This window comes from Rhinolophus hipposideros (assembly GCF_964194185.1).
Source record: "Rhinolophus hipposideros genome assembly, chromosome: 2".
NCBI lineage: Eukaryota > Metazoa > Chordata > Mammalia > Chiroptera > Rhinolophidae > Rhinolophus > Rhinolophus hipposideros.
The window spans coordinates 37428958-37488188 of NC_138048.1; the positions used below are offsets into that span (position 1 = coordinate 37428958).

The 59231-nt window shown below is 37.8% G+C and overlaps 1 protein-coding gene across 2 annotated transcripts; it reads right to left on the reverse strand.

The window, feature by feature from the left end:
- Positions 1 to 28475: 28475 nt before the first annotated feature.
- GUCA1C (guanylate cyclase activator 1C) lies at positions 28476 to 55661 on the reverse strand (the record flags this gene model as incomplete). 2 transcript variants are annotated; one of them, XM_081079656.1, is made up of 4 exons in its annotated part: positions 28476 to 28630; positions 34917 to 35004; positions 39213 to 39362; positions 55458 to 55661. In XM_081079656.1, 4 exons carry the CDS (start codon positions 55659 to 55661, stop codon positions 28476 to 28478), a joined length of 597 nt encoding a protein of 198 aa, XP_080935782.1. The 2 variants fall into 2 exon arrangements, with proteins under 2 accessions (XP_080935782.1, XP_080935781.1); XM_081079655.1 differs by having other exon boundaries at positions 28522 to 28630; positions 34853 to 35004.
- Positions 55662 to 59231: the final 3570 nt, after the last annotated feature.

Below are 59231 nucleotides of genomic sequence, written 5' to 3' on the forward strand. Positions count from 1 at the left end.
GCGGAGGATGGCAGAGAAACAAAGTAAGAAGGGCCAAAGTCTCTAACACATGAAATAGTTTCCAACCTTGAACCAACTATCTTAAGCTTTTTAATGTGTGAGAAATTTCTATTTTGATTAAGTCATCATTATTTTGAGTTTGCCTTTACTTCCAAGTGGACTTAATCTAGCTAATGAATTTACTGTTTTTACTGAAATATATTGTTTTCATTTGTTAGTCAAATGAAATACGGTCAGATTGTCAGTCAATCTAGCTAATGAATTTACTGAAATATATTGTTTTCATTTGTTAGTTAACTTTTCTTTAAGAGGTAATAAGGAGAGCTAAAATAGTGTCATTTAGGGTGAGATGGAGTTGGCAGAGTGATATTCGTCGGTATTTTCTCATGGACCGAATCTGCTCTATAACACTCAGAATAGTTTTAGAGACAAAATGAAAAAGCCAGTTTTCAGGAAGATGAATATTGAAATTCTTCATGAATGCCTAAACTTGTTTCCTCTCCATTAAAATTTAAAATATTTTATATGTGACTATGAAAATGAAACTTGCATATAGTGTTTGGTTATATGCACAGGTACTGAGGAAATAAAATCAAAAGAATAAAATTATGCCTCAAGGAGATCACTTAAAAGAAAATATTCGGTGAGACATTTACAGATATTTTAAATAAATATTAAACAATCTGTTTTTAAAAGACCATTAATTAATCCTTTGGTTATTTCTACTTCATCTACTCTTTAAATCTTACTATCAAAATGCTAAGAACAACATCACTTGCTATATTTTTAATTACCAAGTTGCTATCAGTCTGACCAAATTCACTTAACCTAGCAGGCCCTAGAAGACAAGGTTCTAACAAAGATGTAAATCAAGTGGCCTGCCGAGTTCAACTCTGATACAGGTTAGAGGAAAGGAACGGAGAAGAGGAATGGTCAGATCTCACCAGCAGTCATGCCTGCATCCTCTTGTAAGGAACTTAAGAAAGTAAGGAAACTTGCTCCACTAGCCAGGAGTGCCACAGTGTCCCCTGCTCTATTATTCTACACCTTTGATTGCCTTAAAAAAGAAATACACTCGCCTGTGTTTGTTAACATTGTTTTTTGGTCTATTTCACCATGTTTGCATTCTTTGCATTCAATGGGGAATAACACATTCGTCACTTGCAAAATCCGAATGTGGAAGATTAATGCTACATGCACCTTCTTACACTGTTAATAAGTAAATCTCATTCAGCCCTTATTCAATTTCTGCAAATAAAAATGAGGTCTTCGGCCTGCTTCTTACTTTTTATGCCAAGTAATAAAGTTAACAGAGCCTCACCTAGAAAAAAAGAAAAAAAAATACAATTCTTCACAATTAACAGAGTAAAAGAGATGAAGAGCTGTCCCTCTTTCCTGAAGGTACACAGATAGAGAGAGCTTTCTGCATCATAAACACATTCAAACAATCTGATTTGATAAGGCATTAAACTGAGAACATTCTCAAGAATATCAATCTTGTTTCCTCTGCAACAAGGGGATTTGTGTGAATACTCATAACTGTTACCAACTTGTACTATTCTATTAATGTGAATTTATCCTTGGAACTATCATTTGAAGAAAAGATTCTTGTGAGACTATGAAGAGTTTCGAAATTGTTGGCATGCCCTATAACAATGACCAAAGAAACTTAGAATTCTGATTGGTTATTTTATTTGGCCTGGTAATATAACTGATATCCCAGTGTTTTTAAACAATATAAATACTTGTAAGATTAGTAGGTCATATCAGAAAAGAACCGTTGGCATTTTCCTCTTTTCTGACAGACATGAAGTAAAAATTAAAATCTATGACTGCAACTTTTCTTGTTTTAACAAGAAGATTGAGTCCACTAACTTATTAGGAAAAATAGTTCACAAATATTGCAAAAATGGAGGGGTAATCCACCCATATGTTTCCTACAAGTAATATATCTAGGACATAAGAATACAAAAGTTATAATAAACACAGAACATAAAAGAAAACTGACATAACTGTATTAATGTTAGGCAAAATAAACATGAAAACAGAAAGCAATACTAGAGATAATTACAGTTTATTAACTGCAGTAAAGTTAACATTTACAAGAATAAATAACAATCTAATTTTTATGTACCTAATACCATATATAATAAAGCCAAACTTTACAGAACTACAAAGAGAGAGTGTAAAAATAAGAAACATAAAACACAACTTTCTCTGTAATTAGTAAATTAATAATTTAATAAGGATTTGGAAAATGTAGTGTTGACCCAATGCAAAACTTATATAAGCTGCTGTGCTCTGGCAAAGTGTTGTATACAAAAGGGCTTCGCGTTGGCCTAGATCCTAATTTCCTGTGTCCTGGAGGAAGCTGACAGTGGAGTGGGCTGAGTGTCTTGAGCCTTTCGGATCATTTTCACCTGACCTCAGCCAGCTTCATTCATTTACACCACTAAGACATGATATAAAAATGTTTAAGAATTGGGATGGTGGACTTGTATAGAAGACTATACTTAGCACCTGGACATTATTTTCAACAACAAATGGAACATTTATGAAAGTTATTGACCACATTCAAAACCTAAAATACGAGTGAGTCTTAATATGTATCAATGGATCAAAATTACACAAACACATTTCTTGACAATTAAAAGATCAATTTTAAAAAATAAGTTTAAAAATTCATAAATTTAGAAATTATAAAAACATATTTTTAAATAACCCATGGATAAAAGGAAAAATAACTCAAGTTAAAATTGACAGCTAAATCCAAACTACAATTCCATCTATTCATGGATTGTAGTTAATTAAGTGACACTACTTAGAAGGAAATGCAGAATCTTAAATGCTTACATTTTTTAAAAGATGTGAAAACTGAAGCATTAAATATCAATCATACAAAGTTGGAAAGTAAACATCAGCAAGTCTAAACAGAGAAAGAAAACAAAGGTAAAAGCAACGATTAATTAGACAGAAAAATTAAAAATAGAATTAACAAAGCCAAAGTTTATTCTTCAAAAATGCCCGATACGGCCAAACTTCTGGATCAGTGGTTCTCAACTGAAAGCAGTTTTGCTCCCCAACCTTTCCCTGAGGACATTTGGCAACAAACTGAAGTGGGGAGTGAGAGGGACATGTAGTGGGCAGAGGCCAGGGGTGGTTTTACACATCCTGCAGCGCACAGGACAGCCCCCCACAACAGGGAATCATCCGACCCAAAATGTCAAGGTTGAGAAACTCTGCCTAGATAGATAGATTAGGAATGGAGAGAAGCCATTAGTCAACAATATTAGGAATGAAAAAGGGGTCACACCTGCAAATACAGAAAGAGATTAAATACAGACGATGAGAACAAATATATAAAACGTGTAGACATTTAGACAAAATGCATAAATTCATAGAAAAATACAAGACTAACTCAAGAAAAAAACTGAAAGTTTCTGTAATTGTTAAAGAAGCTGACTCAATAGTTTACAGTCTTCCTACTGAAGACAGGAATTCCTGCACGACTGATAAAGAGTGCACTATAGTAACAATGGAGGGTAACTGGGCAATATTTATAAAATTTGCAAATTCAATTTCTCTTTAACATAGCAAGAGTGCAATACAGTAACAATGGATGGTAACTGGGCAATATTTATAAAATTTGCAAATTCAATTTCTCTTTAACATAGCACTCCCATTTTTAAAAGAATATGTGGTATACTTTAGAATACATAAAATGAATTTTCTACACAGCATATATTGCAGTATTTCTTTATTTGTGTATTTATTTATTTTTTTGCAAATAGTAAAAGTTTGAAAACAATAGGAATCTTGTTAAATGAACTCTGGTACAGCCACTAAATGGAATACTACTAGACCATAAAGAAGAATGAGAGCATGCTCTGTACATTGATGTGGAAAGGTCTCAGGAGATATGTTAAAATTTTTTAAAAGTATGGTGTATAATAGTGTATAATGTACACTACCTTTTGTGTAAGAAAATCAGGGGTGGAGGAATAAGAATGTACATATATTTGTATGGGTGTGAATATGGAAGACCGCCTCTAAGGTGGTGGAGGGGACTCCAAAACCCTCAGAATGGAATTTCACACAACCTTGACAAGTGAAGTCATGAAGCCAGAATTAATTTGATTTACACAAATAAAGCAATATACCTTTTCTTGTCCCAAAGTTTTGTAAAGGAAATCCACACCTTCTGTACAACAATGGTTCAATAACATTTTCAATAATTGATTGATTTTACATGATCTTATTGAAGACCAGCCATCTTTTGCAGTGTGCAAATAAGAAACTTACTAGTGAGAGAGGTTTGTATTTTATCCAGGATCATGTAGTAGTTACCAGTTATTGCCTGCAAAGACCATCTAATGTACTCAGAAACATCAATACAAATGAGTAGGACTTCACTTGCAGAAAAAAATACCATAAATTTTCTTACCACTGGCTTATTATCTAGCCCTCCAATTTTACACTAGAGAATTGATATAAAGTAAGCTTTTCTTGATGGAGGAAAGATGTCAGAAAAGAAGACTGAGTATTATAATGTAGAATGAGACATAGAATTCATTCCTACGTGTATTAACTTTTGCCAGAATTTAGTTGTTTGCCTGCAATGTGGCAGACACAGTTGTGGGCACAGGTGTTCAGATGAAGGATGAATCACACGTTCTCGGCAGTACCAGACTCTGCATCATTGAATGATGTCTAAAAAGCCTACATCCCTTCAATAGCAGAAAATGGCAGAGGTGCCAATCTTCTCTCTTTCTGTCTAGTGGGCAACTTTGTGTTTCATTTCTCAGGAATTTATAGCCTTTCAGTGTTGTTAGAGCCAGAGGGAAGGGGAAAAGACAAAAATATGGAGCACAACCTCTTTCAGGGCTTTTGTTTAATGATTGTCCCAGATTAGCCATGCCCCAGGTGGCTCTAACAGTAAGTGCACTAAATACTATTAACAAAGCAATATAATAAAACTGACTTTTTAAATGTTGACTTCGTCGTGTCCTGATTATTTTATTTGGCTGTTATTTATCAATGTAAGCTGTACTAAAATGATAAAGTTCTGTCTTGAAAATTTTATTGGCCTCAGGTTCTATCCAGTATAATTAAACAAGGATAGTTGAGCAAATTATAGGTTTAAAAAACATGGCTGTCGTGCGGGGTGTCCAGCGGGGCGGCCTGCGGGGTCTCTGTTCCCGCTCCCCACATAAGAACGCAGGACATGGTGAGGCCAAAAAGGAACACCCACGGAGCCATAGGTAGGGAAGTCATACCGCTATGGTCTCACTGGAGGCTGGGTTTACACCACGTGCGATCTGCTGTCCGCTTTGCTGCCAACCGACCAACTGTCCTCGACTCCCCTTACTCTCCTTCAGTCTCCTCCTTCACTCTCCTCGGCTCCCCTCCATAGCCGAGGCAGTTATATCAGTGACCAATGGCTTGATGGCTACAGCTGATGGCCAAACCAGCCACAGCTGACAGCCATCCACTATCCGAGCCAGCACCTCTCCACATGAGGCCGAGAGCCTGGAAACTGTTTTTTGGGGTTTTGTCCCCACAATGGCAATCGCTTGTCATTCTATTCTCATCAGCAGATAATTCATCTAGCTCAGACATGCTTTCAATTTGGGTAGTGTTGCACTCTAATCAAGGGAATTAAAAGCTTACTCAATTATAAAGGAAAATTTCATAAGGTAGGAGAACAGAAAAAGCTGAGCTATCTGTGTGTGCATTTTGCTTAATAGCATCTGTTTATGTGTCACGAACAAAAGGCAAACTCTGGCTCTACTTTTGGAGGTGTTCAATAAAAAGTAAATACATGTTTGCTTAATAATCAATCCCTTGTGTTCAATAAGGAAAAATAATTGAATCTGAAGAGAAATTAAAAGGCTCTGATAAAATTTGAAATTGGTCCTATTGCTTCAAAATTAAACATACTCAACCATTTCACTGGTTCTTTGAGCTTTGGTAATTTTATCATGATTTATTCATAATAGCTTTTTCCTTTAATCTCTAAGTATGGGGGTGGGGAGGGAATTCCCACCAAACAACACAATAACAAACAGCTGTTAGATTTGATAGACATTTCCTAGGGAAGAAACTATGCTAATATTATTTTTCTAACTTTTTTTATATTTTGAAAGCTGCTTGTCATGGAATAGTGTGTTTAACATATTTATCATGTTACATAAAAGAATGAGGTTATACAATGAGCCTAATTATGCCATTTGTTGTTTTATGCCCTGTGTAGGGCAAAAAAGAAAATTCCTACCCAAAACTCCAAATCCAAAATCTAGAACACTTCCAAAGTGTTGTCCCTGACCTGTCATGTTGGGCCACAGTTGGTTCTGACATTTCCCCTTTGTTTTTTGCATACTTCCAAGAGAGCTCAGAAAAGCACTGTAGTGGAGCCTTGAGATCTGGGACACAGGACCCCTCTTGCCCCCAAGAACTCTCAAAGGTTTTGTGAAAACCCTCCAGGATATGCTGTAAAATAAAGAATTTGTCATTTTTCTGACAACACATAAACCCAAGAGGAAAGTTTTTCCACTTATTCTGTATTGAAATTCAATTTTATTTCAAAAATGAAACTTGAGCTAAATCAAACATTTTGCTATTTATTGCATAGATTCTTAAGTTGTTCCAGGAGCTAAGTTCTCTATTGGAGAGAACATCGAAAAGGTCAGGGATACCTTTGATAAATGTTGAGTTACAATTTTGTTTCCGTTTTTCTAAGGTGTGGCCTGAGTACCTTGTTTATAGATATAACAGTCAAAGATAGAATTTGAAGATTTTATTCCTAAATGTATAAAAATTTTTATAAATTTATAGAGTTATCTAGCATATTAGAGAAGAATCTACTCCCCTCTGGGCCTCTCCCTTGTCCACTTGCTGCTTCTGAGAGAACTGCCCAAGGCAATTTGTCCAACAGAGGTAGTCATATACTATACCAGTTGACCCATGGCTGACCCAGGGGTATTCCGTGGCTGCTAGCCTATAATGTGATCTGTTATAAGGATTTTGCCAAGTCAAGGCATGATGACATTCATTGGACATTTTTTTCAGGCTAGAGATTATTGAGAAAAATATATAATTGGTAGTGGGTCTAGAATGGGAAAGGCAGAAAGAAGTAGAAAGAATATCAAAGAAATATAGTGGCATAACATTAAAACAGGTGTCCCTGTATAAATGCATCTAAAGAAATATCTACTAGAGTTTATCTTGTGTCACCAGAACTGCTGTAATCAGACTACCAAAGCTATTGCAGTTATCATGAAGACATTTCTGTCTCAATGAAGCCTAGATATGTAGGTCATTTAGTCATTCAACAGATATTTATTGAGCACTTAGGATATGCCAGGCACTGTTCTTGATGTCGACAACACAGCAGTGAAATAGCAGACAAAACACCATGTCCCTCATGGTGCTTATATTTCAACAGGAGAGGCAGAAAATAAAACAAATTAGTAATTGTCTGGTATATTAAAAGTAAAATTATTACGAAGAAAACAAAGCAAGAAGGGGGTTCTGGGGAAGGTAGAGAGAGTAATGTATAGTTGAAGCTCTAAATATGGTAGTAAGGGAAGGTCTGAGAAGGTAACATTTGAGCAAAGATCTGCAGGAGGTAAAAGAGCTATCCATGAGGATACCTGGGGCAAGAATGCTCCAGACAAAGGGAACAGCAAGTGGGAATGTGCCCAACATGTGAGAAGAACAGCTCGGAGGTCACTATGGCTGCATCAGAGTGAGAGAGGGCAGAACGGGAGGAAATGAGATCAACAGAGTAAGGGGAGGGGTGTGCAAGGTGTGTGGAGCCTTGTAAGCCATTGTATGAGTTTTTGGCTTTGTTGATGAGGAGGCTTTGAAAAATATTGAGCAAAAAATAAGGCTAATGTTTTAATAGGGTCTCTCTGGCTACTGTATTGAATATAGATAGTGGTGGACCAAAGGGAGAAGCAATCATGAGATTACAGCAATAATTCAGAAGCAAAGTGGTGGTGGCATGAACAACAGTGGTAGCAATGATGAAGGCAAAAAGTGTTTGGATTCTGGGTGTATATTTTGAGTGTGTCCATGTTCCTTTCTGAGTTAGTTAGACTCTTATTTACTGAACTCAAGAAGAGAGCATTTATTGAATAAAAATTCAGTAATCAAAAGAAAACAAAATACTGACTGGCTTCTGCTTCCAGGAAGACGGAGTACACATACTTTTCCATTCTCACCCACTTAGTACAACTAAAATGCCTGGACATTATGTATAAGACAAACATAAGAAGACTTGAAAGGTGTAGAGAAGAAGCAGAACGACTAAGGACCCAGGGTCCCAAGAAACAAGAAAGTAGTGAGTTCCCTGAATTTTCTTTTTACCTTATATGTCCCATACTTAGAACTAAAGAAGCCAGCAACCCAAAAAATGCCAATAAGCTCAGACAGAAATCTTGCTCTCTCTAGCCAAAAGACCACAAAAGGGTCAGCCTAGCAAGATAGTAAACTTTTGGATAATAACTGCTCAACTCCAGTCAAGTACCGTAGAGAAAACTGTTGTCCCACCTCCACTCATGTAAGCAAAGGCTAAGTGAGAAGCCTAGACTTCCACACTCACAAAGCTATAAAAAGCCCCATCAAACCCCTACAAAAGTGGTGTCAAAGAAGGCCAAGTAGGGAGCCAGGATTGTTATTCCCCCTACCATCCTGTCTGATAATGAGGTCCACCCCTCCATCCCACCGTATCCTTGGAGATCACATGGGGAACTTGAACTTCCACATCCCATCCAGTGATAATGAGGCACGGCTTCCCCTCACCTCTCTGCCACGTCAGAGGATGCCTAGAGGAGAGTAAGCACATTCATCATTGGCCAACAGGCATGAGATCACTCTCATCCTAGTATCAGTGGTGAACCCTTGGGGAGCCAAAACTCACCCAACCAGCAGTGACAAGGACTCCTCACCAACCTGCATGTGTCAATGGAGGCTGAGTGGAGAACTTAGATTTCTACCTGCACCTAGTAATAAACAGGCAGTGCCCACCTCCACCTTCTATTGCCAGGGCACTAAGAGAGAAAGCCAGTTAAAACAGAAGCTTGAAACAAGATCCAGAGTCTCATAACATAACACTGAAATGTCCAGGTTTCAATAAAATATCATCATCATACCAAGAGCCAGGATGATATCAAGGGAATGAAATAAGTCAATCAATAGATGCTAACACTGAGATGACAGAAATGTTATAATGATCTAAAAAAAAAAATTTAAAAAGCCACAATAAAAGTATCAATGAGCAATTATAAATATTCTTAAAACAAATTTAAAAAAAATAGAGTTTCACCAAAGAAACAAAAAATACAAGGAAAAAACAAAGAGAAATTTTAGAACTGAAAAATACAAACGTCAATATGAAACCTCAGTGGACGGGCTAAATAACAGAATGCAGAAGATAGGAGAAAGAGGAGAGGAAAGTGAACTGAGAGATTGAACAATAGAAATTACCTAGTAATTTTTAAACAAAAGAGATAAAATAGACTGAAAAAAAGTGAACAGAGCATCATGGATCTGTATGATTACAACCATACATAAAACTTGACATCAATGTTGTTGTTGGTTCCAAAGAAGAGGAGGGAAAGGCCAAGGTTGAAAAAGTACTACAAGAAGCAATGGCTAGAAACGTTTTAAATTTAGCAAAGACAAAAACCTATATATTCAAGAAGTTGACTGAACCCTGAACAGGATAAACACAAAATATCCATATCGTAAATGGTATTGAATTTCGTCACATATCTTCTCTGAATTACTTGATAAAATCATGTGATTTTTACTCTTTTAGTCTGTTAACATAGTAGGTTATGCTGAATGATTCTTTGAATATTGAGCTAACATAGAATAGACCCTACTTGGTCATGGCTTATAATTCTTTTAATATGTTGCTGACATATGTTCGTTGATATCTTACTGAGGTTTTTGCATCTATATTTAGGAAGGAAATCAAGATCCCTGCAAATTTTCATTTTAAGTATAGAAAAGTTTGTTCTACAAAGTATATGGAAGAACAAAGTAACTTTGAAAATGATGAATAAAGTGATTGTGATTAGTCTACTCAATTTCAAGACAATATACAGCTACATTAATCAAGATTGTGTGGTACTAGAAGAAAGATGAACAGAATATATCAATGGAACAGAATAGGGAACCCAGAAATAGACTCACAAAAATATTCCTGACTTATCTTTGACAAAATTGAAAAACCAATTCAATAAAGCAAAGAGAGCCTTTTCAACTAAAGATGTTAGAGCACTTAGACATCTGTAGTAAAAAGTGAATCTTGACCTAAGTCTCATATCTTGTATAAATATTAACTCAAAATAGATCACAGACTTAAATTAAAATATAAACCATAAAACATTTAAGAAAAGACAGAAAATCTTTGGGATCTATGGGTCAAAAAATTCTTAGATGACACCAAAATCACTATTCGTAAAAGGAAAAATTGGTAAATTAGATTTCAACAAATTGAAACCTTTGATCTGTGAAAGACCCTGTCAATAGAATGAAAAGATAAGCTAGAAATAGGGAGAAAGTATTTCCAAAACATATATCTGACAAAAAAACTAGTATCTAGTATACATAAAGAACTCTCAAAATTCCACTGTTAAAAAATTAAAAAAAAACAGTGTCCATCAACAGATGAATGAATAAATAGTGGTATAAACATACAATAGGATATTATTCAGCCATAAAAAAAGAGAATGAAATCTTGCTATCTGAACCACATGGATGGACCTAGAGGGTATTATACTAAGTAAAATAAGTCAAACAAAGAAAGACAAATACCATATGATTTCACTCATACTGTATGTGGAATTTTAAAAAGTTAACAAACACAAGTACCATATGATCTCACTTATATGCGGAATCTAAAGAAAAGAATAAGTGAATGAAATAATCAGAAACAGTTCTGGGGACAAAGAGGAAAATCTGAGGGTTGTTAGATGGGCGGGGGGTGGGGATAAGGGAAAAGGTGAGGGGATTAGAAAACAGTCGGTAACCACAAAATGGCCTCAGGGTTTTTGAAAATTAATTTGGGGAACATAATCAATAATGTTGTAAAGATTTTGTAGGGTATCTGATGGACACAGGTCCCATCTGGAAGACCACCTCAGGGAAGATGTAGATGCTTGATCAATGTACTGTACACCTGAAGCTGAACAATAATGAATGCCAACTATAATTTTATATATATAATGTGATGGCTTGGTGCGATGTCGGAGGGATAGTGGAGGGGGGGATGGGGATTCACAGTGTGAGGGATATAAATGATGAATGTCTAAGTATTGCCTTGTCTTGTGCACCTGAAACTAATACTAATAAATAAAAAATTAAAATAAATATCAAAGGTAAAAAAGAAAGTTAACAAACAAAACAGAAACAAACTCATAGACACAGAGAAAATTTTGATGATTGCCAGATGGGAGGGGAGATTGGGTATGGGTGACAAAAAGGAAGAATTTAAGAAATATAAATTGGTCATGGGGATGCAAAGTATAGCAGAAGGCATATATAGTCAATAATATTGTAATTACTATGTATGGTGTCAGATGGGTACTGGATTTATTGGGGTGATCACTTCATAAGTTATGAAAATGTTTAATCACTATGTTGTTCACCTGAAACTAATATAATATTGTATGTCAACTGTGATTGAAATATTCAAAAATATATATTTTAAAAAAGCTTCCCCAATCTCCTCTGACCAATACACCCCTCTCCTCAAAATAAATCCAGTTGGAAAATGGGCTAAAAGCATTTCACTAAACAGGATATGTATATGGCCAAAAAGCACATGAAGAGATGTTCAATCATTAGCTATTAGGGAAATGCAAATTAAAACTATCCTTGGGTATCACTACATACCTATCAGAATGGCTGAAATGAAAAACAGAGACAACACCAAATGCTGGTGAGGATGTAGAAAAATTGGATCACTCACACATTGCTGGTGTTACATTGCTGGTGGTATAGCTACTCTGGAAAAAAAGTACAGCAATTCCTTTAAAACCTAAATATGCAATTACCATATAACTAGGCAATCATTCCTGGGCATTTATCTCAGATCTGCAAATGAATGTTTATAGTTAGTAGCTTTATTCACAATCACCAAAAACTGGGAACAACAAGATGTCCTTCAGTGAATGAATGGATAAGCAAACCATGGTACATATATATTATGGAATAACTCAGGGATAAAAAGGAACCAATTATTGATACATGTAACAACCTGAATCTCCAGAAGATCATATAGAGTTAAACAAGCCAGTTCCAAAATGTTATATACCAGGTCGGACAATAAAGTTTATGAACTCATCCTAGAAAAAGTGCCACATACTTTATTACTGAATATCACTACAGTCACCTTCAAAGTACCCCTCCCCTTGGGAATCTGTGCACCGATGCCAGTACCTAGTCCACACTTCAAAGCAATTTTGGAACTCTTTTTCTGGAATGGCCATCAGAACTGTCATCGTATTACCCTTGATGTCCTGAATGTCATCAAAATGTCTTCTTTCAATATTTCCCTTATCTTCGGTAAAGAAAGAAGTCATTGGGGCCAGATCAGGTGAGTAGGGAGGGTGTTCCAATACAGTTATTTGTTTACTGGCTAAAAACTCCCTCACAGACAGTGCCATGTGAGCTGGTGGATTGTCATGATGCAAGAGCCATGAAGTGCTGTTAAAAAGTTCAGGTCGTCTAACTTTTTCATGCAGCCTTTTCAGCACTTCCAAATAGTAAATTTGGTTAACTGTTTGTCCAGTTGGTACAAATTCATAATGAATAATCTCTCTGATATCAAAAAAGGTTAGCAACATCGTTGCAACAAGTTCACACACTTAATTGTCAGACCTTTTAGATTTTACTTATATAATATTCTTAAAATGGCAAAATGATAGAAATGGAAAAGAGGCTAGTGGTTGCCAGGAGTCAAAGAGGGAATGCAGGCATGTGGGAAACGGGTGGGGTTATCAAAGGGCAAGATGGGGGATCCTGTGATGCTGCAGATATTGTGTAGCTTGACTGTATCAATGTCAATGTTTGATCGTGATATTGTACTATAGTTTTGCAAGATGTTACCATTGGGGAAACTGGGGAAACGGTACACAAAATCTGTTACAATTGCATGTGAAGCTACAATTATCTCAAAATAAAAAGTTTAATTACCAAAGAGCAAGTACTATGTGAAAATCAATATGGAAAAAGAAACAAAGTGGTGGTACCCAATCTGATTCCAAGGGTTGAGAAGTTGTGTTGTGCCCAACATCAGTAATTAATTGTAATAAGTTAAAAAGAAAATTAAAATATTTTTCCCCAAAACTCTTATTTTCTTCCAGATAATAGCAAATCTACATAATTCCAACTCCTTGTGCTTTTGCAGCAATTCAACCACATGGCCTTCACAAAAATAAGGAAAGACAATGCACGTACCCTTTCCAAAATCTCAAAATGTATTCTGAAAGTCACCAATATCCTTCATGTCCGCTGCACTAGTAATTGAATTACCATCATTTGTAAAATCCTGAGCTGAATTGGTCTTGCTCTCTTGTATAGCGCTTGTTAAGATTTGCACTTTTATATTCACATTTACCTGGTTAATAACTCCTGCTGCCTGTAAAGTCCAAGTGGACAGGGTCCATGTCTGGTTTGGTGAACTTTGTCTCCTTAGTGTCTATCTCAGAGTCTGGCAGACACAAAGTCCACAGTAGATATTTTATAAATTAGAGAATAAATTAATGAATGACTATATTTACCCTCTTCATCAGTTCCAGTGTCCTAGCAACACAGAGCCTCACGAACTTACCTTTCTGCCTAGATAGTTTACTGGGCAGTAGATTCAATGGGGGCTCTGGTTAGATAGGTATGCACCTATCTAATGGTTAGATAGATAACCAATCTATCTAAATGGAAAATGCATATTTTCCATTTCATTTCAGTTCATAAGTTTAAGGGGTATCTAGCTTTACCTGGGGTGGTGGCTGCTGCTACTGCCTCCTATTCATATTAGGAGTGGTTAAAAAGCGAAACCAAATTAAAAACAAAAAACAAAACAAACAAACAAAAAAACTTGGTGTCCATTCAGTTAGAAATAGTGTAATTGTGCAAAGTAAGTTTGTACCCTAGTTCATATGATTTAAATTTGGTTAGGAACTTCTTTTCTTGGAGCTACAAGGCCATTCATTGGTCTGCTTTTCCTTATGACTTCTTTAGTCAAAAGTTTAGCCTAACAAATCACAGAGAAAATAATTGATTTTCTACTATAGTACCTGCATTTTAATGTCTTATCATCCAAAACAAGTCACACATTCTATTTTTCTCACTTGATATGACCTCAGCATTTTAAATTGTTATTTAGTCAGTATGCGAAGTATACTAGCTATGACCACACTAGCTTTGTTGAAATGCATTTCTGCCTAAAAGAATATAGTTGAAAATACTCAACAATTTGCAAAATAGAAAAATAAGCAGATTGTGTTTGTTTTAATGGACAATCTTGCCCTGTGTAGAAAAATAATACATTTCCTAACTTTAATCAGAACAGAGGCTAGTGGAGAGAGCTACTAATTTTCATTTGTTTCGACACAAATTATTTTATACAGAGAGGTCACTGAACTATCTGTAATATGGTAATTATGTTGGACATGCACTGCTAATGCACAAATTTTACATTTTTTCAAAACAGGAAATCTGGAAGCAAAGAGCAGGGAGAAACAATAGAAATTTAGTAATTTTATGTGGGAATTGTATTTCTTACACAACTACCTTTGTTATCAGCATCCCCTCCAATCTTCCCATTGTCCCCTGTCTACAAAACCCATTCTCCTACTTCTAGTCTTAACCTTGCTTAATCAACTGTCCAAACACATCTTATAATAAATTGCACAATAGATTTTTTTAAAAAGTATGCAAACGTTTAGTCTCTCAATATTCATGCTTAGACCACAAACTACATTTACAGATTACTTCAGGAAAAATCCAATTAACAGAAATAATATTTTAAAGTCACAGTGTTTTGCTTTCAACAGTATCCTCCTTGAATTATAATGTATTCTTTATATAATGTGTTATACATTTTCTGCTCATCAAAAATATAAACCAAACAACCTTTTCTCCAATGAACAGTATTGAAGAAAGACTAGTGTGACCAATTCTTCAGATGGTGATTTTATATCTTTTCAATTCATTTTGTGCAATTAAATTATTTGCAGATAGTTTTCCATATCCATACTTGTATGTAAATTTTTGGTAATATTGATTATGTTATCATAAACAAAATGTCTGCATCATAAATAAAATATCTGCCTCATTTATTTTTGTTCAGTTTCAAATAAGCTATTTTTTTGATCTTTCTATAAAGGTACATATTACTCCTTAGCTTTACTAGCTATAATTATGTGTGTGGGAAATGAAGTTTGGATTCGCTGGATAGCAAGCTGTTCATATTCAAATTGCCATCATTTTTCAGGCTTAACGTGTTTTGTTTTGTTACCAATATAACAAGATTATTATTTAAAACTGTACCAACAGAAGGTCTAATAATACCTTTCTAAAGAGGAAACTGATCAGAATAAATATTCTCTGAATATTAGCTCTTAATAGGGTTTTTAAATGTGGTTGAAAAGAAATTATACTGAGAAAACATCACCAATCATATAAACTTAATCAAAAATTTGTTGTTAAAACCTGTGTTAAATGTTTAAATTAACATATCTGATTTCCATGGAAAGTGAAGATATATTCCAGTAATGTTTTATGTAGTCTACTGGATTATATATGAAGGGAAATTGTAAATTAAAAGATTTGTACAACATCTATTACAAAGATGTGTTACACTTCAGACAGAAAATATAAACAAAAGCAGAGTTTGTTATTATAAACTTTTTTGAGAACACTCTACCATTTTTGCCATTAACTGGTGTAATTAATGATAATATGTACTATAAATATTACAAAGCAGCATAAATGACATTTGAAAAAAATTGTTACTGGAGGTTTTGTTTTTTGTTTTGTTTTGCTTTGTTTGGTGGTGGGGAAAGGGCTTTGGCAACCCCTCCTTGCAATCTTTGACTCAAACCCTGGAAGCAATATTTCCCTGCAGATTAATGTTGCTCATTAACAAGGTCTGGGTGACTCCATAGAATAATCATCGCCACAGCCTATAATTGGCCTTCAGAAGGAAAAAAAAAAAAAAAAGAAAACTACACATATTAATCCATCTATTTTATTCTAGTGCTTGCTGGAAGCAAGCATTAATTAAAGAATAAAAACAAACACGTAGAGATAAGAGGTAGGAGAGAGTGAAGAAAGACATGCTGAGTAAGTGGGCTTAGGTCTAGCTTCCCATGCAGATAGGACCTTTTCATTCATTCATTCAAAAACTAGTAAACAGTGCTTCCTGTTTGCCAGGACTACTACTCTGTGAAGGATTGATTAGAAACCATAAGGAAAGAATGGGTGGAATAGTCATACAAAGAAGTGTAAATCAGTGACACTGAAAATAAGAGAAATAAAGGATTTTATTAGGGAACTTGGGGGCATTTCCCAAAGATATATCATTTGAGCTAAAATCTGAATGAGGGGGATACTGGGTGAACAGGAGAAGAAAAATATTTTCTTAGAGTGGGCACAGCAGAGCTAAGGCCCTATGTCAAGAGGAAGCATGGTGAAAAGAAATTGAAAGGACAAAGTGTCCAGTGTGGAGAAAGCACAAGGGAATTGCAGTGTGAGCTGAGCCTGAAGATGTGGACTGACTCAGTGCAGAGCCTTCTAGAGCCTCATATTAAAGAGCTGAATTCCAATGACCAACATATTACATCTCTCAACTAGGTACCACTGGGCTTGAAATCTTTTCATCAGAAGATAAGGCATCTGATCAAGAGCTGGTTGCCCACACAGCTAATCAGAAACCAGGAATCTTGAGCAGATACTTAGCTGGCAGAAGAGCTACACAAAACACTGGTTCCAAAAGGTCAACTTTCCACTCTATGTAATGGTGTGGGGTCCTGCCTTTGGGTCAATAAATTGGTGAACAGAACCGGAACCTGAAGGGAGTCCTAGAGAGTAGAGTAGCCCTCTGACACCAACCCCCAAACCAATTCTTGAGTAGAATCCAGGAAGGGGAAAGGTCTATAATTTCCCCCATGTCCTAAAGGAGCAGTAGAGAAGACACAGTTTCCCTGGATCCAAGTGAAACAGGAATAGTATAATATAGTTATTGCTTCTGGGAAGCATTTGGATGTGACACAAACACTTGAAGAGGTTTTTCTATGGGGACAAAAAATGTAGCTATAGCTTGGGTGAACCAACAGTTGAGGACCAAAAGGGCAAGGTCTTCAGTATGTGCTGTCCACTGTACTAATTAGCTACTACAGACATCTGCTTTGATCACCTGTGCCTGTACCGTTTTGATTTTCAGATATTTTAAGTATATTTTGATGATTAGCCCTGATCACTATAGACGTTAAGTGGATATACGACAACACATACTGGATCCCATCCTCTCATGCACCGCTACTCACTAAGTTCCCTGCACAGGTGAAAGAGAGTATGGAAAACAGTTCCTAAATTGAGATCACATATTCATTGCCTACAACAATGGTAACCACAAAATAGAATTTATGTTCAGTTATAGAAAGGTAACATTACGTTCACTACATACCTGACTGTATGGACTGAGTCATGTATCTATATCTAGAGATTTAGATGATATCTAGATCTAGATATAAATATAGATGTAGATATAGACACACATACTCCCCAGAATTTGTACCAATGAGAAATATGGCTTTTCATGTAGATTCACTTTTTGTGACATCTATATGAGACACGTTGTACTAAATCAGTACTTTGTTTATAACCTAAAACAAAAATCTTTTCCCCTTAGGAGATGTAAAATTACTTATCTGAGAGCAAAAAAAAAATTCAAAATATAAATATATAGAAGTAAGTGACAACAAAAACACTGAGACCAATCAACTTAAGGATTCTAGAATTCTCCTGGTAAATATCATGTAGGTGTCAAGACTCAGCAAGGATGTTGTTTGTTTTACACAAAGCTTCCCCCAAAGTCATAGCCCAATTCTCAGAGGCATCTCAAACCTAATGAACTGCTCACTAGACTAGAACAGCCTAAATGTGATGCTTTCAAAACTCAACTGTAGTCACTTTAAGTCAAAGAACATTGGCAAGCTGTCCCCGGTCTCTGAGCCTGGCTGTCAGAACCATTTCAACTAAAACACATCACCAAAACAGGTACGCACATCTCTTTGTTCACGTCTGGTTGGTCTGTGATGTACACTACTGTTTTTAATATTTATTTTCTTACAGTTAAGCACGAAGGAAAGAAGGATGGGAACAAGCTATAGAAGTTAAAAAAGGAAGACATTTGGTGAGGTTGACAGTACAGGTTGATTGGTGGCCAGGGGCCACAGAAAGTTGCATTCATCAACCTTGCTAATTTCATATTTGTTATTTACTTCACCCTAAGACCACACCGTAGAGAACAGATCTAGGAATAGAATTCAAGTCTTTTGACTTTAAATCAAGGTTATTTCTACTGCACCAAATAGCCTCAATCATGTTCTGTAACATGGGATGCTGGAGCAATGTTTGGAAGCCTAATAGAACGGGTGTCCTCACTCTGCCTCGTACACAGTATTTCACCAATGAACTGAGAATAGAAGAACAGTGCGTAAGACTAACTCAGTTGATTGCAGAAGAGTATAACTACGAGTAACAATAAATGGACAGACAAGAACAATTTTAATTATAGGAATTAAGTACCAAATATCATTCTTACACTTAGTTTCCATTCCCCAGCATTCCTCCTTCATATAGATACACTTTAAACTTTTTAATAGAGACAATATGCAAATAGCCTCCTTTTTAAAAATCTGACACACTTACCTCTTTCTAGTCTTGTATTTGTAATGAGAATCAGGGATTGATGTCAGTATAACACAGAAGCTGCGTTGATTTTTACATGAAATTTTCCATCTTATTACTATTTTGAAGTAATCAGGGCAAGATTTCTCCAAATTAAAAAGAAACCCATAACAGTAGTTGAAGGCCTTAACAGAAGAAAGAAAAACTGAAACTTGCAGGAGAAACTTGCCTTCCTTACTAAAAGTGATGGCTGAGCTGCCTCAGCCTCCACACCTTTGAGCTATCTGGTGAAGCTTTGAAGGACATATTGTCCCCTTGGTTAAAAAAAGTATTGATGAAGAAGGCTACCCCTTCTTTTGAATTCCGACGAGGCTTGCCTCTACTGCAATCTAATGTTCTCAAGGTGGCTCAATCTCAGGCACAGTGCAGCGGGGTTTAGGCTACCAGGACCTACTGACTGCAGTTGGAAATTTAACGGGTTAGTATTTTTATTACAATTTTCCTTGGTTTTATTGGTGCTCTATTGAGAGAGTTGCATTGGTTTTAAATCATTTCCCATTTTTCCATAAGCCTGGTTATTTTTTATGTGCAATTTTGCTGAACAGGTGGCTTTTTAGGGACATACACATCACAGTATACCAGAAACACCACTGTCAGTTGGGTGCTTTGGAAAGCAGACGCTGAGATAGAGTATTTAGTGTGCAGAACACTTATTATGGAGGATCTTTAACAATAACACACATGGAAGGGAAGAGAAGGAAGCTGAGCAGAGAGAGAGGTCAGCTCCTACGCAGGCTGAACCACCCCAGGGCTCATTACTAGCCTGAAATAGCTGGGCCTTTATAGATCACCTCTGATCAGTTATTAAATACGAGTCGCTCACTTTTACCACCATGGGTGTGACCTTGAAAGAGGCAGCTCTCTGCCGTTGAAGCAAATCCAGAAAGTGCTGACAGTGGGAGGTTGTCTGCTGCTAACACTCTCAGCAGCTAGGGCAACAAGTTCTTCCCTGAAGACAGATCTGGGCAACATCTTCATGTCCACCACATCTAGAATTATAAATAAAACTAGAGACTCCCAACCCCACCCCCACAATTAATCATTTCTAGGATTTGGATGTGTATCCTTCCAGACTGTTTTTTTGTGTATCAATTTATCATTTTCTCTGTGTCTGCTGCATGTATGTGAGCATGTTTAGAGCCTTGTACCATAGGTTTTGTTCAATACCTTTTTTGTTCATCAATATGACTTGAAGGTCTATCTATTGTTGATTCTATTGGACCTAACACGTCCCTAGCAATATTCCACTTACGTGAGTATTTTTGAAAAAATTGCTATTTAACTATTTTTTTGTACCCTTCCTTCTTTCTCCTGATTTTATTTCTAGTGACAATCTGCCCAGAAAAAATGTTACATTTTTCAGGTGCCCTTGTAGCTAGGGTGACAAGGGACACAGTGCTGGCCAACACAGGAAAGTGGAGGTCCCTACGTGAGGCTTCTAGAAAAGCTCTTCAAAGGCTGCTGACTCAGCTGTCATGCGTCTTCCCTCCACACTCCCGTTCCTTGCAGAACAAAGTTAAGATGCCCAAGGAGAGGTGTCAGGAACCTCCTGGAGACCAAGTGGATGGGAGCAGGACTTAAGGACAGCAGAGCAGAAAGACAGGAGGAGACTGGTATGATGATGACATCGTGAGTCAGCTGTGCCAGCCCTGAGCAAACTGCCTCCACATTCTGCAGTGGGACAAAAACAAAGCCAGTCAAGGAACTCTAAGTTGAGTTATCTATTATGTGCACTGGAAACCAATCTCTAATGCAAGTATACTATAGTTTACTTACCTCAAAGTCAAGGGAAGTAAAAGCAAAAATCAATCACTGAACGGGACCATATCAAACTAAAAAGCTTCTGCACAGCAAAATAAACCATCAATAAAACAAAGAGGCAACCCACCAAATAGGAGAAGATACTTGCAAACAACACCTCCAATAAGGAGCTAAATATATATGTAAAGAACTCACACAACTCAACAACAAAAACAAACAAACAACCAATTAAAAAATGGACAGAGGACCTGAACAGACAATTCTCCCAAGATGACATACAAACAGCAAAAGATGTATGAAAAAATGATCAACCTCACTAGCTATTAGGAAAATACAAATCAAAACTACAATGAGATACCACTTCACACCTGTCAGAAAGGCTATTATCAACAAGATAACTAATAACAAGTGTTGGAGAATTTGTGGAGAAAAAGGAACTCTCATACATTGCTGGTGGGAATATAAATTGGTACAGCCACTATGAAAAACAGTATGGAGAGTCCTCAAAAAAATTAAGAACAGAATTACCATACGACCCAGCAATCCCTCTTCTGGATATCTACCCCCAAGATCTGAAAACATTTATCTGTAAAGATATATATACTCCTATGTTTATTGCAGCCTTATTCATGATGGCCAAGACATGGAAAGAACCAAAGCATCCTTCGATAGATGATTGGATAAAGATGTTGTACATATGTACAATGGAATATTATTTAGCCATGAGAAAAGATGAAATACTGCCATTTGCAACAAATGGGTGGATCTTGAGATTATCATGCTAAGCGAAATAAATCAGACAGAAAAAGTTGAGAGGCGTATGTAGCATATGTGGCATATAAAACTGAAAGCAACAACAAAAAAGAAACAAAAACTCATGGACACAGACGACAGTTCAGTGGTTATCAGAGAGTAAGAGAGGAGGGGGTGGTCGAAGAGGGTAACGGGGGTCAAATATATGGTGATTGAAGGTGAACTGACTCTGGGTGGTGAACACACAATGCAATATACAGATGATGTATTATAGAAATGTGCACTTGAAACCTATATAATTTTACTGTCCAATATCACCCCAATAAATTTAACTAAAATTTTTTGAAAAGAAAAAGAAGAAATAAATTAGTCTGGATGTATGCAAGTCCGTGACTTTTTTGCCATGTCTTATAAATGCAGTATGCATGATTCCATGGCTCCAAGGAATTTAAAAGTTCAATGCTAGAAGATAGTGTGTGGGTGGACTCTGGCCTTCTTCATAGCAATCACGGGGAAGTTTCCATGTGAACACCTGTGGTTTCCATGCCTGACCATGCATTAAAATCATATAGGCAGCTGATCACTCACCTACCATTTTATACGTGGTAAAGAGCAACTCAGTATAAGGGGTAGGGACAAAAAAGAATCACGGGAGACATAGAGTTCAAAGGTAGCAACCTGAACCTTATTGGCCACAAGAGTCTTAAAAATTCTGGGCTTCATACAATTTGTCAAATATTTTTTTTTCTTAAATTTTGTTTCCAAGCAACTAATGTTGTTGAGGTACTGAGGTGTCATTCCTTGCATTTTGAAGGTCTCACGGAATAATAGAATACTAGAAGTGGAAAGAACTTCAGAGATTTGTCCCCTCCCTTGACAACTGAAGGAACCAAGACTCAGAGGGATAAAGGGTCTTCTCAAAGGTCACAAGAATCCAGATCTGGTTCTTAGGTTCAGTGCTCTTTCCACCAAGCAATTCTGCATCCCTAAATATTTATCTCAATGTTGTCAGTCTCCTACTGATAAGATTTGTTATTCCCTGGGTTTCATTTGAATGTCCAGTTTTGCATACCTACAGCTGTCCCCAGAAACAAACTGAGTACTGAAAAAGCGATTTCCTGTCCACACAGTTTTAATGATTTAGATTTCTTCAGCAAGCATAACCCCTAGCTTGGTTTTAAATGTCAGGATTTTCTGTATTTCATTTTCATTTTCAAAGGTTATTCTAATATGAATAGGGACAGGGTAGTGAGAACAGAGCGAGCAGGCTCTCTCCCCTGGCACTCATATATTTTCTTTAATTCACAAACCGTAACTTGAGGCCTTTTCATTTGCCTCTCAGCCATATAATTAATTTTAAACAAAATGTATTTTTTTCCACTTATTTCTGCATTACATTTATGCCAACACATTTTGGCAGAAAACATGAAGGAAATATCATCCCACCTAAACAATTCTCCTGCCCCCATGGCCTACTCTTCTGCTTTAAACAGCAGTTCTGTGTCAGTAGACACTTCACGAGGTGGAATGTTCTTTGTACCAGAAAGAACGAAGGTTTAATTGAAGGAGCAGCTGGTCACTGGCCACTGGTTTGAGGAGAAACTAAGAAGATCGTATTAGAGCTCATTCTCATTCTGGACCAGCCTTCACTAACATATCTTCCCACTTTTCTTGTTTTCTTTCTTGATATTTTGGCCCAAAGAATCAGGCCATCTTCCTACTATGTCTTCAACTCTGTATATATAGATGTGGGTAATGTGATCTTAGTAGGGTTTTTTAAAGTATTTTTTATAAGGTAAAATTTATTAGAGCTTTTAATATCTTCCCTTTCATCTTTCTCTCTTTTTAAAATAATGTCTTCATGCAAGTATCAAGGAATTTTAGGGAAAACGAGAAAATATGTTGGGGCATCGAGGTTCTTGTCAGATGGTTATAATTCTGGTTGGGCCACAACCCTGTGGTAAATGAGAAGGACAGTCTCAGAAAGTAATGAACATTTTGAGGTTCTTCACATACTAGGCCGTACTTGTCATGGAATCCCTTTCTTGAAATTGTACTGTAAAACCATTAGGGGGGAAACATGGAATTCTGATTAAATACTGAAAAAAAAAAAAAAAAAAAGCAAAACTGAAAAAAAAAAATCACTGGACCGTAGGCTCTGCTTAAAGCTTTTAATCTGAAGGAGGAATACATTTACTTAAATAAATATCCAGTTCATTAAACTAACATGACTCCATATGTAGTCAGGACTGTTTCCTTTGATTAGGTCCAGGATGCTAAAATGCAGAGGAATGCATGAGAAGAAACATGGCTTCAGCTAGATATGATGTGAAGAGCTGGAGACTTGAGGGAAAGAATATGGTTCTGCTTTTTCAGCCTCCTTTTTTTCCTACTCACCTAATGATGAATTAATCTAAATCCTTTTGTACCTAAATTTCACATTCATCTCCTTCTTAGCACTACCCTCAGCAAAACTGTGAAGTAGACATTATTTTATGATCTGTTTTGTTATGACAAATAATTAGTATACTTACATTCTTTGCACCCAACAATCCATTTTCCTAATAAGTTGACAAGCATGTACTGTGTGGGCCTGCCTGCCCTTCATACTGATAAGACAAAGCTATTCTTTGGAAAAGGAAGGGTCCATGAGACCTGGGTCATCTTGGGAGGAGGTAGAAGTGGAATGGGCATTGGGTACAGTGCGTGGAACAGAGCTTAGAAATCTAAGAGGCAGCTCCAGGGAAAAACTACCAAATACTAAACCTGGGTACACGAGACAAACCAGTCATGATCCCAAAGAAGGTGGAGGAGGATCCAGGTAAGAGGGTGACTGGAGCCTGGGGAAGCCAGATGAGAACTACAAGCGTTCAAGGCATAAATTGAGAAGTGGGACCTGGGGTAAAGCAGAGCTTAGATGCTCTTAATATGGGACCTGTAGGTAGTGAGGCATCCTTAAGTTGTCTACTTGTCTACTTGACATGTCCTAACTGTGCCAGTAATTAAGATATAAATTTTAAACTCCAAACCCATACTTCCATATTCTGCTCTGTGAAGCTGGGCTGGGAGCCTACTGATGACATTGCTCATTTGCCCGCTGTTTCCCTGTAGTTAGGCTCAGCCCATGAGGGGTGTTAGAGGGATACTACTGGGTGATAACTGGAAAAATAAAATCACTTCTTTGACTCTCAGCTACCAGACATAAGGTGAGGTAATAGCCACATCACTAGATAGGATCAAACAAGCCCATTCAGGATTAAATAAACCCACTCAGCACAGTTCCAGAGTAAGTACTCAGTGCAAATGAGGGGTGGGTTCCTTACTTAAAGAGGATTGACCTTCAGGCAGTCAAGTCACAGTATTAGTCAGAATCCAGCCAGGGAAACAAAAATCACACTAGTTATTTTAACAGAGAAAGTTTAATATGAGAAATTAGTTAAAAAGACATTGGAGGACTGAAAAAGCAAGAGGAAGACACTGGATTAACACAGAAATGGCAAGAATACGTTGGGGGAACAAAGGGAAGAGGCGGGGGTTATTAGAACACACGAGCTTAGAAGGGGGAACTGGGACCCAGTTTTCTGTGGAAAGGACGCTAGGCCTCAGAGGAATGTGGGAGGGAAATGAACTCAATTGTCACCATCAGAATGTGGTTGTTGCTGGGACCAGACTATAATAGTGTTTTCCTTTTCACTTCTACTACTAGGAAGCTCAGAGTCCAATGGGTAGAACACCTTTGGCAAATGAGTAGAACTTTGTGTCATTATGGCTACAATAATTTTTCTCACATTACTTTATTTGTGATCATTTTATTTTAACATATTTTATATTATATGGTGTACTTCTCTGTGAATCTCCTCAAAATATTTAGAAAACCCCAGACTGTTTAAAAAAAACCTCAGAATATTTCTACCTCTATATATACTACCTACATCTATATCTTCATCTATACATTTACCTATAACTTCTCTACTTCCATTTACACTTTATGTCCGCTGCCATGTATGCCTCATCTATACCTCTATACCTCTGTAATTATGAAGGAGTCAAGCATAGTCCTACTCTGTCTTTAAAATTTCAGTTGTGTGGTTTAAACCCATATTTGAATATGGAAGCATAATTAGAAAGCTTTTAACATAAAGACAGCTCATATCTGGTCTTCAACCCCACTATATTTCCATGAGTAAGCCGTGTACTGGAAGGTGTAGTAAAGGGGACAGCTCCAAGATGGCAGAGTAGATAAACACCATGCCTGCTTCCTTCCGTGAACATATTAAAATTACAACTAAAGGGGGAAGGAGGTGGTAGATGAGGGTAAAGGGGATCAAATATATGGTGATGGAAGGAGAACTGACTCTGGGTGGTGACCACACAATGTGATATATAGATGAGGTAATACAGAATTGTACACCTGAAATCTATGTAATTTCACTAACAATTGTCACCCCAATAAACTTAAAAAAGAAAAAAAAAATTACAACTAATTATAGAATAACCAGCCTGAAGAACCATCTAAAGCCTAGCTGAAAAGAAGTTTTTAAACTAAGGCTATAAAAAAGAAGCCACCTCAACACTGGTAGCAAGACCAGAGACGCAAAAGGGGCCGGCCCCAAACCTCTGTGTGGCAGTTGAGAATCAAGAGGGCTATCTCTGCCACAGAGGGGTTCCCCCTGGAGGAGAGAGGGACCCCAGCTTCACACCAGGCTCCCCAGCCTGGAGTGCTGGTGCTGGAAAGAGGAGCCCCTACAACATCTGGCTGTGAAAAACAGTGGGGATTCTGACCATCTGGGTAAAACGGAGAGCTGCGGAAAACCCAGACGTCCTCTTAAAGGGACCACCCACAGACTCACCCACTCTTAGGCACTCACTCTGGGCTCCGGTAGAGGGACGGTGATTTGGGAGGTGTCAGAGGCATAAAGGGAGCAGACTGAGGTGTGTGACTTTGAGGCAAAGGCTGGAAGTCAGTCTCCTTTTTCCCTATGCGTGGTTTTCCTCCCAAGGCAGCTGGCAGGTGGGAGCCATCTTTCCTGTGTTGAGCCTTCCCCCACGGGCTGAATCTGAATCTCACTGGTCTGGTGAGTTACACTGGGACCTCGACACAACCAACATCCCGAATGTTCTAGGCACCTTCTCACCAGCAGCCAGCCCTGCCCACACTGCACTTTTTCTTGGAAAACTACCAAAGTCTGCAGGCCCTAGGCACGTAGTGACTAGCCTCTGAGACTTTTGCTAGTCACTCCAGGCTCAGCACTGGTACCAAACCAGAATCTATAATAACCTGGTGACCACAAATCTTCTCTCTCCAGAAACTTCCTGAAACCCTGCCTCACCCAACTTGCATACCACATGAGGCTTTATCACTGGCTGAACTTTAAAGAAGCAGGCAGGTGGCAGCAGGCCTTGGAGTGTCCTGGTTTTTTGCAGAGCTACCCCAGGCTAGAGGCAGACATCCTCGTCTTGCAGCGTGGCCTCTTCCACACACCTCCAGGTTTAGCACAGGCAGCAAACGATTGTGGATCACTTTATAGCTCCTACCAGGTAGTTCCCAGCCAGACACAGGCAGGGGTTGACCTGGGCCTGCACCAGAGCCCCACCCAAAAGGCCCCAGAACCAACATACTTGAAAGTTGGCTTCAGACCACACAGGAGCACCACCCACAGATCATAGCAAAGTGTCACAAGTGGCACACCCAAATGGCAGTCTCAACGGTCACCAGAGCCCACTGAGATGAATAATTGAAAGTACAGTGTAGGGAATATAGTCAATAATACGGTAATAACTATGTATTGCCAGGTGGGTACTAGGTTAGTCAGGGGGATCACTTCTTAAGTTATATGAGTGTCTAACTACTATGCTATACACCTGAAACTAATATAAAATAATACTGACTGTTAACTGTAATTAAAAAGTTAAAAAGAGGAAGAAAAATGTGAAGGGGAATAAGAGGTCCAAATTTCCAGGTATAAAACAAGTAAGTCATGAAGATGTAATACACAGCATAGGGAACATAGTCAACAATATTGTGATAGCATAGTATGGTTCAGATGGTTTCTGGACTTACCATCGTGGTCACTTTTATTTTTTAAAAAATCTTGTAAAAAATAAAAAAATAAAAAAGAAAGATCTACTAATAGGCCTGTGATATAGAACCCCAAACTTAAAATGTTCTAACCCATCAAGAAATCCCATTCATCATTTCATTTTTTTGAAAGGATATAAAAAATGAAATGTCAGAGCTATAATGTCAGGACCGTTTAAAATGTCAAATGCTTGTTGTTGCATAGCTTGGCTGTCTGCTGTTCTGACCAAACCTCCAACTGGCATAATAATTACAGATGATGCATTGCATTTTCATGCACAACTGGATCCAGATTTATAACAAATCAGACAGAAGTTTTCTCATTGCCCAGCCCGGAATTTTCCCCTTTTATTACATAACTTAAGATTTTGCCTGTGGAACAGAACATTAATGCGATTCAAGATAGCATTTGGGGTAAGGAATGAGAAAGAAGGGCAGAAAAAAAGTTTCTCATTTGTAATATACAGATGCAACAAAAGCCAAGAGGCAGTAAACACATTTGTCGAATGCAAGTAATCTAAGAAGAATACTAAACTGTGTGGACACTGCCCAGATACTCTAATTTTATTTCAAGATGCACATTAATTTAGGAGTGCAGGGAAACATACATGAACTGATAGATATAGAGACAATCCTTCGGTTTAATCATCATGTTCTAATCTGTACAGAGAGCATTAATGGATAAACAGAAAAGCAACAATACTTCTGTCTAGGGTCTTTGTAGAAGTCTCAGTGGAACCTTAGATGAGTGATACATTCATAAGCCAATACTAATTATAACAAAAGCCTGAAATCAGTAGCGTGTACATGGGGAAAATTTCATTTCTTCTCAACTGAAAGCTGGGAAAAGCATTCTCAAAGCCACTTCATTTTCACCTAACCTAGACCAGCCTTGTCACATGGTTTGGAGGAAACCTCCTCCTATGTCTGGCTGCTTCCCGTTACAGATTACTTTCAGTACATTGGAAAAGTCGAAGCTCTTGGAAACAATCTCCAGAAGATCTTGATCTTTTTCTGTGCCATTGATAAATTCTTCTAAAGTCAATTCTCCTAGAAAATAATAAATGAACAATTAACAAGAGGCTTCGTGCATGCCACGCACTGGTATACACAATATATTCAGTGGCATTTGTATTGGTACTCCTCTTTTGATAGCCTGTCACCTCAATGAGACTCTAAGTTCTTTGAATATCCTTATAGAAAAACATTTAGTAGTAAGGTTGCTAGTGAAATAAAGATGATGAACACAATCTATTTTTATTTTGAGTTGAGAATGTCAGTCAGGTGCAACCATGCAATTGTGGAATAAACCAAAGTGAAGTACAGAAAACTAAAAATAAAAAGGAGTGGTAAGCATGTGGGTGGGGAAGGTCACAGGGGTACAGAGGTGGTGGGGAAGGAGGACTATAAATAACAAAAAAAAAAAACCTTTGTTTGCAAAGGAAAATCACGGCTGCTAAATTCCCAACCTCAAAGATTTTTAAAATTTCTAGTTGCTCAGCATGACCCAAAGAGAAGTGGAAGTGGAGGTGGGGGAGCTGAAGTTGGCTTTGAGTATTAGTTACAGTTACAATACTTTGAGTATTGTAACTCAAATACTTTGAGTATTAGTTATCAGTTACAATATTTCTCCATGACCACTGATGGTTGTGAAAGAAGCTGTTATCTGCAAGGGGTTGGAGTATAGCAGCCATGCAATGCAGTAACCACCAATGCAGGTTACTGACTTGGACAAGAGAAAAAGGATGAAATTCATTTTTCTTTAACTTGAGACTTAATTGACACATAACATTTATTAGTTTAAGGTGTACAACATAATGATTTGCTATGTGTCTATATTTTGAAATGATTACAATAAGTTTAATTAGCATCCATCACCTCACAGAGTTATAATTCTTTTTCTTGTGATGAGAACTTTTAAGATCTATTCTCCCAGAACTTAAAAGATGAAATTTTTCACTGTTGTTTTGTCATTTTTTTTCAAAATACCTGTGAACTCTGCATATTATTTTTTTATGTTACCTAACCACTTACCATAAAAATTTTATTCTCTTTTCCAAATTAAGCCAAATTTAACCTGCAGCAACTTACAGTGTTTACCATTTATATCCAAAGTATTTATTTTTGAAACTTTCCTCACTCTTTTCCCTGTAGCACTTTAGCATTTATTCATTCATTTATCAAACATGTATTAAGCCCTAACTACAAATGCCATTTTCTCTTCTGCATGGTTACCAGTACAGCCTACTACAGTGTCATGAATGTGGGAGGTGCTCAGAAAACGTGTGCTGATGAATTGCTTCCCTTTATCTGATATTTTTAAACATTGCTTCCTAATCCTTTTCGGTTTGCTTGTGGATTGCCCAAAGAAATTACAAAGGTGTTTTGTGGGTTTCCCTAGAAAGGATCGTCTATGTAGATCCAGAAGCTTCCCATCAAAAAATCTACTATCAAAGAGCCAAAACTGGTTAAGAAATGATTAAGCTGGAGATCGTGGGACTCAGAAGGACTTAAATGATTTTTGACTTTTTATTATTTTCTTTTATATTTAAAGACATATTTCAATTTTTAAGGCATAATTCAGAAATGGCACAATTTTATTTTATATGTTGAAATTACATATACAGGTAATTGACACCTACAGTATTCAACATTGTTTGTTGTGTTGGTGGACACATTCTCTATTCCTGGGGACTCTGAAGTTCTGTGTAATGGGTGCTCTTTCATCACTCACTACCAATTTCAGCAGTTTCACTGGCGATAGGACAGTTATCCATGAACATTTTCTTAAGTCCTGTTTTGCCAATCTGGTTGTCTTGTTGACATTCTAGGATCATGTATTTCTTCCTATTAACATCTTAAATATCTTTTATAAGAAAACAAAAATCATCGCTCCCACTGCCCCACACCAGAAAAAAGCCAAATTTTACTCTGTATGTCCATGTTAGAATATTTGCTCTAAAGAAGTCACCCTGGTTTTAAAAGAAAACAACCTGTGCAAAGAATTTTTTTTTCAATCTTTCTAATTCTCTTAAATTAAAACTTCAAGAAACATTGTGCTTGGCCTAGGAAATTGGCAAAGATGGGAAAGGGGAGTCTTGAGAGATGAGAATGACCAGATATTCAAAGGAGGATGCTGGAAAAGATTTTCAACGACACAATTTGGTATTCATTAGCAATGTGGCACTAGAGGCATTTAGCAGCATTTTATGGCAGTTTTAAGTACAGTGGTTTCTTCTCCTATATGAGGAAACTTGATTCCCTTTTATCTCCTCATAGTTCCCAGTTTCCCAGTTTGGTTCACTGTGACCTTCGTCGCTTTCCAGAATGTTCCAGTCTAAAATACCTCTCTTTGGTCAGTCGCTCAATGTCTTCCTTTATGTTCTGTCCCTGAGTTCTTTTACTCTAAATAATCTGCTCAATCATCATCCTGTTTCATTTCTCCTTTGGTCTCCTTCTGTTTCTTTTCCTTTTCACGGTTTATTACTATGAGCCACTTAAGTCTCCCTTGTCTCTGTGCTATTTGGCGCTTTGTTAAACTTGTCTGCACACTTTTGGTACTTAATGTTGTGAACAACATCTATAAATCTTCTAAATCACGTCAAGAACGACCCTGAAGCAGCTCATGGTGGAATGCAGGTTGCTATTCTTCCCGTAGTAAAGGCTGCAGAATTCCACGCTCAGTCACTTATCCTGACTGAGTATTGTATCTTATTGTCCTCTCTGTTTTCATCCCTCAATAATATTGAAGGTTGAGCTTCAATTTTTTGTCTTTCTGATTCTCTTCAGGCTCTCCTTTTGGATGCTTTTATGCATAATATAAAAATAAAACTAACTTGTTGACATAACAATAATACATGCTCACAGTAAAAAATTCAACTACAAAAAGGTGTCACGAAAAGAAAGAATTCCCCTTTAACCCCTTAGTGCCACTTTCCATTGGTAATTAACTCCTGCTGATCAATCCGTGTTTATATTTTATGGAGTTTGCCATGTATATGCATTGTATGTTAATTTCCAAAATAGTCTTCTAGATGCCTTTCACAGGTAGCATTGCATATTGTTCTTGTTTCTTCTTTATTTCTTCCTTTGCTTTCCATAATGCCATTTTTTTCAGACACTCATTCATTGTAACTTTTATACAGTACTGGCTTTGTGCCAGGGTGAGAACGCAAGAAATACCAAAGTACATAAAACAGAAATCGTTCTTGCCCTCCTGAAGCTTATAGCTCTTTTCCTTTTTATTTTTTTTAGCATTAATCCTATCTCACTCTTTTGGTTAATCTTCTAACTTGGATTTGCTAACTGCCATGATAAGTAAGTATAGAATCCTCATAGCTGTTGTATATTTTTGTGTATCAACAGATTTGATGTTGGTCATTCTTTTGCAAACAATTTACAGTCAAATTGGGGTTTTCACATATGTTCCTGAAGGTTTTTTGGTTGTATTTTGGTGTGTTGTGGTCTTCTTTATCTTTGGTTTCAATATTCACTGGATTATCACAAACCAATGATGTGCTTGCTTTTCATTTTGAGAAATCAAAAATTATATATGTTGGCACATAGTCAACACTATTCTTCTGGTAGACTTAATTGAACAGCTCTATTTCTACCAACACTGATGTTTTGATAACAATGATAGTAAAAATAAAATATCATATTTGAGGTATATATACTTAGGCTTGTACAAATGTGAAGAGACATTCTCCTCTGTGGTGCTAACTTTCCCTTCATGTGTGAGTGAAGAAAGCACTTTATTCTCTGTCAAACACTGGCAAAATCCTTTTACTCTTCTGCAAATATCAACCTTCTATGGATTCATTACTTTCTCTTCCTCATCCTGGTGCACTCAGCTGTCTTTGTCCAACAGTATAATTTTAATATATTTTTCTTTGTTTTAAATTTTATTAAATTTATTGGGTGACATTGTTAATAGGATTATATAAATTTCAAGTGTACATATCTATAATACATAATCTACATATTGCATTGTGTGTTCACCATCCAAAGTCAAGTCTCCTTCTGTCACCACACATCGGACCACCTTTACCCTCTTCTACCTTCTATATGGTATAATACAACCCAGCTGTCTCTTGACATGAGATGATACACCCACCTCCAATTATTTCCATATACAAGCAAATTCTATTAGTTTTAGCTCTGGGTATGCATTTATCAAGAACCAGTGGTTCATTGTTATTCCAAAGAGCAACTCGTTTATTTGATATATTCATTTTGTAAAAGCCAATGATATATACATATCTTGAAATATGAATTTTTATCAGAGGAAACAATTCATGTGATTAGTTCTATAATAAGCTATTCCAAAAAGCATTCTCTTTCTTTTGACATATTATTCTAAACCAAAGAGCCCTTTTTCTTAACTGCATGTGACCTCAGTTATTGCCTGAGCACAACACCTTCAACTCTTCCAGATCCATATCCTTTCCATTTCTAGGCCTCTTCCAACTATATTCCCCATTTTACTGATTCCTTATACTTTGTTTGTGAGGAACCTGCTTAGGTAGTAAACAAAGTGTCCTGCATCTGTTTCTTGTTTCCTGAGACTCATTGTCCGTTCACTTAACTTAATAGAAACTGAGCCTCTTCTTAAAGATACCACAATTCTCTTACTTCTTCAAGGAAGGCCACCTTTTTTTATTCCCCTACTCCCAGCATTAGAAGATCTATGAATATTTTTAAACATTCTTGACCTGCCTGTTTGAAATTCACTGTCTACTAAGTCTTAAACATTTATGATGTCCTGTCTACTTCCTGAATACTCATCCTTAGATCAATGATTTCAGCCCCTGGGCTGAAATGGTTTATCCTCTCTACTCCAACCTGTGGTGCCTCTAAATTAAAAACTGAAACAAAGTAGAACAAAACTTAGAGCATTTCTCCTGTTTGGTGATCACAGTTTTGGGTTGCCTCTTGGTGTGTGCTGTGATCTTTGTCTTTGGTTCCAATATTCACTGGATCATCAGATACAAAATAAGGTTTCACTGGCCTCAGAAGACCTTCCACTCTCCATTTCTCTGGTCCTTTTCTAGTTTCACTTAGCTTCCTTATCAACTCTGGGTAGCTTGAATCTATTCCTGTCAAGCTTTTACATGAACTGCTTTATTTTATTCTTGATCCACAGAGACCCAACCATGCGTGATGGCACCAAATGGGTTTGAGCTCAGTAAACTAGTAAGTGAGCATTCTGACTTGAGATTGAGGTGAGACCAGTCTAGCACTCTGCCCTTAACAGGAAAATTGATGCTATTGATTCATTTCCAAATTGTTTTTCTAAAAATTATACTCTTGTCCCTTTGTTTGTCTTCATAATGCTGATTTCATTTGAACTCTCTACCAGCCTCCTCACCACCCCATCGTGCCAGACTGAGCTGCTGCATTTGACGAATGCAAACGGCCACACTCAACTTGGGTCTCTACAGCCCTCTAGTGTCCACTATAAGAAGTGACTCATGGTAGGCAGGCTGATTCTCTGGAAAAGTTACTGTGGATTGATGATGACAACCATGGCTGGAGTCCCAATGCGTCACATCCATCCCTTGTTTAAAAATCTCCCTTACTAACATTACATTTTACACAATTCCAAACTTTCTGTTTTTCAGGGACCATTCCTAGACATGCTGCCTCAGTCTCAAATCTATATACTCACCTACCTGTTTACTAAGTTCAAAGTCATTGACGTAAACACTCTGCCTTTTCTTGCAATATCTGTATTCCCTTTTCACTCCACCTCTGAAGAAGAGGCACACCTTCTTTGATCCAAAGAGGTACCCAGATTTTAGGGTACAGAGAGAAAATAGAAAAATAAGCAAAAAGAATAAAAATGCAGAAAAGGTAGAAAGAGCAGAAATGGAGGCAAGTATGAACAGCTCTTTCCAGAAATGTGTAGTCAAAAGGAAGGAAAAAGATCTGATAGAAGAAGGTAACATAATTGAAAAAAGGATTTCTTCAGTAGGGAAAACCTCCAGGAGAAAGGAAATAATGATGACTAAAACATAACCCAGAGCAAACAGCAGAAGGTCGTTCATTTCATATTCTACTGCTTTTATTTCCTTGTGTCTCTCTTTACTCTTCTTCATATAACCCAAAGAGTTAAGCACCATGCATTGAATATAAATATGGTCAATAAATACTTACTCAATTGAATTCCACCAACTGGAAAACACTGGACTGGTCAAACTATGAAGCTCAAATTATATCACAACTAGGGTTCTCTTGAAAAGTTTATGCTTTTGTCTAAATGGCACTCACTCCCCACCACCACCACTATCTCCCACTGTAAAAAAAGTGAGCCCAAGGAGAATAGCTGCCTTACCATCATGGTTTATGTCAATATTATGAAATACCAAGTTGGTGAATTCTTCAGGACTCAGAGTTTGCTGGCCATTGAGGTTTTGTACAGTCTGCAAAGGAAATTAAATCAGACATTTTAACTTTGCTGAAAGTAAATACGTTTTGTGACATTTCTACCCTAATGAGACAGAATTTTTTGATGTGTCCATGTCAGTTTTGCTATCCGACCTGTTCTAGTTGTTAAAAATAAATTTAAAAAAAGATTGTATGTCAGTTCCCAGTAATGAACCTTAGAAATCAAATTAAATTAACTTAATACAGTCTGGGTTTGATTTTATACAGCACAAAGGGATCCATTCAACATATTAGGTCACAAAACATGCCAAGAATGCACTGGACAAAACATGGTAGCATAAGAATTCCAGACATGGAACAATGTTCTCAATTTCAGAGCAGTTATCTTTGATCTTATGAATGGACAGAAAAGGGTGATCTATTAGCACCTAAGGCTTCCTCTCTGGTTTCTGACATTGACACCCCTGGTCCTTCTTACCCTTTTGTAGAATCATCAACTGGAAAGACAGATATGTGTACCTTGGAAGGACAGTGAATTTCTCTCACACTCTGCCAGCACTTTTTCATCATAAACATTGTCAGGGGACCCAGGGAAAATGACATTTCCAGATTTTCTAAGGGGAAGATTTCACCATCCCCTCCCTTCTCCCTTAGGTGATTAAAGTGACCCATATTTGACATAGAAATTCATGAGGAAATGAAAGAGAGAGAGAGAGAGAGAATGAATCAGTCATCTGAGAATTTGAACATAACTATCTTGATTGAACATCAAGGGATTTTTAGAAAACCTGCTGGCAACATATTTCAATTAAAGGGCATGGTCTTACGTAAGACTCTCTTTTGCTTCTTTCCAAGCATTACTAATCCTGAATCCAGGATTAATCATACTAAACAGTGGTAAAGCACCACTCTTGGCCTTAGCAAGTACAGATCTCATGGTTAAATATAAGACAATACTTAGACTAATGGTCACATACACATAGCATCTACTAAATGAAAGTTTTTAGGGTTTCTCAGTAACTTGGCAAAGGCCCCCAAAGCCTAGAAAATTTGGCTAGGCATCTAGTATTTCCACATTCTAAAGTGATAGTATGTATAAGTCATAATAAAGATTATGACATTTCTAGGATTTGTCCATTACCCATCTCCTGGCAATATAAGTGACAGAGAAGAATTGATTGGAAGATGGATGAGGCTTAAGGGGATAATATTTTTGGAGAGAGTCGTCAGTGTGCCCTGTGTCTTCCCTCTTCTTATAGGAGAAGCATGGTGGGGAGATGGGCAAGGAGGCATGGTTTGTTTCCTTGTTTCTTTCCTCATTTAGCATATGCTTTTTCTCCTGCATTTTGCTAAGTCCTTCTCTAACCACTCTCTTTGTGGGGGCACGAGGAGGTAGGAGAGAAAAGAGAAGCAGGAGAACTCTGACCTGGCAGGTAATGTTATGATTATCTAGTGTCAGGGCTTTCTGGATGACAGTTGTTTAAAGTTCACTCTTTCTGAGGAACCCCCACCTCCTTTTCATTACTGAGACTCTCTCTATTGTAATTTCCTAAACATAAATCATGCATTTTGATTCTAGCTGATCCTTTGAGGCTTATTCTACAGGCTCCAGGTCTGAGTTTCTCAATAACTACAAAATGGACATTTGGACCAGACAATTCTTTCTTATTTAGGATCATCCTGTGCATTGTAGAACGTGAACAGCAACCCTGGTCTCTAAACAATAGATAGTGGTAGCACCACACTCTGCCCAACTCCCCAGTTGACAACCAAAATGTCTCCAGACATTGCCAAATGTCCCCTGGGGGGGGTAGTGAAAATCACTCCTGGATGAGAACCATTCTCTAGATTTATCTTCAGCTTTCTTCTTCTGAGGTTCCCTCACTTCTCCAAGTGGCTCAGCTGGACAAGATCCAGGACAACTCTTTGACAGCTTCCTCTCACAGTGGCCCATATCTGATTTACAAAAAAACCGGAACATCCTTCATCTCCACAAATTCTAGGAATGTAGATACTTCCTAACCTTTATCCCTCTGCTCTGCTGCCATATGTGCCTCTTCAGATTTCTCAGGCTTGACTTAAACACTGCAACACTGTGTTCCCCAAACTAGAGAGTATATTAACATCCCAATGGACTCCTTAAACTCTCATGCTATTGACTTGAAGACTCCTACTCAAGAAATCCTCTCCAGTAATCCTTCTCAAAACCCCTCCTCTTGACCATTTTATATCCTTGAAGTGAGATTAAGATGTAACTACTTCGGGGCCGGCCCGGTGGTTCAGGTGGTTAGAGCTCTGTGCTCCTAACGCTGCCCAAGGCTGCCAGTTCGATTTCCACATGGGCCAGTGGGCTCTCAACCACAAGGTTGCCAGTTCAATTCCTCGAATCCCACAAGGGATGGTGGGCAGCGCCCCCTGCAACTGAGATTGAACAGGGCAACTTGAGCTGAGCTGCCACTGAGCTCCCAGATGGCTCAGTTGGTTGGAGGGCCTCCTCTCAACCACAAGGTTACGGGTTCGACTCCCACAAGGGATGGTCGGCTGCAACCCCTACAACTAGCAGCGGGACCTGGAGCTGAGCTGTGCCCTCCACAATTAAGACTGAAAGGACAACAACTTGACTTGGAAAAAAAAAAAAGTCCTGGAAGTACACACTGTTCCTCAATAAAGTCCTGTTCTCCTTCCCCAATAAATTCTTTAAAAAAATGAAAAAGATGTAACTACTTCCTTTGTAAGGAAGTTCAAAGTCCACTCTTTTTCTGAGAACCCCACCCCCACCCTCATCCACCTCCTTTTCACTACTGAGACTCTCTCCCCTGCAATTCCCTAAACAAAAATCATGCATTTAGATTCCAGCTGATCCTTCAAGGACCGTAATATTTCTGCCTATAATCTAATACTGCCTTCAGATCTCTTTGTTTTTAACCCCCGTTCCCCTTCCCCCCCAATTCTTTTGAGATTTGATGATCTTCTCCCAACCCCCCCCCTCAAAATTAATAACACGCAGCAAAATTTTGCCCTTAATTTCAAGGGCTTCTAGGATTCCTGAAGACCATAGATCCACAGGTCCCAGGATAAAAACCCTTGCTTTGAATATTGCTGTAGAGGCATCCCTTAATATTTGTATGCTGTATTACATATTTGATGTTTTGAAAATAAGTTTGATATGTTCATTTAAGATAATATTTTCAAATATACATGCGGTTTGGCACTCTCTACAGAATATTTTAAATTCCTAAATTTTGTTGCAACCTGTAATATGCATGCAGAATTTCTGAATTTAATGCTTACAGAGTTTGATTGCAAAGCGCTTCTTAGTACTTTTTTGTGTTAATGACCTATGTGAGATTAAAGTGGAAACAATATTAGTATTATCATACTTTTTGAATTCTTTCTATTTGTTGATTAATACAACATTAGCTAGTTTTAAATTTTAACAGCTTTTTTCATTTGTTGAGGTGTTCAATTATAATTGTAGTTCTACCCATTTATTTTTTCTTGCATTTTTGCTAATATTTCTACTATGCATTATGTTTATAACTCAGCTCCTTCATTTATAAGTGAAAGAATTCTGACCAGATCATTTCTAAGACATTTGATTCTAACTCTGATTCTGTTACAAATTCAGTATACTGCATTCATAATGTTTGTTTTATTTCATATCTTCATTTAAATACAGTGTCCCACTTAATCATTTTTATTTTGAAAGCCATTTTATCTCACTCAATGACATAACTATCTCCACTTCACTGGGGGAGGAGGGGTTAGATTTATAACAGGGCTTATTGAACTTTCAAGATGGAAAAGGTCTGAGATCCCTGAGTTTTCTATTAGAAATACTTTAGTCCAACTTCCCGGAATATTAGTCCTGAAGTACCTTTATTCTTAATCCATGTCTCTTGTTATATAAACCAACTTGTATTTTAGCTGCTCCCTGCCAGACTTTCTGCACTGAGGCAGAGAAAAAAGAAAAGTTGTTTTAGAACCTATGTTTATTTCATTTTTCATCTCAGCATGCTGCTAAATTTGTTAACTTCCGAGTGAACTACACCAAGAAGAAAATGTTGATTTGCATTTGTACAGTCACTAACCAAAAAGATGTGAAACTTACATTGTTTCAGCAATTCCAAATGTATATCCCAAGAATAGCCAAATGCCTAGAAAGCTGTCACCAACTCCATAGGGAGAAAAATTGAATTAACTATAAAATGTCTTGCAAAGGATATTTTACGACTTCACTTACCATGAAGATGTTCAGTAGTTCCTTTTTGTCAATAGAACCATTTCCATCAGCATCATACAGCTTAAAATACCACTTTAATTTTTGGTCCATTTTTCCTCGTACAACTAGATTTACAGCAGCAATAAACTCTACAAAGTCAATAAATCCATCCTGTGGAAAGCAAGGTGGAAAGAGAAATAAATCTTTAAAAAGAACAATTGTTTTTTATTTAAGAAGTCATCATTTATGAGAACCTTATGTGCAATTGAATACAACCCACAAGATTTTAGCATAGGACTTTTCCCTGGTACGTCATTGAAAACAAAACACATAGGTAATGTGTATAGAAACAAACAACTTTAAATATATAGGTAAGCACCTTTTAGAGAAAATGTCTATTTCTTATGCAGGAAAAAAAACATGGTTCTGAAATGCTGTGATGGAAGGCTGAGTCCTCACCACTGAGCACCCTACAGTGGCTGTCTTCTCCTCAATATCTTTAAGTTTTTTTGTCCACTTAGGGAAAAGACTGGGCACTAATTTTTAACAGAAGGAAAACATCCAGTAGCTAAAGTCTGTACTCCTTTTTAGAGAAACTGGTTTATCATTTCAGACTGCTAAATTCCAGGACTCCTTTTAAGGATCCATCACTTTTGATATGGATCAAAATTTATGAGCCTCTTCTATAAAGATTTTGTCATATTAGTCAATCTTAGTAAAGATTATTTAAGGGTTACGTGTTTAGGTAATTCCTCTCATCCTGTTTTAAATTTGTAAAAATTCTCAGTTGAAACAGAAACAGTCTGTGTTATTTTTAAGAACCATATACTTTAAATTCTGTTCAGCCAAATGCTCAACCATCTTAAGAAAAGTGTCTAGCTCTGGGTGTGTGACCCATTCTGCTACTTTCCCATGAGTTCAGATGCTGATGGTAGCACATCCAGCCCAAAGCATGCTGTCAGCTGCATTCTCTGGAATATTTGGGATGTCAAGTCCTGTTTACAAAACAGGATGTGACATAAGGTACCCATTTGCGTTGGAAATAAAGGGCCTTAGACTTATGGGTCTGTAAAGTGATATGTGTTTGCTTTGAGTCTCAAATTTTTATGTCTAGTTCTACCAAGTCTATAAGGAAAGCAACTGAGAAATCAAAGTCTGTTTGGCTGTTTCATGGCTTCTTTCTTTCTTTCTTTCTTTCTTTCTTTCTTTCTTTCTTTCTTTCTTTCTTTCTTTCTTTCTTTCTTTCTTTCTTTCTCTCTCTCTCTCTCTCTCTCTCTCTCTCTCTCTCTCTCTCTCTCTCTCTCTTTCTTTCTTTCTTTCTTTCCTTTCGACAACTACATCATCTCAGGTATTGGAAGCCAATGTGATAATAATCATTATAGCATTGTCTTCAAAATGTATTGCATTTAAAAATTTTCTACATTGTGGATGTTTTACCTCTATGGTAAAAAAATATATATGTATATATATTTTAAAAAAGAAAATACTTAAAAATCATTTCACTACATTTAAGTATTAGACTTTTACATTTTACAATTTAGGCATCTTTACCCCATCGACAGCTGTAATACTTCTTAAGAGATAAGCTCTGCTAACAGATGGAAACCAGGTTGAATGAGTGTCCTCAAGGAAGTTTGTTCAAGTATACAAAATGTAAAGTGGTTTCACCTTTTCTCCACCTGCCCTTCCTATCGTTCATTACCACCTCCTTATTAATCCCTAGCAGAGCTATGGCTGAGACAAGGGAAATGTTATCACAGAGTCAAAATTGATTTACGATATCACATCTCCAGATTTGGCAGGACATGACCAATGTTTATCAGAAATACGGCTGGCAGGTTCGGAAGATGTAACCCGGCTGGATGGTATCAACCAGGGGCACATCTGCTCTCAGGTCTTCCTCCTGTGTCTCAAGCGCTGACCAATCAATACAGCTGTTTCCTAAGTGGTTACTAGGCATGTTTACCAAACGGTCACAGAAGCACCCTCCCTGCGAAGACTGAGCTGGCTCGTTATAAAGTTGATCCTCCATGTTCCCATAAAAACCTGATATTTTATAGTGGATTGTTTCACTTTATGAGTCCTGCTTCAGTGACCACAATTTTTGGTGTCACCCCATGATGAATGGCAACAGGCTAGATTGAGCAATGTTGCCTTTAGAACATTTGGTACGTTACGATTAGGCCCAGTGGGTGGATGGCCCTAACACCTTCCAATCAGGCTCTGAAAGCTCTGGGCCAACCATACCAGGAGATGAGCACTAATGTTTTTATTGTATGGTTTTAAAATGGACAACCTGGTGAATGTACAGCCAAAGTTGATTATAGGTAAGGAAACCTTTCTACTTAGACAAGTGCAGCTTCTTCAAAAGCACCATTAAGCAAAATATTTCCAGCTTTCATTTCAGCATTTTCTTATGTAGTCAAGCAAATTACTCCTCACAATCCACAGCCAACTCTTCTTTCCAGTTCTCTTTCTGTTAAGATTTTGCAGAAATTTGCATTGGTGAGATGACCCCAGTGAATGTGATTTAATAGCTTGTGTTAGTATTGGAAAGGGTTTTAGGTAAATGCTTGTTCTATAAATCAGAAAAAAAAAATATATTGTTTTCAGTTAATCTATAGATTTCAAGGATGGGGGCAGAGGATAAGAGTCACAGAGATGATGAGGAGATGTCTCAGAAAATGTGACTAGGAAGACTATAATAGTAAATGTCCAAAATCTTTGGGGAGAACCAAAGGAGCACTAAGTTCAGATGTTTTAGTTGAGCTACAGGAGCTCCCGTGCACACAGAAGTGCCTGGAGATGCCTGACACCTACTGTCCTTGAGCCAGAGTGGGGTTCATAAACTACCTGCACAGAACCATGTGATGACAATGAAATATGCAGATTCCTAAACCCCACCCCAAACAACAGCATCAAAACTACTTGCAATGGATTTTAAGAGTCTGCATTTTAAAATGTTCCGCAGGTGAGTCTTATGTAATGTATCCCAAGATTTGGGAACCACGGACGTGAGCTGTTTTTCTTATCCATGTCTTTCTTTGTAGGCATTGTAATCTTCTAGCCATTTCTCCATGTGATTATTGTAATTGTGACTTGTTTTTACATGAATTTATGTAACCTTATAAGTAAGACTAATTAGAAAAATTATGACCCACATGGTACCGTCTCAGAATAGTGGTATAGTCATACAAACACAGTCCAGCAATCAAAACTTAATTTCAAAATAACAGCAAGTCTTTACTTCATTTCTGGAACAAACACAAGTTGCACAGAATTTATGGATTTCTTTACAACATGACCTTCATCTCCCATCTGCTCTTTCACATACACCCTGCTGCTCAATCTTCAGCAATCTCCATTGCCCAGTTTCTTCGCTGCCAGCCCCAGCAGAAAAACATTTCACCCTCTTACTCCACCAATTTTTCTCATAATTCTGCATCACAAAATCCTAAAATATTAGTTTGGCACTTAGAGGTTGAGGGAGGTGAGCAAAGTGGGAGCACACAAAGCCATTTTAGTGATCCTCAGGCAGGAAGAGTTTGGGAACACACATAGAAAAATAATTTTAATCCCAACACATATATAGATTTATACAGCATGTTCTGAGGATGGAGTGAATTGCAGGGAAGAGTTGAATGGGGCTCAAGATATGGAAGCATGATAGTTTCTCAGGCTCCTAAAGGAGTTCGGCTCCATTAATATGTCATATATCATTTTGTAGATGGGGGTTAAAACGAGAGAGAGAAAAATATATATGGAACTTCAAATTTAAGCTTTTTTATGGTCTCTAAAATGTATGAAAACTATAAGACATTCTTTTTACATCTGTGAAGAAACTATATATATAATATCAATGTGTATATATATATATATACATATAATCTACATACATATATGTACATATAATATATATTATGTTCATAATATATATACATATAACATATATAATATCTCATATATACAGATAACATCATATATGTATATATATATATATATATATATATATAAAAGAGATAAAGGTTTAGAAGTCTAATATAATCAAAAATAAGGAAAATGAGATCCTGTAGTGCTTCTGTCCAACAGAAAATCCATAGGTGGAATATGTGGTCTCCAAGCAATAAAGCTTATATGGATATGAAAAATAATTATTTATTACTAAGAGCTACTATTTATATACAAAAGGCACACGTTTCAAGCACTGTGCTAGTCACTTTCCATGCATTATCTTTAATTCTAACAGCAACCTTACAGACAGCCTTGTTATTCTTATTTTACAGAGGAGAAAACTGATTGTCAGAGAAGTTAAGTAAACTAGATAAAGTAACAAAACTAGGATGTAGGAGAATCAGGATTTAAACCCAGGCAGCTTTACTCTAAGACTTTCGTTCTCTGTACCACCCAGTATTGCCCTCAAGACTTGTTACAACTGAATTCTCTTTCCGGAAGAGGTATCTATACACTTGAATAGATGGACGTGCTCATGCAGTTTGTTGTTCTGGATTCCTATGTGTGAGCTATTTGGTAACACAGTTGCCTAAACTGAAGTAATTGAGTGTCTGAGATGCTTCACCTTGTGCTCCCTTCATACCTGGTGTTGCCCAAGTAAAGCTGGCCTGTGTGCTCTAAGCTGCTTAGCCTCAGGGAGACTTGTGAGCCCAGAGGGCTCTCGGGGCCACAGCTTCCAGGCTCTTCTTCACCCTGCCCCCATAGCCATCTGGCTCTGGCTCAGAAGGACAAATATTTTTCATTCTCTTCTTGCCTTCTCCTGCCCCCCCAGTGTTTTCGATGAACATTTCTTTGGTCCATTTTGGAGTTTTTAGCCTCTCTCTGCCCAGGGGTTTAGCCTCCAGCACCGCACAGACAACAACCTCTCCCTACCTATGGTTTTCCCAGGAAATTTACCCAGCTGCCCCTCCAGCACCTGAAGCATACATCCTGGTCTTGCTTTTGCTGATCCTGCTCTTAGGCTGTGCAGCTGGTCCTACTTTTGGCTCAGCATTTCCCCTTCTTCAGGGCCACACTCTGCATTACAGCCCTGACAAACCTCTCCCCACCCTGTAAAATCCCTGGGTAAAATCTCACTGTAGATATCATCCAAAATGCCCAATATGGTCCCGCCATCTCTCTCTCTCTCTCTCTCTCTCTCTCTCTCTCTCTCTCTCTGCCTGAGTGAACTTGAGTCTGCTTTGGGTTTTGTCCCAATGATGGAGCCACAAATTTGTAAACTAGGTAATGTCATCAGGAGACGTGGGCTTCATTTTACTATTTTAAACCATAGAATTGAAGCCCTGGAAACTGTCCTTCATTTTGCAGATGAGAGGCGGACTTCACTAGTAATAATAATTATTATAATAATCAGAATGACAATGACAGCTGTTGGTGTTGATGTAATACTTGTTGTACATACAGAGCCAGGCATTGTGCTTTACACATATGAGCTCATTTAGCCCTAACAAGGCCCTACACAGTATGGACCAAGAAGCATGTCATCCTGGGTTCTCGTAACACTAAGACCATGGAAATAGAAATTATTATTACAAAAACTAGTGATAAAACCTCAAATAATACAAACCCAACAAAAATCCACCAAATGATAGTCCCAGATTTAAACTGTTTCCTCCCGTATCATTAACTTTCTGCTACTTTTCACAGAATCACTATTGGGAAAATTCATGAATTGTCACAGCCCCTAACCTGAAGACATTTAGAGGTTTTCATTTTTTCACATGTGACACTTTTCATTGACATTTTACCAGCTGTGTTTGGTCAGTAACAACATAAGAAATGAAATGTCTGCTTGAAAATGGTCAGAAGTAAGGAACCCCAGAGAGCTGGTATAAGCACATAATAGGATTGATCAACAATTGTCAGTGACGTTTAATTTGCTTTTTAGGAACTGCAAAGAAAGTAGGCAGAATATAAGGGTCACCTCTATCGTGTCGAATACATGTGAATACTTCTAAAATACTTTTGTGAATTTTAAAAATCTGTTGTTTTAAAATAATGTTATGTTCAGCAACCTAGCCCATTTTCACCTACAGATGTTTATATTAACAACAAACACAGCCTCTCTATCAGCCACAGAATTGCTGGAACGTCCTGAGGAAGGACTCCCCTCTGTAAGATGAGAAATATACAGCTGGCTTGGTAAATTGATTCTATAATGTGATCTTTATACAGATCAGACACGGTTGTTCTTGACTTAACCATGAGTTCTGGGTCACAAGGCATCTCAAAATATTTACCAAACAAGCTCTTGACTCTTAATAGGTTCCCTGGATATTAGTAGAAAGCCGTGACCATCTGCACCCAGAATACAGCCAGATTAGCATGTGTCCAACCCACTCTGAATGAGAGGGCAGCCTCACCTGTTTTGGGGGAAGCAAGATAATGAGCTTGATCACTTATAAATGAGCTAACTATGGAAGAACTACCTAGGAATATAACAATGGCAGCCTTTTGCAAAGAAATTCCTGTTAGCGATTGTGGTGGGTTTCCTCTTATAAGCCCCTGTCTCCCTAAAGTGTTATTGCAACAGACAAAATAAAATCGAGGCTCACCCTAATTCAGTCAGCCCGTCTCCTAAGAGTGTTTTATTTCCCATGGAAGAGCCGGGATCCTTGTTCTCTAATGAGTAGAAGAAGTGAATAGAGGATGTTGAAAATGGCAGCATAGACAGCAGAAAGTACATACAAGTAATACGCCACCTATTACTTGCTTCAAGCCCGTGTTTCTTTACTATGACTGTAACTAAAAGAACAGTCAGAGGAAGTGCTTCTGAATGAATAGTTCTGGACCCAGAATTTCCTTTTCATATGTACCTACAGCTCTTTCGTGGCAGAAATGGGCCTAGAACCCAGTTTTTTGCCACTTTGTAATCTTTCTGGTATAGCAGCAGTGCTTATATTTGGTTGCACATTCGAACCACCTGGCAGCTTAAAACAAACAAAACATTGATTTGATTCAGTTGGTCAGAGGAGGAGAGCCAGCCATTGGTATGTTTAGAAATACCCCCAGATGCTTCTAATATGCAGCCAGACTTGAGAAGCAGAAGTCCAATAGATTTTGCTAAAATACGCCCGATCTTGTCTGATCTCGGAAGCTAAGCAGGATCGGGCCTGGTTAGTACTTGGATGGGAGGTTTTGCTAAAATATATGAGTTACAACAGGTTAAGTTTAAACGTATGTCAGCAAGCGCAGTTGATGTATTTAACAGGTAAAATTCTGTGAGAGGCTCAGCCAAAATTTTGGTAATTGATGGTAGTACATTTGTGTAATGCGGGGACTCAGCTCTTGCTCCTGGCAGGTGAATGCAGGATATGGTGAGGACGAAAAGGAACACCAGCGGGGCCATCGGTAGGGGGTTCATACCACCATATTCTCTTTTGTGGCAGGTCGAGACACAGGAAACAAACATCCGCCAGTACCCCAACAAGGGGTCTTGCTGCACCAGTCTCGCTGGCGGCCTGGCTAGACACAGGAAATAGAATCTACTGGATCCATACCATCTGCAATCCGTGCTTGCTAACCGCAATCTGCACTTGCTAGCGTAGCGATGGCAGTTATATACAAAACAATAGTGGCTAATGGCCAACTGGTTACAGCTGATGGCCAAATAACCGAGCCAGCACCTTTCCACATGAGGCTGAGAGCCTGGAAACTGCTCTCTGGGACTCCATCCCTACAATATGGAAATGCTATGTCAATTATAAAGTGCTAAACAAATATGGGGTGTTTTATTATCACCAACAAATGCTCTCTGAGAGTCTCTGTACTTGTAGTTGTGAAGTAGAAGCCTTGGTCTTTATCCTTAAGAGATTGCAGCCTAATGGTTTACAAGCTAAGAAATGGTCATTTGTTTCCAGTAAATGTATCTGATGAATAGCAGCAGTAACTGTGGTCTCCTTAGAGGCCAGACAGCCCCAAACACTGTTACAGACTTCAGGGCAGTCAGGGTGGTTAATGAGCAGCAGCAATTAGTTCAAGGCTAATTTTTAAGGGCTCTCACACAAAAGGAAGCTAAAGAACCAGACAACCAAAGGTCACTTCTGAATTCCAAGTAGAGCTGGAGTTCCCATACATGTGTCCTGATTAGATTAAGAAGACAAAACTCTAAGATGATTCCCATTTAATTAATTACATTCTATGACTGGCAACCATTGCAAGAGGCCAATATTGCCTCAACCAGTACAAATGACTGTCTGAGGCACTCAGATCAATTAAAGATGAGAAATGGCAGGAAAGCAACCCCTGCCCCTGCAGGCTCACTCTTTCATGTGGAAATATAATTTGAGCTTGATAAAACAGTAGTTAATCTTCACTTATCAAACCTGTGGGGACCAAGGTCAAAGACATCGGCATTTTGCAGATAAACATATCATCCCTTATGGGCTGTCTTGCCCATTTCTTCTTTTTTTTTAAAATTAAAGTTCATTGGGGTGACAATTGTTAGTAAAGTTACGTAGGTTTCAGGTGTACAATTCTGTAATACATCACCTATAGATCACATTGTGTGACCATTTTTTCAAAGTTTTCTCCTACACTATTTCAAATGAGCTCAAATGAGTTCTAGAACTGAACTGAAGACTTTTGACACGGAGGAGTTATAAGCCTTGTAAGGATTACACACAGCAATAGAGAAGCCTGGCCTGACCCTGGCCAGCCTCCCGTGCTCCTCCCAAGGTGCTGCCTCCACTGTCCCCATGATGGCCTGTGATTCACACCATAAAGAGATTGACACACGGGCTCATTTAAAACTAGCAAGGACTTCTGATACATTAAGCTAAGGTTTGATTTGTGAACACATTTATAGGTAAACTAATCACATATATTGTAGTAATCACATATTAAATCCCATAGTTTACCACTAATCCTCACTTTTCTTTCTGTTAACAGCCTAATCACCCATGTTTCTAGGAATTCATTCACCATTCCCTCACTCTTTATTCCCAGGATTTTATTTTATTTTTCCTTTCCCATTATCCCCAACCCCCCAGCCCCCGCCCATCTAACAACTCTCTGTTTTTTCTTTGTGTCCTCAAAACTGTCTCTGATTAGTTCATTCACATATTCTTTTCTTTAGATTCCGCATATAAGTAAGATCATATGGTGCTTGTCTTTCTCTTTCTGACTTATTTCACTTAACATAATGTTCTCTAGATCCATCCATGTTGTTGCAAATGATAAGATTTCTTTCTTCTTTATGGCTGCGTAATACTCCATTGTATAAATGTACCACAGCTTCTTAATCCAGTCATCTACCGATGGGCATTTCGGTTGTTTCCATATCTTGGCTATTGTATAAAGTGCTGCAATAAACATAGGAGTGCATACTGATTTTTGAATTTTTGGATTTCTCCGGGTAGATGCCTAGGAGTGGAATTACTGGATCATAGGGTAGTTCCATTTTCAGATTCCTGAGATACCTCCGTACTGTTTTCCATAGTGGCTGCACTAATCTGCAATCCCACCAACAGTGCACAAGAGGTCCCTTTTCTCCACATCCGAGCCAGCATTTGTTGTTTGTTGATTTATTGATGATAGCCATTTTGACTGGAGTGAGGTAGTATCTCATTGTGGTTTTTATTTGCATTTCTCTGATGGTTAGTGAGGTTGAGCATTTCTTCATATGTCTTCTTGCCTTCTATATGTCCTTTTTAGAAAAATGTCTCCTCAAGTCCTCTGCCCATTTTTTAGTTGGGTTGTTTGTTTTTTTGGAGTTGAGTTGAGTAAGTTTTTTATACATTTGTGATATTAATCCCTTATCAGATATATCATTGGCAAATATCTTTTCCCATTCAGTAGGATCCCTTTTTGTTTTATTGATGGTTTCCTTTGCTGTAAAAAAAACTTTTTAGTTTGATGTAATCCCACATGTTTATTTTTTCTCTTACTTCCCTCGCGCGAGGGGATATATCAGTGAAAATCTTACTCCGGGTAATGTCCATGAAGTTTCTTCCTATATTTTCTTCTAGATATTTTATGGTTTCAGATCTTACATTTAAGTCTTTAAGCCATTTTGAATTTATTTTTGTATATGGTGTAAGGAGGTGGTCCAGCTTCATTTTCTTGCATGTGTCTGTCCAGGTTTCCCAACAGCACTTATTGAACAGACTGTCTTTACCCCATCGTACATTCTTGCTTCCATTGTCATAGATTAGATGGCCATATAGGTATTCCCAGGATTTGTCCGAAGCTGCACATTTAAATAACCTAAGGACTTCCTTTTTTTTAATCCTAATCCTAATGTTTAGAGGTATCCTAAATCTGTTCTGACCACTGCTTTTCTGCTTTAAACTATTACTCCTTTTATGGTTTGAATTCCAAACCCATAAATTCAGAGAAACAATTTTATTTCCCTTGTGAGATTTTGGAGCCTTACCAGAGGCAAATCTTCTGACAAGTGTTTTAGGTCCATCTCCCTGTCCCACCTCTATTCCTTCTATTCTAACCATTTCTTTTATTAGCCCCTTTCTGCCCATCAGAAAAGGCCTCATCCCTGAGCTCCTGCCAAATGATTATTCTTAGAGCACTTTTGATCCAGTTTAAGAGCTGATAATGGCATTCGGTTTGGATAAAACCCAGATGCCGAGATGTAGCCCTGAGGGCCATACATTTACTTTCATACCTATTACAGGAGCAAGAACATAGACCAGGATCCAGAGGGATTGAAGGCTGACTTTCTTCTGTAAGATTTTCTAAACAAGTCGCTATTGGCATCTCAGTGCTCTAAATGCCTCATTTTTTAGTTACGATGTAAGAATAAATGCAGTCCCACCAAAAGGCTGGTTATCTATATGGAGCAAAAGATACAGATGAGGCACCTGGAGTTTGTAGTCCCCAGTTATGCTCTCGCAGTAACCCTCTGCCTTAGTTAAGTCTAAGTGACATCTACTTTATGCCACCGTGAGAGATGCCTGGTCTGGGGAAGCAAACAGGATTTGAAGAGGATGATGAATTCTTCATTTTTATTCTTCATTATTTCTGCACTGTTGTTTCATGAGGATGCATTCATGCATCATTTGCACTTAAAAAGAGAAAGGGAACATGAATAGCAAATTGAAGAGCTAGTGGGAAGCAGTGTGGCTGGAGTGCAAAAGGTACATGATGAAAAGCCATGCTAAGTGCTCCTGCATCGCCAGGCTCTGCCTGGACTTCAGCAGAGCAGAAGTTCAGTTCAGTTTCATGCACTCTGTACTCGAGTGTGCATAGAGCCCCAAGTGCAGGTTCATGTGTAGCATAGGAAGTAGTTTCCATAGAACTGGGAGTTTTGCTTCAATCTCCAGGTGAAGCATGTAAATGCCTAGGTGAGAATAGTGCAGGGCCTGTCCACTTTCACTGCCTCTTGGGAACCAGCAACAATACCTAGATTTTCACAGTGTTTCTTCTTTTTGGAATATCTCTGCTGGCCCAGACCCAGCTCTAATGCTTACCAACCTTTTATCAGCTTCATTAGGCAATGACTCACTTTCCCTAGCAAATCAATGGCATAAATGGGGGAAAGGAAGTAGTTAGGGAACTATTATAGAAAAAAACAGACTTAAGAGTGATAACCACCAATTTCCATGTATGAACTCATAAGTTTGATTTGGATCAAACTCAAATCAAAACAACAAAAAAGTATGCTCAAGACAATATAGAAATTTTGGCCATAGACTATTATATGACATTAGGAATTATCGTCACCTTCTGAAGAAGAATATAGTTAATCATACTGTGGTAAGTTTACATGGAGACAGATAATTACTAGACTACGTGTGGTGGTCACATTGTAAGGTATATAAATGTCAATTCACTATATTGTACACCTGAAACTAATATTGTATACTTACTATATTTAAAAAAGGAAATTGTATTTTGAAAATAGAAAAATAGTTATTAATAGTTACCTTTGTTATGTATGATAATGGCATACTAGTTATGTCTCAAAAGAGTCTTTATTGTTAAAGATGAATAATAAAGTATTACAGGTGAAATCATATTATGTTTGAGTGGTTTTCTTCTTTTAAAAAATCTAGAAAAACATGTAAGAGGACAGATAAAACAAAAGTATCAAAATTTTGATACTTGTTGAAGACAATTTACACATTTGTATATGTGTAAACTTTTCGTAAAAAAACTAAGTTGCTTCATTTTAAATTTGAATAGTTTTCCTTGCACTTAGCCTTGTTAATTTTTTGAAAATGCACCATCAGATTGGTTAAATATCTATTGTTTTTGAAATCCTCATAGTAGATAATCCATCAATGTGATTTTTTTCATGTCTTCCTCCTGAGTCCCCCTTCTTCCTTATCCATCTGAATTAGCAGCACATTGGGCTTTCTGCATAGTTGTTAGTCTAGACTTTCCTTCTCCAGGATCCTGGGCTGTCATATCTGTTTATCTGTTTTTCCTACATTGGACTTTGTTGATAGATTCCCTGATTTTGCTAGAGCACCTGCTCCAGTAGCTTCCTATGAAAAAGTAAATGTGAAGCAAAATATTTAGTTCTTGAATGTCTTTATTCTCTGCTCACATTTGACTTGGCCTGATATTTTTCTCCTCAGAATTTTGGAGGAATTTTTCCATTTACTTGTACTTTTAGCTTCCTGTGTATGTATTAAGAGGCTCAAGGTTATTTTGATTTTGATTTTTCCCCTTTTTAAAAAGATTTTAGGATCTTCTCTTTATCTCTGTTGTTACAAAATTTCTCATCAGTTACTATAGATTGATTTCTTTCTATTTATTATGCTGGGCCCTTGGAATATGTCTGATAAGTCTGGGAAATTTTTCTGGTTTGTTTTATTATAATCTTACTTTTTTCCCTGGGCTCTTTCTCTGTGACTCTTAGTCATAGGATATTAGACCTATTAATCCCAATTTTCAGATTTCATTTGTAGAAATACTGCATGGAAGGAAATAGGAAGTCAGGGCTGATTAGGCGAGATATCAGACCAAAATGTTAGTCTGACGCAGGAGGAGAAGTGAGATAAAGTTGGGTAGCAAGTGTCTTACACATTCCTGAAATCTATGCTTTGAGAAAACTGCCAAGGAATCCTTGAGCCAAAGTCAGCTGACAAGGGTGCCCCGTCTCTTAGAAATGATTTAGCCTTATTATTTCTGCTGTACTCAATCATTGGTGGTAATCTAAACCCAGGCACAGAGTCCACACAAGTGCAAGGATGGCTCTCAAAGTGATGCACCTGGGCCCCATTAATTGCCTTCCTTGGTGGTCTGAGGTGACCACTGCAAAGAGGGTTCTATTATCACGTGATGCTGAATGCATTCGTTTATGTACTGTGCCCAGAACAATGTCAGGCACATTATAAGCACTCAGAAAGCGTTAAGTATGGTTAATGAGTGCCAAGGAGAAGTCTGCAAGTGTGTGGTTAGCCAAAGAAATTGTTATAAACTTTATGTTCTAAACTTCAGGATCTATTTCCTTTTACTTTATGCACTGTTCTAATAAGCTTGGTTAAACTGAGATAAGCCAAAGCCAGGTTAGGAATGGCAGAGTAAAAAGAGATTGGAAGCTTATTAGTATAACAATCGTAAAGTTGGGAAAGGCACATTTGACGGCAGGAGGAAGAGACAGATAAACAACAAAAAGCAAACACAACAAAAGCACATATTTTCAGGATTTTTAACATTAGGAAAGTTAGGCCCAGCAATTTCAGTAGGCATGAATGCTTCAGGGTATTTCATAAATGTAACAACAGATGTTCATAATAATGACTATTATCAAGAAAACGTTTTACTGGTACTTTGAGGAAGCAGGAAAGCATAAAGTGCATTTCAAATGATTTTCATCCAGAATAGTTAAAACTGCAGAGGAGCGCCACTAGAAAGAGTAAATCTTCTGGGATTCTGGACAGTTGATTGTTTTATTGATCTAATTAAATATATGGCTTTTTGGTTTCCCTATGCATAATTGCATGTTATTTTTTACTACCACTTGTTAATGAACAATCCTCACCCTTCTCATTTTACAACCTAATTTCGTATTGCGACTCCCCACACCTTTGGTGGCATTCCTCATCACTGCCTAGGTTGCTTCCTTCCCAAGCAAACATAAAATCTCTGTGATAAATCATGAATACCAGCATAACTTCCAAGTTATTTAAATTAAGCTCCTGAGGTATGCATGACTGTCACCAAGGGGATTCTCACTCCAACAGCACACATGCCCGGGCTGCCTGTTTGGACGTCCGGCCCTGCACCCCGACACCCAGCCGGCTGCCGTGTGACAGCGCTTCCTTGTTTGTACCCAGCACTCCTTTTCACGTGTGCCTGTTCTTGTGTATGAACCACCGACACACACAGAGCTTTCGCACACATTGGGCTAACAACAAAATCGCTGTCGTGGGACATGACATCAATGCCTTTGGAGAATAACTGAAGAACTTGATGATAGCTTATCTCCTAACCTCTCGGGAGTACTGTCAGAGTCTGAAAAGCTGCTGTCTACAACAACAGACTTCCATTGTGAAATTGGGTTGCTTACATCAGGCAAAGTGGGACGGCCGCAGCCATACAAAGGGTGAAACAGAGAATGAGAGACGGAGGGAGGAAGGGAGAGAGACAGAAAAAGGGGGAGACAGAGTGAGAGTGCACACACTGAGAGATACGTGCATAGTCAAAGAGACAACATGCAATGTGCACATAGTATCCGGTCGTAGTTCAGGCCACTATAACAAAAATACCATAGACTGGGTAGTTTAAACCACAGAGATTTATTTCTCACAGTTCTTTATGTGGGGAAGTCCCAGATCAAGCCACAGGAAGATTCAGTGTCTGGTGAGGGCCCACTTCTTGGTGCACAGACAACTGTCTTCTCACTGTCTTCACCTGGGGGAAGGGGCGAAGAAACTCTTGGGGGGGTTCTTTATAAGAACGGTAATCCCATTCATGTAGGTTCTTCCCCTGTGATCCAACCACCTCCCAAAGACCTCACCTCCAAATCCCATCATATTGGGGTTTAGATTTCAACATGAATTTGAGGTGGCTCATTCAGTCTATAGCATACCTGGAACGTATTTCAGAGTTAAAAATGAAAGCACAGTCTTCTCATTTTCCCACCGATTTGTAAATTCCTTGGGGACAGAGCTCTGCTTGCTTGCAACTACTCTAAGTAAAATTTATGAGGAAATTATGAGGTCATGCTAAGTAGGCAGTGCTTAATTCATGTTTGATAACAAAGAACAATAATGTCCAAAAAAAAAAATCTGTTCCTGACATTGCTACAAAGATTAAATTAATTTCACACAGGTTTAATCTTTCCCGGTTCTTGGCTGTTACCTCCTTTTAAATCACCTGCTTTTTGGCTTTGGAAAAGGGCTCAAAGGGCTGTGCTAGATTCATACATCCTAATGGACAGCCAGTTATTTCAATTTATTACATTAATTATCCCTCTTTCTCTTCTATAATCATGTATAGACTTCTAAAGCCATTTGTTTTTCTATGAGTAGTATTTCTCCTTTCCCTTTTATTCTAGGTGGCATTAGCACATTTTGAAATATACAGATTTACAGGTAAAATAACCGAAATGCATAAGGAAAGCAGAAAGGAAGAACTTTAGCCTGGTATTTCATATTGTTCCTCTTTTTGTCTTATTTTTCTATTCCATATTTTTTCTCATTTTCATGGTTTTTTTTTCAGGACATGAGATTAAATGTGTTGCAACTCCTCAAGAGTGAGTAAATTTAAGACAATAGTTGAGTGACAATTTTTAAAAACAAAAATGTACGTGAATTTAAAACTATAAATTTTGTTTTTCCCCAAACTAAATTGGTCAGATACGAAAAAAAAAAAAAGAGCATTATAAAGCATTCCAACTTTTGGGTTGAGCACGAAACCATGTTGGGCTAATTTGTATTGATTTTACCTGCCAATCTAGATGCAATCACACTTTTAAAAGTAGATTCCTACAATTTTCTTTTCTATAAAATGTCACCAATGCATTAACCACTTTGAAAACAGTCTTTGTAAGTCAATCGGCACATAGTAGATTTGTTTAAACAAAAGCATTAGAATTCCATGCTGAGATTTAATTTTAAAATAAATCCCTACATGCAGAACATTCCCAAGGGCAGAGAGGCTAGTACCAAATTATTTTCATGCCGTCAATGCTAAATGTGTTTAATAACTCACTTATCTACAAGCTATGGGTTCTCTGAAGACCTTCCCATTCCATACAGGGGCACATGTTTACCTCAGGCTATTTTATATTTTTAAAAAGGGAAAATGCAGAACCATAGACAAAGGAAAAGAAATAGGTCTTACCTTGTTCATGTCAAAGGTATTATAGACTTGATCAACATGTTGACTGGCCTTTTGATTTAGACCTTGCAGACCCAAGAGTGTCTTAAATTCATGCAGTGTTTGCAGGCCGGATGGATATTCCATCATAAATTTTCTGTACCACACATAGGTCTCTTTAGCAGGAATTGTTGTCTGACCTCCAGCTGTAGATTTGCTGTTTCCCATCGTGACTCAGTCTACAGCTTTTTCTCAGGTTGTTTTCACGTAGGGTCTCCCCGTATTTAGTACCTCACTCTTCACTAAAACTTGAGGCTAACATATGCCATGAGAAAGCTACTCTAAACCTCTTACAGCTACAGGCTAAATAAGAACAGAAAGCCAGTGAGATTAACTCATCTGAACAGTTTTAAGACTAGGTCATTTATCACTAACTGATGAAATTGTGCTTACTTTCTATTCAGAGATATCGTTTTCTGTGGAGGGCAAAAGCATTATTTTAGAGAGGGTAGTCCTTGCTATATTGTTAGTTATAAATTCTGCCTACATCATGGATTGACTTAGTGCGGTCTAATGGAAGAACTTTGAGTTGCAATCAGGAAGCCTGGGTTCTAGGCTTTGTTTGCCACTTACTAACTACATTGACGTATGACTTATATTCTCCAGTCTCAGTCTTCCCTTCTGTAAAACAGTAACAAGAGTATTTGCCTTTTCACATCTAACTATTACGAAGATCAATTTAGAGGAAGAACATTTTTTAAAACCATGGAAAAATTATACATTCTGAGTATTATTGAATTATAAGTAAGTCTATGTATAGGAGAGAGAAATGATAAGAGATAACCATGTTATTAGTAGTAAAAAAAAAAGTTGTAATGTAGTAGGCAGAAGAGTGTGGTTTTCAGATAAAGGAACATATTGGACTGCATCTTCTGGCATTGTTCTTGCCTTCCTCCCCCTCCCCTGCGGCCCTCTACATCTACCCATGGCCTCTGCCTGCTAGCTTTATCCTACTCCAATTCCCAAGCTAACCTTGTCTGAGCCAAGCCCCAATTGCAATGGACTTGGGAACTGAGCTAATGGGCCTAAAACTGTATCCATGTTCCAGTAATGGAACTGAATTGCCCATGTGGCCCTCAAGCCATCTTGCTACCAGCCATACTTAGGAGTAAAAGAATTATTTTCACCTAGAGTCATTTGGTCCCAAGTTTGTTTCTTCTTGCCCAACCTTACTCAATTTCTCCACCAATTCCCACATTGACTCAGCTCATAAGTCTGGTCTCTGACTTAGGCTCTATTCCTTAGTCCTAACTAATTATCTGTTTAAAAACCCAGATTCCCCAAGAACAGAAGAACAGGAGCCATTAGGGCCTAAATTAATGCTTTGACGAGAAGTGGGGATGGCTAGGGTGAATGTGATTACTTTTGTTTCAAATGTACCAATGTAGATTTTCAATAGAAATTTTCTATTTCATATTTACAGTTAAATAACAGGTTCTCAATAAGGTCACAGGAATTTGGAACTTATTCATTTGGAAGTATTACTTGAAACCATTAGAGTAGATGAGATTTCTTATGCAGATAAAAAGAAAGATGAGATAATGAGAAGTCAGCCCTAGGGAATAATCAGTTAGGAAACAGAAGAAATATCCTGTTAGAATCTTCAAAAACCATTCTCTGGGGAAGTCCCTCTTCATGATCTTTCTAAATGGCTGCCAGAAGGATGTTCAGAGGCACTGACTTCTTATCACCATTAGCATTTATTAATTACCAATTTTTAGATTAAAGGAAGAATGGATGTTAATGATGGCAGAGGAAGGTAATGAAAGTTTTCCAGGGATCAAAAAAAAATCCCTTGTGGAAGAAAAACTTTGGGTAGGTCAAGAATACAAGGACCCAAGATCCAGACACTGTGCTTCTTCATATACATTAATGCTTTTTCAAAAATCTGCATAGTGGGCAGCAGCTGACTGGAGCCCGGGACGCCCTCTCAGGGTTTTCGTGGCTGCAATGCTTGAAGCCGGAGGTTGTTTAGAGGTCAGATGTGCCAGGCGCCTGGGAGACTGAACACCTTCAGCAGTAAACAAGATAAAACAACTTCTTAAAGATAAGCCTGCACATGTAGGTGTGAAAGTTGGTGTCTGAACCAGGGGTTGTAATGGCCTTTCTTATACTCTGGAATATATGAAAACAAAAGGAGATTCTGATGAAGACATTGTTCAAGATGGAGTCAGAGTGTTCATCGAAAAGAAAGCACAGCTAACACTTTTAGGAACAGAAATGGACTATGTTGAAGACAAATTATCCAGTGAGTTCGTGTTCAATAACCCAAACATCAAAGGAACCTGTGGCTGTGGAGAAAGCTTTAATATTTGACCCCTCAGGACTACTGTGGCTGTAAGCTCCAGAAAACCTGCCGAAGCCCTAGGCTTACTGATGAAATCATGACTGTCACGTGCTTGAGGTTTATAGTGCATGGCTGCCATATGAGGAAAACAAAGTGATGCATCTTGAAAAATGAAGCCAGTGTGTTAGATTCCAGAAGAAGTGATGTTTGTATTTTTAGGGGACAGAAAATGAGAGGCCACCACTCTCTTTGGGTCATTTTCTGATCTGTGAAGAAAAAAAACCCTACCCTGCATTTAATTCTCTTGCGTACTTTCTGTTAGAACCAGTTTCATGGAAGGTGCCTGCCTGGGAGGATTTCGGAAAACCCATTCTTAAAAGGTGTGCTGCACTCCACAGGTACCTGTTGAATGGCTTGAATGTGCGTCTCCAGGCCAAACTGATGGGTCTTAAAATTCAGAGGCAGCAAGTCCTGATGGCTGATGTTTTTCTTTCCAAGCATAGAAAGGCTTTTATATATACATTTTTATATAAAATTTCATTGTTAGATGCCTCATTTGCTTATCCTTTAGTAGCACCAGCCATTAGATAAAAGTATCAAAGATTTCCTTGAACTACAGTACAGAATGAATGGTTCTGAGTGATGGCATCAAAAGGTAAGAAATACTTCACCCACCAGTTTTCAACCGTTTCTTTTGCCATCTGAAACATTTGCTCAAGGTGTGATCTCAAGATGATTTAGATCTTTTTATTTGCAAGGTCTCTTATAAGCCATCTAGCCCACCTCCTCAATTATATACCTGAGGAAGCAAAAGCCCAGGGAAGCGGAAGCGCTTGTTTCCACCTGCAGCGGGGACTACCCACATCTCCCCTTCTAGGCAGGTGCCACACCAGCCCGGTGCTCTGAGGCAGGCAGTGAAGGTAATTGGGCAGTTTGGCTTCTCTATCTCATTGACATTTCAGTAAGATTTCTATGTAATTTGATGGAGATCATACTTTTGAGTGAGAAGAATCTTATTTTAAAACACATTTATGTAAATTACCATGTTGTTTATTCTGAACTATGAAGCAGGTTTTATAGTAACAGGGAAGACATTGTAGCAACCCAGAGATACCCATTTGGAACGTAGTAGAATTATGAAGCAGACATAGAGGTCTTTTCCTAAAATTCCCAATATGCATATACTTTCTAGATCCTAAGTCCAATTGCTAAAATTTTTAAACCTAGTATTTTAACCTAACATTTTTATAACCAATTTTTCTTTAACAGTGTTCCTTCTTTTGTCATTTAGTTTTTTTTTATTTCCTGGGTTTGACATGTTTTATGAGATGACATACAGGCTGTTTTTGAAAGCTGATCCTTATAAATTGAAGTAGCTGAGTTCCTTGACGTTTGTCATATTTACTAAAATGCCTGGCACAAAATGCACCAAAACCTAGAGCAGTAGCTTT